Genomic DNA, 61,389 nt, shown 5'->3' with positions numbered 1-61,389 from the left:
CAAAGTAGTACAAGAGGAAAGCTGAAAGATTTGCAAATCTTTAGTTAGTAAGATTAAAAAGCACGTCAGAGGAGTTTTTAAAATATTTTTAATCAGCCTGTAATTTAGCATTGCTATCTTTAATCCATGCTCCCATGGAAACCATCCAATCAACAACTGGTTGCTAACTTTTTTTATATCCAGAGTTTGACACAAGCAAAGGTCCTCAAGGACCTAGTGGTTAATTAGGGGTTATTAAAACTAAACAGCAAAGAAAGCACTGGAGAATTACTAAATCAGAGCTAAAATGTGGCCTAGAGATAACAGAAGCCCACAGGAAAAAAAACCAAAGGAGATGAAAGAAAAGTAGTGAGTCAGATAAGGGCGTATGCTGCAACTTTACTAGGACTGCATCCAGAAGTTAATGAGAACAAGTAAAGGTAGAAATGAAATTGTGACAGCATCCAGTAACAGAGTGTGTTCTTTTCCAAAGAATTTTATATATCTCCTTAAAAGCTAAGAAAGTTTTGTTTCTACATGTTTTGCTGGGTATTTTATGATTTCCTTTAGCTAAATGTAACAATTTACAAAACCATAGACTATGACAGAAGTCCTTTAAACCTATACACACATGGAAAACATTACACCTTTCCTAACATCCCCAAAATGGCTTACTTGAAATTCCAGAAGAGCAAGTAAAGCAGATTCAAATGTTGTGTCTCCTCTAACAAAGAGGAAAAGTATCCATAAGTTAAGATTCAAATCAATTCAGAAATAACTGACAAAAACAGGAATTTGAAAACAAGGTCAAAAAATGTCCAGAAGGAATGGATTCAGGACAGAATCCTGAACAACACTGCTCTGTAAAGAAAACAGAAAATGTTACAAGGAAATCTGAGTAAATAAATAGCTAAAATACCCCTAATCTCACATAAAACCATTTTTTTCTCCTAAGAGGTAAATAACCATTTTAACAAGTGCCAGGGGACTGATGGAAAGGTCCTGGTGGCATCACAGGGCATGCACACTAAAACACAGGACTTGTTTTTTTTTCTGTGGCTCTGAATAAAAAGGAATGCCATAAGATGGACTCATTGAAGGGAATTTGTCAGCCAAGTACTACTGACACACAGAAAGTTAAACATGGAGGATGTCCGTGACTAGAATCAGTAAATGTTGCCAGAGCCAGACTTTCCACTGTGCTTTTGTGATGACAGATGAGCACATCTTGGAAGCTGGCTGAATAAACGGCATGCAGGCATCACTCATCTACAATGTGCACAGAAGTCTCTCAGAATGCAATGTTAATTCCTAAACAGGAAATTGGGTGAAACAGCTAAATCTTTCACTTGCACAGGGTCTTTCACATAAAATAAGTAAAATCAGCAAAGGGATTTACTAGGAATTATTGTTTCAACAACATGAAAGATTGAAGGGGTTTTTTTCCTCCCATATCTAGCTAATATTATCCAAAGTAAGGCTATGAAAAGCAGGAATTTCACTGAAGGTAATGACTGTATAGGAAGCAGAAATAAAGCAACCACATTAGATCGTCCAAAAGCACAGAGTACAAGACATACTCAAAAAGTAATGAGCCAGTGCATAGAAGTGCTGAACTTCCAAGTACAAGTATGTCCTTTGAAACTCTCAGTATGCTATTCAATTTTACTCTGAGTAAGAAGCAGTTACTAAACAACACACTGTCTCTGCTAGCAATAAACAAACTGGAATCTTAAAAGAGAATCAGTCATGGTGAACTAGAAGTACCAATTACTTTTGTTAATAGGTGTCCACCTACCACAAAAAACATCCACTTGGAAAAGTGTGTCATGTTGTAGCAAAGGACAATACAAACATACTGTTCTCTAAAGCAAAACCTCCACTCAGTCAAACAAAAAAGAACATGTTACAGGCCAGCAGAAACCTTCTCAGTGATATACTTAAAAAAAAAATTAATTTCTTTTCCTCAAAACATTTCATAGCTATAACTTGGAAGAACCTCGAGATCTCCTGTTCAAACACAAACACAAATGTTCACTTTCATATAAAGTAATTATTAGTTTACAGCTGAAAAAAATAGTTTTATAATGAGCCACACAGTCTCAGTTGGTAGTTACAGACTTCATTTACCTTAAAGAAACAGCACTCAAACTTTAAGCGAACTGACTGAATTTCAGCAGACACACACACAACAGTGAAATTCTAATTATCAAATCTTTTATTTATTCAAAAAAATCATTAGGCAAGTAGCTATGATTGATTTTATCTTTTTTTAATGCAGGTGTACTGATGCCAGAATTCCAGAGAAACTTTAATGGGGAGGAGACAGGGCAAGTCATTTTGTGCAGAACAAGTTCCCCAGAAATGTACCCTTCTGTATCACAGTCTACTGCTTTACAAGATATCAGCTATAAGATGTAAAAGTTTGCTTGCAAAAGCCTTAGAAGAAGGATAAAGGTCTATTCGTATCTGACCACCTTTGAAACATCTCAACAAGCCAATCGTTAAAACTAATATATTACACACTGTCATTTTAATCCTACTTGAACTGACTAGAGTTACCACTAAAATTAGTAAGCATTTGAACACTTAACATAAAAAATACTGGTATTTTATGTTCTGCTATAATCCATTTTGATAAATTCATCTTGTATTTTTTACATCAGCTTCTTGTAACAGTCTTCTTAAAGATTTCTTAAGAACCACTAAGCAAAGAAGATGAATGCTTCTTAGACTTTTTTCAAAGGGAAAAAAGGCCAAAAATTAATTCAACCAACCTTCTAAACACCAAGACTTGAGTCACACCACTCCACACTGCCCTGTGACCTACTCACAGCTGAAAAATTAATGGAAAAAGTAAACCATCAATTACTCATAATTAAAGGAAAAAAACCCCTTGTTTCAGCACGAAATACATTTAATGTATTTTCAAGTAAGATTGTTTACATGGAATGAATTTTACACTATACACGTTTTTTGATGTTGAAGCATGTACACACACTGCCACAACCAACACACTTAAATACCTGTACATTATTTACATTTTAAAATATTTTACACAGCTCCAAACCATCAGCATCATTTAGCTATATACATTTTAAAGTGGAGTGCAAAATGCTTATGGTTCTTTAACACAGAAATTTCAACATAAATCCTGCTATCAGTTCTTCATTAATTCATTGGATGTAGGTGTTAACTTTGTTCCATGCCAGCCATCAGTGACAAAGCTAAAGATTCCACTGTGAAACAAACCACAAAAACGTAGTTAATATTTACATTTGCAGCAGTCTGCAAACATTTATTGCAATATTCAAGTCTGTCCTTTAAAAGGAAGATACCATTTTATTTTTTAAATTGTAATACTTTGGGACTTCAGACAGACATTTTTTATGTCTCTGACAGCTTAGATAATATTTCACCATATTCATAATCAGCTACCCATTAATTATTTCATGTCGTAAGAACTGGTAAGAAATTAGCTCCTTTGTTTGAAATACTGTTGTACACAAAAGAAAAGGTCGTGGAGGCTTATATACAGCAAGCCATTCTCATGGATGGTTCTGCAGATAAGCTCTTGTAGATGTGAGCAGCCGTGATGTCAGATATTGCCTATTTTTTAGGCACAGACTCATTTAGGTTGGAAAAGCCCTTTAAAATAATCAAATCCAACCATTAACCTAAGACTGCCAAGTCCACCACTAAGTCATGTTCCCTAGGCACATGGCGTAGATGGCGTAGAAACCTGTAAGAACACATATCTGCATCCCAACTAACCCTGATGCCCCACAACCTCACTGAGGAGTTGCCCCCCTAACTCAAAGTGGCACTGATTAACAATTTAAGCTCATACCAGGTTGTAAGGAGAAGCATAGACACGTCATCCTCTGCTCTTTCTACTACCACGGAAGTAACTGCCAACAGATGGGCAGAGCTAAGAGCTCAGTGCAGTTGCAGCTGCAGCACCATAATATTAACATCTTATCTGCTCAAGATGTATCACAGCTGTCATTCCCAATACCAACAAAAAGAATGCTCTTCTATGCCCCCAGAACTCAGTTTCATTAGTTTAGAAAACTGCTTGTCACTTGCTTGGCTACACAGCTTCCCCTCATCAAGTAAACAGATAAACTGAAGACAGCTGTCATGGAAAAGCTTGGCACAAATACTCTAAAAAAATAATGACTTTAACTTACTAAGAAGTAAGTCTTCATATCCCTCTGTGAACAACTCACAAAATGAGATTATTTAAAATGTGCCAACAAACATTAGAACAGATTAAAACATAAACACATTCCTAGCAAACTCTTTTAAGTGCAGGTATGTGAAAAGCCTCATGTACTTACAATGGGGAAAAGAACCTCGACAGACAGCTTTGTTGAGAACAGTTACAAGAAACATGTGACAGTTTTTAAAATCAGATTCCATCTTCTCTATGGATTCCATCCTACAAAACAGTTTAACAGAGGTATGCTTAACAGACCAGCTCCTATGTTATCTTCAAAATATGACAGAAATTTCACAGTAAATGACAAAAGTACTCTTTACATAGAATTCTGTCTTGAACTTACAATAGTTCAGTTATGCCTGCATACGCTACTTCTAAAAAACAAAGGCAATTTTGACAGGAGCATGTGAGCATCAAAGGGGCATTAATAACTTCCTCATCATTTTAGAAATCTCTGCAGTCACTTGGAGGAGCTGCGTGGCTCCAACTGACACCTATCATTCCTACATATGTTTTTTGCAAGAGAGCCTTTCCTGGTCCTTACTGCTTTAGAGGTCCTTGGGGACCTACACTGCCAGTAAAACAGAGACACCCATACTGCTTTACATCTTTCACATTTTTTGCATCTCTTGAATTCCACTTTGGACTCTGTCAGCTAGCACTCACCAGTCAAGGGAGAAGACATAGTTCACAACAGTGACTCCTTTCCTTTTTCCCCTCTCCCAAGAAGATACAGCTGACACCAGCTGTGACTTTTTCCTGCCACATGCAAGAGCATGCAACCACATGCAATGTTTCAGTCTTTATCAACAGCATTCACAAATTATTTCTGACACTCAGAATGAGAAAAACACTCCAAAAATATCAGCTTCCTAATGTCACAGGAGAGTGGGATCCAAGTTTTGAGTAGCATCTGGGCCAAAGAAAATTAGTCCTGAAAAATATTAAGTAAGCCAGTCCACACCAGCTGCCTTCAGGACCATACATCAACTTCTGAGTGTTTGACAAAGTCTTGGAGACTTGCCCACTATCATTCATCCTTCAAGCTGCAGGTTGCACAAACAAAAGTATAAATGGGGAAAGGAATGGCTGCAAAAAGTGATCTGGGGGTGCTGGTCAACAGGAACTCAACAGGAGTGAGCAGGGAGCAAACCCCATCCTGGGGTGCATCAAACAGAGCACAGCCAGATGGATGAAGGAGGTGACTGTCCCACTGTATTCAGCACTGGTGTAGCCTCACCTGGAGTGTTCTGTGCAGTTCTGGGCACAAAATCATACTCAGAGCTGCAAAATTATAACCATGTAGAATTTTAGGTATGTGTACTTACTTCCAAGCCCCCAAACCAGCTTGCCAACGGTCTGCAAACATCAGTACTAAATTTAACACTTTCATTATAGCTTCCTTCACAAAGCTCACCTAAAATAATTAAAACACAAGGAGTAAGTCAGAAATTCATTGTTTTTACAGGTCAGATTAAATTGCATGTGAGACCTTTATACTGCAGTGTAATAATGGGAATTATTATGCTTAACAATCTCCTAAGCACAATGTGATTCTTCCAAACTGAAGATGTTTGTATTTGTTCTCCAATTCATTTCCCAGCTGACTACTTGGATGCAGACTTTGCACAGACAGTATGTGGGATAAAAGGTTACAAAGGTATCCATGTACCTCCATTTCCTGCCATACCACTGTGTATAATCTTCCTTACGTTAACAAGCCTCAGTTTGTTCAAAACCTTCCATCTTTTAGAAACAAATGAGTCATGTAATACCTGACATAAAGAATTTAATTTTATCCTCTCTCCTTGACAGAACTGAGCTGAGAACAGCAAGGGAAACTGGATCTCAGTGTGAAAAGCTACCACTTCCTCAAGACTACCTATATATTGCCTGGTATGTATGCTGCAAAACAGCATAATTAGTACAAAACTACTTTCTTGTCCTAATAACTCAAAATATCAAATATACTAATTTTTTACTCACCTTTTCTCTCAGTAGGCAGCGATCATGAATTGTAGATAGATATCTGTAATGAATCTTTATCAATTGATCTAAATCTTTGGCTTCTTCTACCTGATGCTGAAACTCCAAGCCTGTACTGTGAAGAATCTTAAAAAGAAGACCAAAGTTATTAAATTAAATGCCACACACAAGTGATTATGACCCTCTCCCAATATATATTTTTAAGAGCCTGAAATTGTATGATTCATTCACTCTTCCCTCTCAAATTTAAGGACTAGCCTCCGAATTACCATCAATAGCAAAAATTTCAAGCTCTTCTTATAACTACACAGGAACATTCCTCACATAAACAGATACACTGCCACTACACAAGGGCACAGAGACTATCCCCAGAGAGGCTGAACTGGAGCATATACTAATTTTATTAAAAGCAAAAAAAGGCTATAATAGAGCAGATATGTATCTACAGGCATTGCCTTTGTATTTGAGAAGTCACATATACACTGTGTACTAGAGATTTTTGAGCAGAATCCATTGAAGTATCTGTTGCAATACTTTTAAAAGCATAATAAGTAACAGTTTACAAAAACCTCTTTTTACATTACTGTGCTTAAGTCATCTAGCACTGGGAGAAACAAAAGGCAAAAGAATCAGTGTTATCCAAAGATCAATCACATGCATGTAGAACTTCTAAAGTGTTTTTGGAATTACTGATTTAAAACGGCCAAGTTGAAACTGAAACACGTGCAGAAAAGACATTATATTTCCATTTTGCTTGTTTTGGGGCTTTTTTTAGGTTTTAAAGGAAAATTAATACTGCATCTCCAGTTACAAGCTCCTAATATAAATGAAATTGTGAAATAAGACAAACCCTAGTCATGATGTAGTTGTGCAGGCTGTTGACAAAATGCATAAGTTTCACTCTTAAGAGGAACATGCGATGTATTTGTTGTTTTATATTTTCTTTCTGTGGTCCAAATACAGGAAGTATTCCTTGTTCTAATGAAGTTCCTTCCTTAACTTGTGAGTTTTCTGCAGCAGAGACTAGTTCTTAAAAAAAAAAAAAAAAAAGCAAGACTGTTGCTCTTTTTGGGAAAAGGCTTAAGCAAAAAGACATACCCATAAAGTTTAAACAGTAAAAAAACCACATACTTTTAGAAAGATAATGACTTAGCTGATATTCAAAACACAGATGAACCCACCAACTTTCTAACTTACTTTTCTAAGACATGAAGTCTATATCCACTTTATGTGGCACGTGAACATTAACTTGGTGAAGGAAATACTAAAAAAATCTCTTTCTATAATCCCCCAATAGTTTACTGTTTCAATCTCAAATAGTGTTTTTTTCATCTTGTTTTCTTAGCTTGTCTGCAAGGTATTACTCATAAAAAGACTACATAAACCTTAGGGTGTGGTAGAAAGACTTTCTTTCAATAGCAAAGTCTGTAGAATAAACAAGTTTCCAATATAACTAACTAGACTTAAATCAGAGACACAAAGGGAATGCATGAACGGAGATGTCCTGAGGCTGAGAAGTGAAAAACATGCCCAGCTTAATACATGTAAATTGACACTAACAGAGATTATTATTTTATAGAATGAATCAAAATTCTAACTAGTTTATATTACTTACTGCAGAAAGCAGAAGACTATTTATATTCTTAGACCACAAAATGAGTTTACAGGGTATCTTTCATTGAAGAGGTATCTTACCATCAAATCGTAGAACATCTAGACTATACTTGGCCCACTTTATTTGCAGTAAGAGCAGAAAAACTTGATTGTAAATTTTTTGGCATTCTAAGCTTATAACTATATCCACAGGCCAAGGAACCTAAGAGGAGGAGAGGATAATCAAGATAGAAAATATAAGTCACTTTAATACAACATTTCAAATCTGTTCTAGAATAAGAACTGCAGCCATATTAACTCACTACCTTGTAGCTCAATGTCAAACCATCTAAGGTGTGGACAGGGAGTTTCTTCTTTGCTGTATCAACACTTTCAAATGATATTGACAACCTATGCAAGGAAACAAGTGACGTAATTGGTGAGAATCTGTATTAAATGAGTAGTTAGTTTCACAAATTTCTATTTCTCACTGCTAACTACTAACTGTCTGATTTTTATCTGGAGGACTTTGGTAGAAAAGATGGTAACAGCTCAAAACTTCATTAAAACACATTATTTTAATGAGTACACAATAATTAGTATTGTGCTACGCAAGTTAAGTACATAAATACAGCTAAGTGTGAAAGAAACATAACTAAAGCATTGTACCTTGCACTGTCCTCTGGATAGCGTTGTCCAACTGCTTCCTGTAGGTGAACATTTAAGAAAGCAACATTCTGCCAAGCTTCCTTTTCTCTAATTTTGTCAAAAATAGATGTATAGAAGTCATACATGGTATCTCCAGCTTCAAGTAAGAAAAAATTTCTCATTGCCTGCAAATATTCTACAAGCCTGAACAGGAGAAACGTACAACATTTCCTCAGTCTCATTGTACAAGTGAACAAACTGTTTACATCACACAAGCAAAACACAACTGTTACAAAAACAAAAATCTTAAAAACTCTTCACAACAAAAACTCAGTACTGGATACAAACATAACAAAGTCTACTGTGAATCCTTTGTTTAACCAAGGCATTTTTCCCTGTAAGCTTTAACAGCCCACTAACTTCACTGGAAGTGCTCATAGTATTCAGCTATTCTACAGGCTAGGTAATTCTCAGAAACAGCATAGTTCAGAAATCCTGTCCTTCTCCCTAAAATGAATTTAAAATTACAACACTATTAAGAAACACTGTTTGAAATAATTTCCCCACCAAACATCCACTGGTGACAAATGGCAGCTTAGCTGTTTTAAGCTAGACTATCATTTTAGAGCACCCTTTTCTCCTTAGTGACTTTACTGCTGGTTACCAAACTGGACCAGAAACAAAATAAAATTGCTTCTTTAATGATGACATGATGACATACCACTGGTAATAAAAAAACAAAGTTAAGGAAAAAGAAATCTACTTTCTTACCTATAATCCTTCTTTAAAGTTTGCATCAGATTACCACAGCATTCCAAGTATTGCTTGTCTATGTGAGGATAAAGACAAGACCTCAGTGTCAGTTCGAAAGTCTGGCAGGTCACAGATTCTGAGGATCTATCCACACAGACATCCCCACCAGTAAACTTCTCATGAAAGTCACTCTGTTCCAAATACAATCTTCAAAATAAAACAAGATACTTAGGGAAGAAGGCTCATTATTCATATAATGTATAAAACAATGTCATACTTCCAAAGATTTTAATCAAATTTGGGTCCTCTGCTCTGAAATATATGGTGCAGGGATAACAAAAGCTGATTGATAAGTAGAGCACTTATCTAGCCTATACAGTGATCCATCATACTGTTTGTGTATCACCAGATACAAGAGTATCACAAAGGACAGCATTCTATAATCACATAACTGCTTAAGGCATACTTCTGAAAAACATCAAGTTCAAATATAATACAGCTTACTAAACAAACACACTTTGATAGGAACTTCTGGAACTATATTGTGCACATACAGCACTCAGATGAGCTTCCCATGAAGGAAGAATAAAATCAAAGACACAAAGTAAAAATTCAACCAAAAACCACAAAACAGCAAACAACAAAAATCCCAAAACCACCCCCCACATGGAGAACTGGTTTGAGGCATCTTAATTATGGGGTCTCTACATATTATCTATAATATTATATAATGGGAAGAGAGTATCTGTGGTCTACATTTGCAAAGTTTATTGGTTTTTACACAGAAAGCATCAAATTATTGTAATATTTTGTAAAAAGATAGTTGCCAGTTGAAACCACTCTAAGAAGAAGTCCAGCTCATAGCAACTATTGCCTGGATAGACTGAATGAGCCAGATATTGAATTAATGTAGCAATTTTGAAAAATAGAATAGTCCCAATGAACAAGGGAAACAATAAAGTCCTATCTATGATTTCTTTAAAACAAGCTCCTCCTAGGATTGCCATTAAAATATTTAAATACACAATTAGTATTTAGTAAAAACGTAAATAGCTATTTTCTTATTTGTAATCACATAATAAGATTTTCAGAGCTTGTCTTTCCTGCTGATTTCCAAAACATTTATACACTCTACAGGATTCCCCTCACTACGAAGAATGAAGGATTTTTGTGCAATTAACATGAATTTTGGAAGACTTTTACAGTTAAATGATGTAAGCACAGCAAGACTGAGGCTGCATTCTTCTAGAATATACTTGGTGCAAATCAAGGACTTTGTGTACAAAAACCAAGCAAACTCATTTAGAAGTTCAAATTTTCCAATGGCATTCACTATTAAGCTACTTACTTGCTAAAAGCCTGTTATGATAAAACTACTCCAGTTCTCTATGCTACCAATTGCAATAGCACATTCTTCACTGATTTTAATTGTTTTTCTTTAACCATGCACAAGGGGAGTGTCTGTTTAGCTTCTGTCACTGATTGTTGGTGCTCCTCTTTATTCCAAACTTGCTGGTTTTCAGTAGCAGCAGCAGCAATGAAAATGTGATCTACCAAATGTCACCAAGCTGAGCATTGCTCTCAACAACACCGCAGGAAGATCATTCGTTTACCTGGCAAAATTAATAGCCAGCAGTGGGTCATGGACATCATCCAGTTCCAAGTGTCTTTCTGCTATAGACTGCATCTTTATCAGGCTCTGCTTTGTGGCCTGCTGTTCTGTAATCATGTCTGGAACAGACTCTTCCCCATGCCGCAGGCGAGACTGCACTGATTCCAAGAACAGTGTATATAAACTCTTCCGTTCAGCATCTGAATTGGGCAACACATTGGAGGAAACATGGTCTGAACTAAAAGAACTCCACAGTCCAACATTCACTAGCTAACTTTTAAAATGCATTTCAACCACTATTCAGAAAACCAAATACGCTCAAATACATATTTAAAATGACAGGACTAGCCCAATGCCTAAGGTCAGGCATATGTTCAAATGCATTGCAGAATGGGTGTCTGAAATATGAAATATTTCTGAGATTGTTAAAGAAATTCCTACTTCAGGTGCAAAGGCAGTTAATTTTTAGCACCTGACAATCCTTCAGTATTTACTGAAGTGAACCTCCATAATAATTTAACTATCTCTACTTTAAACATGAAGCAGCAGCAAAATGAAAAAATTTATTTTGTTTCCTTCAAAAAAAGAAACAAACAAAAAAACCCCCCAAACCAAAACAAAAAGAACCAACCAAACCAAACATCAGTTACAATGTTGTATCATCTTTTACAATCACTCAAGATGAATATCCTAGATATCCAAACATCTTTCATCTACTTAAGAGTAAGCTTTAAAAAGAAAAAATTCCACATGCTATCTTAGATTACTCAACCACTGAGTAATGGAAAACAATTACTTATAAAAAACCACCAGTTTTACTATTAGAACATACACGCTGGTTTTGTCTCGTAACAAAAAAAATGGTTTTGTAAGCACATGAAAAGAAGTTTAAGAAAAATTTAAAGCAATAAAAAGAACATGGAACACTCAACATTATTCACTTCACTCTTTTCACTTGTTTGCATTGGAAGAGTGTTTTCCATCAGACCTGGAGTTACCAACCATGACACTGGTATTCAACAGTGTTATATTATTCTAAAGCCAGGGGAAGCCCATTACCAGAAATACACCCATACTGTTAGATAGCCTAAGGCGTGATGGTGTACAAACTGACATCTCACCTCTTGATGCAGCCTGCTGTGGAGAACCATCTTTGCACTGAAGATTCTTCAACAGCTGCATGGATTTTCCAGCCATGATAATTTGCTTTAGCACAGGTTTCAGAAAAGAAACCATTGTGTGCTGTCTGCTTGAAGGGGCCTGATCACTGCCAGAACTGGCACTGGCATTATCACTCATCTTCTCTTCATTCTCTGTTTTTTCTGACACACTATATAACGTGTAGGTAGCATACCAAAAATCTCTGTGATTAACGGGAACATTTTTGTTTCTGTGAAGAAATAAAAAGTTGTTGAGTATTTTCCTTTTCAAAAGGAAACTTCATTACTAGAGGATACGTATTGTATCCTCTTTGTTCTATGCTTTGCCTTTCTCTTAGAACAGTCATGAAGCACTTTCAAAACTGTATAAAATTAGCTCATCCGTATTTGCAAACTATCTAGACACTCTGAAAAGGATAAACAATCAGCTCACAGGAGATAAAACAATTGTACAACCAAATAAACCCCAACAGCAAGTCAAATAGAGAAATTATAATTAAATTTGTCCAGGACGTTAACTATTCACAGTGGCATGCATCCTTAGTGTCAAAATGATGAGTGACTGACTTGCAGAGTTATTTAAAACCCCAAACTGAAGTAACTACTACTAGGAAAGATGAAAAATTCTAGAGTAGGTAAAACTCAATTTGTAGTTCACTTTGGATTTTTTTGTTGTTTATATCAGATACACAGTTTGGTCTTTGAAGTCAGATGGAAAAATCTAAATTAGATAATTAAAATTAGGTAATTAAAATGAAGAGTAAATATAAACAAAAGTTGAGATCAGCCCTGTTGGTAGCACTGAAAATGCAACTATAGAACCACAAAAAGGCGACATAATAAGGATGCTAAGGATCTCTGCTACTAAAGATTTATTACAATAGTACTACTAGGGCTGTTGTCTTACTTCATGCTCACCTCGACAGGTGTTAACAGACAGAGGTTCAAGTAAGTTTGGCAGATAGGGGAAAATGGATTTGTAATTACAAGCCAGAACTTTAATTTCTATATTCACTTTCCTCTCCAAGCTGTCAAAAAAAGGGACCAACAAAATGTAGCATAGCAACAGAACAAAACTTAACAGCTCAAATAATGTTTAGGGTATACGCATATAATTCAAGACAACATATTAACTTTACTACAAGTCAGAAGCAATGAGTATTTTAATTCTAAATAGCATTTGACTCATAACAACTAAAGATTAGTAGAAGAATTTAAAAGTAAATTTTGTAATTTTTGCAAATGTCTTGGGTTTGAAAAATGGTTAATTCTTTTAAAAAAAGTCAGTACACTCAGAGTCAGTCTGCTCATTATTTACTATAGATGGAAAAAAAACAAAATAAGTGATTTCTACTCTAGAACAATGTGGTAGAGATCCATATCTATGTAATTTCCCTAATGGGAAGTTTTAGACAAGTTAGGGAAGTATGATTAAGAAATCCCTTCTTAAGCAAATTAACAAATGTGAAAACCTACTTTTACTATTACCCTTTACCCTAGATTCTACAACAGGTTTACTTGCACAGCATTAGGTGGGTCTAGTACGAAGCATCCCTACCTCTGAATAATAAACTCCTTTGCAGGATCAAACAAATTACCATGGACTATCCACTCATCCACTGTCTGTAAGTATGGCCTCACAGTTTCAACCCAGAGGGAGAACAAAAGGGATACCTGAATTTAAGGGAAAAAAGAAAAAAACTGGCTGAATGTTTTTATACCAAGCATTGAAAGCATAGGTAAAGTCTAATCTCTTAATTGTGCAACCACAGTTTGTAACACATAGATAACTACACTGAAAGATTTTAAAGATAAAATGTTAATTTTAAAATTACAGCTTTTTTTTTTAAATGGAAGCCTGTATTGTTCATGCTTCTCCTTGTTACTCTTGTCATCACAGATCCAAACAGCACTTTTTCACTCTAACATCTCTGAAACAGTAAGGGATAGTAATAAAACGCTCTGTGGTTTTGTAACATATAAATCAGGAAAACAAAAGGACATAAAGACATAAACTATATTTTCAATAATATAATCAAGTTACTGTAAAAATCCAAACCCTCACATTTCAGCATTAACTGAATTATTCAGTCATAGAAATAGGAGGGAAAGCTATTCCAAAATTCCCTCTTTCAAAACAGCTTTCTGGCCTCTGATTTTCCACAGCCCTTCCTCTTGGTCCTCAATAAACACTGCTCCTGACCCTCTTATAAACCATTTTTGTCCAGGTTAAGTGAATTCATGTAGAAAAACAGTAATCCATTAGTTACTAAATCTTCTAGTGTGCTGTTCTGTTAAGGAAGGCATTATTTTCCCTACCGTTTGCTCAGATGCCTCTCCAACACTGTCATATTCAAGAATAGCTTTGTAGAGGGTATTAAGCAGATGAGATGCTCGTACAACATTTCTAGTGTCAGGTGGCACTTCCGCTACTCCTGTGCTGAAAACCTTGTGAAGTACTTTCAGCTGTGCCAGTCGGGGAGACAACTTATCTATTACTATTGAAAGTGTGACTGTTTTATCTGGAAATTAAAAAAAAACCCAAGATGCATAAAATAACATCCAATGGAAGAGCAAATTTTGTCAGTGTTAATTACTTGTGTGTCCCCCTCTTGCAGAACTTCCCTTGCACTGTACCTTTATTGATGATGCATTTTTCAATTTCAGTAAGTTCTTCTTTAAAGCTAATGAAATATTTATACAAAGCCCACATAAAAGCTTGGTAGGTTCTGAACGGAGCTTCAGTAGTCTTCTTTGGAGTGGAAACTGTTCCATGCATTATGCTTTCTGGACTGTGTCCCATCACTTCATCAATAAACTTCTGGAGTCTAAATACAACTTGACCATATGCTGCTATCTGCTCCAATACAGATCTCAGGCAATTCTAAAAAAAAAAAAAAAAAAAAAACAAAACAAAACCACCAAACTTTTAAAACCATATAATAAAAATTGTATTTCATAAAGCCTACACATTTAATTACAATATTATTTTCATGAATTAAAATACTATAAACTTCTGTAATTGCTATTGCTTCATCACATTCTCAGATACAGCAACAACCCATTCAGTTTTATTAAGCCAGATGCTCTTATTTAGACAAAGCACAATTGTAGAAATATGATTTTTCCACAAGCAGTTTAATTTCCTATTCCCACAAATTACATCTTTCTAATGAGATATATTCATCTGAGATGCAGAAACAACTTACATGGGTTAAATGAGTTACAATAATATCATTCCGCACAGTCACTTTTCCATCATTCAGCTGAAATATAAAAAGCTTTTTCACTCCTGAAAGTAGCCTTGAAAAGAAACAAAAAGAGTAATTTTCCCCCTTAATGGACTTATAATTATATATAATTAATAAAATAACTAGGTCTCCCTTGCCTAAAGGTTTATTTTCTTTGAGTAACAGGAGACCACAGATCAAGTACGATGCTATTGGTATTGTAAGTTGTTGCTAGAACAGGAACAATTGAATATCAGCATGAAGTAAATATTTCCTAAAGTTTCTTTCCAGTTGAGGTAATTCCAGCTATAGGATGACTCAGCCTATTTACTAAAACTGGACGCTGTTTTAAAAATCTATAGGGACAAGATAAGAACAAAATGGTTCCTTTTTAACAATTAGACTTGAATAATCAATGCAAAAAAGAGTAGTAAGCTACTTTCTTCTTCACGAGTCACAGAATGGAAGGGACCTTAAAGATCATCTAGTTCCAACCTTCGGGCTATGAAGTGACCCCCCTCTCACCAGAGCAGGTTGCTCAGAGCTCCATCCAGCCTAGCCTTGAACACTGCCAGGGATGGGGCATCCATAATTTCTCTGGGCAACCTGTTCCAGTGCCTCAAATGCAAATGTTTAACACAGAAATGCAGCATCTTTATTGTCAGAAACAGTGTAAATTAAAAGTTCAGTAATAATTCCTTCTTTGGACATCTTCAAAGATAGATCTCTCATTTCCTTGAGAGAAATACTAAAAGTTAAAATGAAAGCTTTGTGATGCTGCTCTTACCAAAGGGTTTCCCGTATAACCTGATTTTCCGTGACCAGTGTTCTCTCCTCTGGCACGTACAAAGGATCACTGGTGTACAAATGGTGGTCCCTTAGAAAGAAAGGAAAAGAAAACAATTTAATGGCTGAAATAACAGCTAAATCACCTGAAAGTAAGAATGAAGCAATAATCTTTAGGTTCAGTTTTGTTCTGCTCATATCTGAGTGGATTTAATGCTCATGGGGACATTTTAAGTATATAAACAAAAGCACAGTTTGTTTTCATATTGTTAAGCAAGATACTGTAGAAAACATTCAAATATCATCTAGTCTTACACAGCAAGACAAGAAATTAAGTAGCAAATTCATGAAGTCCTGAATTTCCACTATTTTCGGGGGGGCTGGGGGGTGTTAATTTTTCAGTTATTTTTCATTTAGTGCTGTGAAAACTTATCATTACTTTCTGGGAAAAATACTAAGCTAAAACATAAAATATCAATTTCTCTAACCCATGTAAAAAAATTCACTCTTTAACTCAGAAGTTTGCTTAAGAAGTGGAAACTGTCATAGCCACCTAAGAAGTTTCTCTCATGCTACTGTCCTATGCAATTCTTTGTAAACCTTCCTCAGTATCTTTTCATATTTTAGCAAAGTATAGAATGATTATTTACATTTTTAGTATTTTTACGCATTAATATCATCAGTGGCAAAAGTTAAGCAATCACACTCAAAATCAAAAAGTCCAAATTAAGTAATAGTTATATATCATACATATATATAAAACATACATCTCCTAACAACACTGCAGCAGAAGCAGTGTTGCTCTATTCATGTTACCCATTTTCTAATATTCATTGCAAATTGTGTCATAACTGGCCAGACAACCACCTTATACTAAAATAACTCCGTGATTAAGAAATTCATTAAATTAAGAAAACCAAGGGCAAATCTAATGAACTTCATTACTGATACATCAAAATTTGGGACAGGAAAAAATTACTTCTTTTTATTTTTAATTCTCATTTTCTTTCCAAGGCCATGGCAGATCATGGCAATATACTGTTTTATGTTCCTTCCCCACACAAAATCTATGTTTAAGACTAACTTTGTAAAGGAGGCACCAAAAACATTTTAAAAAGTTAAACATTAGGGGACTCCTCACTTCCAGGACCACTTACAACCGATCTATACTAGGTCCTCAAGAGACCTTCATAAGGGTGAAGCCACACAAAATTTAACAGTAAGATTTGCTTCTTCGAAAAATGAAACCTCTCGGACATGAGAAATTTAATAAAAATTAAATAAAAGGATAAGAATCTACTAATAGAAGAAGCAGCTCATTCATTTATCTTATTAACTTGTAGCCCTTTAATTCTGTTTTTAAGTGAATTGTAATAATTATACTATCTTTATGCTTCCAACAGTAAAGACGCTTAAAAAAGTCAATATTTAGCATTGTATGCCAGGAAGGAATATGTAAGTGATATTGTTTTCTTACCAGACTGCAGCCAGGTTGGAATGCAAGTGCAAACTATGTGAAAAGCGAGGAGCTCTTCCTGTCCAGTACTGAGGAACTACGTGCTGCTCCAGCCAGCTGCGGGCATCAGGCTCACCGACTGTGAAAACATGTGACAGTTAGCAAGGTGTTTCAATTTTTGCAGGAAATGTTTATAAAACACAGGAAGAAGTTATTATGAGTCTGTTCACTCAGCTGCAAAATCACAGATCTTTTCAAATGAATTACCCTTTACAACCATTTACACTTTACTGCACTGGGAATTTGATACCACTGTGCACAAATTAATTTACACAAAAATGCCGCATTTCCCAAATGTTGCAAAAGTCCTAAAAAATAAGCCCTGCTCACCACTGGTGAGGCCTCAACCTGGGTACTGTGAGCAGTTTTGGATGCCACAATGTAAGAAAGTTATAAAGCTTATTAGAGAGCATCCAAAGGAGGGCTACAAAGACAGTGGTGGCCCTAGAGGAGAAGCTGTACAAGGAACAGCTGTGGTCACTTGGTCTGTTCAGCCTGGAGGAGAAAACACTGAGGGGAGACCTCACCACAGTCCACAGCTTCCTCACTAAGGGGAAGCACAGGAGCAGGCACTGATCTGTTCTCTCTGGTGAACAGTGACAAGGCCCAATGAATGGCCTGAAACTGTGTCCGAGAAGGTTTAGCTTGGATATTAGGAAAAGGTTCTTCACCCAGAGGATGGTTGTGCACGGGAACAGGCTCCCCAGAGAAGTGGTCACAGCACCAGCCTGACAGAGTTCAAGGAACATTTGCACAACACTCTCAGGCACATGGTGTGACTCTTGGGGATGGTGCTGTGAAGGACCAGGAGCTGGAGTTTGATAATCCCTGTTGGTCTCTTCCAGCTCAGGATATACTACGATTCTGTAAGCTTGGAGATTTACATGGTTTCCAATTTTTTCTCAAAAAATGTGCTTCTGTCTCAGGCAATTCTCAAATACTATACACAAAAACAAGCTGACTTAAAAAATAAACTGCCAAATGCCATCAACTTCATCACTATATTCCTTTTTACTAGACATTTAATAAATTACCTACAAAGTTTTTTTCTTAAATGGGATTGTCAAGAGAACTTTACCTAATCCCAGTTAGAGAGCTACTACTCATATAATATATACTGTGCACTTTTCATGTACCAGGTAAACTGTACCCTACAGTATTTTATGAAAAAGAATACAGCTACATTAATACTCCCTGAAGCTATTCAAGAGAAAGCCACTAATGTTTTCACTATATAAACCTATTTTTTTCAGAAACATTTCATACCCAGAACTGAGCCAACTATTTCTGTTGGAAACTAAGTCTTGTTTCAGCATTCTCATATTTAATAATAAAAATTTACATTATATCCATACAACTACATGCTGCATTTACTGTGTAAGTTTTCATTTCTATATTGGAATATCCATGTAAATTTCCACAGGAATGAACAGAATTCTTCTCCATTAGCAGTAACAGAAATCAGATCAAACTTTCCATATTATTTCTTTACTGTAAAAAAAAAACCCACCCCATCAGTAACAAACAGTAATGTGCATCTGATACTACAATTACAGATCTGTAAAACAATACCTCACCAAAGAATAATTTAAAAAGCTGCATTACCTTGCTAAATTTTAGTATGTATGGCAGAAGAAATACAGCTTATTCTAACCTTTCCAGGAAGCATTAGGTACTATCTTCTTATTTGGATCTTGGTCTTCTAAAGGTGTCTTGTCTACTTGAATACCTGAGTCCTCCCTGCTCAAGGGCTGAGTGTCCTCTTCCTCTTCACTTTCTCCAGACCAATCCTATGAAGTGCAACAAACCCCAGGACATTTCAGTACAACATAGCAGACAGATCTATATTCAGCTCCTATTCAAGCCAAACATTAACTATTCACTTCTTTCTAACATTATTAAGTAAATTCAGGACACTAGGACTAACATCACTGTCTAACAGAGAATGATTTAAGTTATATACAACATTAATAACCAGGCAAATGAGAGATCTGGAAAAGATCACAGAATGGCAGCAAGTTCTGATTAGGTGGAAGCAGGGGTCAGCAGAAGCAGACAGTTTAATTGCAAGACTAAGTCAAAACATTGTGAAAAACAAAAGTATTTCTATTACTGTTATTCTGCTTGAGGCTGTGTGTTATTTCACCGTATTCAGCAGAGCATTGGAGAATCCTGCAAGAATCAACATGCAGAGCATACAAACTACAAAAACTCAATCAGGTCTCTAGCACACTTCAAAACAGTTTATACAGTTGGGGTTTTTACCTTAAAAAATCACTTACTGGTGTATCTACGCCTGGGCCAAAGAAAATTTCCTCTCCTTCCATCAAATACTTTCCCCAATCAAATACTTCTTCCTTTTCTAAGAGAAGTGTAAATATACAAATATTAAGCATCACATAACGCTGACTTTCTTTTCCTCTACAAACACTTAAAAAGTTAAAATTATCTTGATACTCTATAGCTAAAACAAAAGACATTCCCTTCCACTTAAGGTTACACCACTGTTCAGTTAACACGGTTATGCACTTTCAACATGACGTACATTGTGACGTATCAACCATGTATATCCCTTATTAATTCTCAACTTTATTGTTTATACACTCAAAATATGCAACACAGTGTGCCATCAGCACATTTGTCCATATTATGTTACACTACCCTACACTTTAATCCTGGAAAAACATGCAAGAATGAGACACACTACTTATTGTGACTCTGAAGTCCCATTTAGCTCAATGGAAACATTCTAAATGTATCATTTATGTATGCACAAGGATCCCAGAGTGTAAACAACATAAACCAAGAACTGTCTTACTCTCAAAAAAAGACACCACACATCATGATGTGATGTGTGATACTTTTAAAGTAACAATCACACTTACAACATATGATATCTTAAACGTGAAGCTTACTCAACTGTAATTAGTGTTGTTTGAGATAACCTCTTCATATTCACATTCCTGGAATGGGCTGAAAGTGCATTCAAAACACCGCCGAGGGAATGTGCAGAGATCATTCAAAAAGGAATCTTAAGATGCAAGATTTTCTTTAGGTTAGTCTGAAATATTCTTCTTTCAGTCTATGATACAACACTGTAAACAAATGGGGGATGGTATCCACTCAAACTTAAGCACAAGCCTCATTTTCAGGCACTGAGTGAAAAAGTCCTACTTTAGAAAGCAGGCAGCTGGGATCTCCCTCTGGAAACCTTCCAATATATCTCCCTTTCCTTGATTATGTAGGAAACATAGGAATTTACATCACCAAAACCGTTTCAAGAGATCTAATATTGAGGTGCAAGACAGAGACTCAGGACAGAAATCCACTGTCTGTCTTTGAGCATGTAAGCACTGCTGAACAGGTAGAGAACATTCATTTGTGATAGCGGTACAAGTCAAAGAGAGTTCCCAAGGTTGGCTGGAAAACTTAATTAGGTGATGCAACATAAACAGGGGTAGGAAAGACTTGCAAGCTATTTTAAATGTATAAATTATAAAAAGAACCAAGAAAGCAATGTGAAAGAGATAATAAAATGAAGAGGAAAAATGTCCTTCTTATCAGATTGCACTGCGGATTATATCTTTCATGAGCCATACAAACATCTTGGAAACTTACCCACTTCTTTGACTCTTGGTTTTTCCACATAGGTGGTGTTGGATGGAGAATCAGACAAACACAACAGAAGAGACAGTATGGAATAGTGTGCATCCGTCTTTAAAACACATTAGAAAAAAAGCAAGTCTGTAAGTGGTCTAGAAGATTTTGCTTAGTAACAAAGTCAGCCTATTATCTGCAGGAATACTCCCCATTAGTTCCCATTCCCCAGCCCTGAATTACAAAAATAACATCTGCAACATGATATTGAATGCTATCCATTTTCTTCTGCCTATTAATTAGCCAATCAATATACAAATCCTTCAAAAGCAGCCACAGCATATGCTGTCTCTTACTGAGCTGATAATCAGAGAACATGGAAAAGATGCAAGTACTGTGAAAGTAAGAAGTCACCTCAGGACAAGAGATAATGGACAGCCACATAAATGTGGACCAACTAGAAGGACACAGGTAGTGGGCCTGAAGGAAACCAAGTCTTGGGTTCCCTTTTCACATGGCCAGTTATTTCAAACAGAGGCTAAAATAGTTAGCTAAAATCACTACATTTTAATATCATGTTCACATTATCTTCTCACATCTGAAAATCTACAAAAATAGTTAAGGATGAATCTTTAACTCCAATATTGCAGTCATGAAACAGAGGCCTTCAATCAGGTAAGAATACTGTGCCAGCACGGGTATGGTCCAGAGATTTGTATTATTGTCTATTCCCTAAAATCTGTTTACCAATGTACAGCCATTTCTTACAATAAAAAGATTTTTCTTTGGCCTCATTGTAACTTTACAAAGATCTTCAGCCAACCATTTCACATCTAGACTCATGGAGATTCTGCTATCTAAATCCTTATACACTTTCATACATTCATAAACATACTTACAAAGCTGTTTCGGAATTAGCTCCTCTTGCATTTTAGAAAAAAATAACACAAATTTCTGATAAAGCATCATGATACTCACCAGCTATACAAGGATTATAACATGTTCCGACTGAACATTACTGATTTTACCAGAGTTTGTCAAAGAAAACCAGTAAGTCTGACAGAATCACATGTGTGAGCTGGTGTTTCACTTACCAGTCATAGAAACTGATAAATAGTTAATCTTCCCAGTTATGTGTCACTGCTAAGAACTAAATGCCATTTAACTTCCCAAATATGAGATTAATCTACTTCCAGCCACACCCCAGTTGCATTTTTAAAAAGAAAAGGAAATTAAAATCTTAGGACACTTGCAACATTCAAGTATTAAGCGCTTGCTTGAGTGTTTGTTTTGGTTGGTTTTAATATCATTCAAGTCTCAAAACAAGTGCTACTAAAGGTACATTTTCAAAAAACTAAGAGACTACAGTATAGTAACTGAAGATATTTGTAAGCTATTAAGGGCTCCTGGGTTTTCCCCACAGATTAAAAGGAACCTAGAATAGGTAAAGAAAGGTGAATGTCAGTTCAACGAGACGTGAAGTCAGACTGCAACTCAGAACATGCAGCTCTATTAAAGAACACCATTATATGGAACACCATCTCTTAAGACACAAGCTTAAATTTCCCAACAGCACGAACTTTTGAAGATCCAATTCATTATTACATTGCCACACTGGAAAAAACCTAAGTGAGACAACTGTCGCCATATTCATCCATTCCATATCCTAAACTGATTTGATACAAAGTGTATCAATGGTGAAACACACCCATAGTCTCAATAAGGAAGCTACAGAACAGGAGCGTTCCAGCTGGAAATCCTAAAACCAAAACATCCAGATAGATCACTTAAGGTAAAAAAAAATACGCAAAGAATAAGAAATGCTCAGTTCATTGTTGTTTTAGAACAGACAGGAATCTAGATTCACCTAGACTCTAGCTACAACATTTGTACAATGCTGACCCTACAACACACACTCTGCACTGAGATCATGTACTTTAAGTCATGAAACTCCATGTGCTGAAACCCTGAGAAGACAATAAATGCATTTTCATTTCTGGAAATACATGACCTGAACAGCAACTCCAAAGCCTACTACTAAGTCACCTGAAATTTCCAACACAACATTACAACTGAAGCCCCCACTGTCAGTGTAAATGCAAAAGGAATGGAAAAAACATACATACCTTTGTTTCTTCAGTACTTGGGAGTGGCAAGTTCAGAAATTTTTCTGTTAGTCTTTTCCAGCTTGCAGCTTTTCCAAGGTCAGAATGAATTACCAATTTTTCATGTATTCTAATAACATAAATAGTATCAAGAATGCTTTTTAAAAATATATATCTATAACCAATGCATTATTAATATCTAGACATAAAACTTACCCTTCTATTGTTCTCTCTACTTTATGGCTGTTCACATCAAGAAAGCGGTGAAATCTGCATAAGAAATCTGCATTAGAATATGCTTAAAAGGAACCTTAACTAAGGAAGAAAATAAAGCTGATTTACATGTATGAGGACAACATTACTAGTTTAATAATGCACATTTAATTCAGCAACAGCATTAAGCATCAACAAAATTCAATTTGTCTCTTAGGTCAAGAAGGATTAAATATAATTGGCCTGAAAGAAAGAAAAATTGAATGCAGGTTACATCTAACCAGCACTCTAAGCTGAATGGAAAATTACTACTGAACTAGCAAACTAAGCAATTAAAGTATGCTGTCTGCTAAGTCAGCAAGAGCAAGGAGATCAAGAACTGTGTTGTCAAAGGCACTGGTGTCAAATGCACAAAATTATCCAGGACCTGCTTCACAGGCACAGGCAAAACAAACACTCACATGGGAAGGCCTCTAAACCCAAAAGAAGCTCCTTTTTATAAAGGATAGGGGAGAGTGTCTAAGAAAAAAGAGAGCTTAATCAAAAATAAAGACAGATATACCAACAAAGGTATATCTATATGTATAGGGACAAAACAAGAACTCGTGACAGGTAAGATGGACTTTGGAGACTAAATTAGGCTATGAATAGGTTCTTCAGATACAGAGATTAGAAAACAGGGAATAATATGTGACAACACTGAGCACAAGGTCAATACACTCTATAAGCAGGCCCTCAAAACCAAATTAATGTTTTCAGCAACAGGTGACAGAAAGTGGTAAAATTTTCATGACCACAGACAGAAATGAAAACTGCTGAGTCTGAATCATGAGCAACAGTTAAGCTTAATAGACTGAAATTCAAAAGACAGTATGAAATCACCTCAGTGCCAAAGTAATGAACTATAAAGTGAAACTGTAAGGCAGGTAGCAAGGGTTTTTAGTAAGTAGCACCAGAGAATGAAGACAGGCCGATGGAAAAGAAAAGAAAAGAAAAGAAAAGAAAAGAAAAGAAAAGAAAAGAAAAGAAAAGAAAAGAAAAGAAAAGAAAAGAAAAGAAAAGAAAAGAAAAGAAAAGAAAAGAAAAGAAAAGAAAAGACAACTTTGCTAACTACAGACACATTGGTCTGACTTCAGCTGTGTATAAGGATTAGGAATAAGAGCACGATCAAATATAGCACTGACTGCATAGGTCTATGTCTAAATAGGCATTTCGGTTTAAGAAAATACAACTTATCTAATTTATTATACCTCATTAGCTTACATCGGAAATCATTTATTCAAAATAGTGGTAAGTACAAGAACTGGAAGATTTAGAAGATCACACTGAAAAGACAATAAAAAATCAATCCAAGAATCTGTACTGAAAAGAAAAATTCAGCTGCAGGGAAGTTATTAGTGAAAATTCTTTAGTCTATTACTTAAAGCTTTAATTAATGACTAACACAAATTCAAAAAAAAAATCAATTTTTTAGGCAAGTTGGGAACATCATGAATAGAAGAGGACTACAGTGCTGCATGGAAATAAATAGATGGATCCAAGAACTACAGCACAGAAATATCATCAAATCTAACAATACAAATCACAAGTTCCACAAACTTGAAACTAAAGAGTTTCTGCTACAACATAAGGTCTCACTGTTTGCAAATGTAATACTAGATAGTCTCGGGTTGATGTTCCATGCACATTCCTTGGGCAACAATCCTGGTATGAAAACACCCTTCCTCTTTCCCAAACCTCCCTGCCAAAAGTTTCTTGTTTACTCTGCATCATCCCCTCTGTTTTCCTGACATGTAAAAAAAACCAAACAAAATCCCAACAATTCCGCAATCCAAAAGAGCACACAGCTACACAAGCAATGGGTGACCAAAACTGAGGCTGAGATTTGCATATTAAAATAACTTTGAGTCTTTATTTGAGTAGTTAGGATTCACACAGATGCAATGCAGTTATGCTACTGCTCCCCCAAAAATGTATTTAATCAGCATGAAAAATGCAAAGCAGCATTGATTTTTTTTTTTTTTTTTAATATGGATTAGGTACTAGCTCTATCAACTTCTGCAGAAGATTTCAGAGGCAGCAGTTAGTGACAGTACGGGTAATTGGAAATACCTCACCTAAGAGTTTCACAGCTTTCACAGAATATCCTGAGTTGGAAAGGACCCACAAGGATCATCGAGTCCAACTCAAGCAGGCAGAATACACTGGAACAATAACTGTGATAATTGAAAAATGCGTGTAAAGCTTGAGTAAGGGCATTTTAGGTGGCAGTATAATAGAATTAAAGGCCTACAGATATGATATATTACAAATTAATAAAGACCATGTTTCTGACAAGCCCAAATGACACCAAACACGTTCTCATCCTGCAGACTGATAACCTTTCACATAAGCAGCACAGCATTCTTGGCCAGAAGGTTTATCTCAATTTGGCAGAGTCCTTCTCACTTGCTCTTTACACACGACCATAATGCATCTCCCTCCAACAAAGTTTCGGGCGGCTAAATGAACGCGCTGAAAAGCACCTTTTTACTGAGCAGGAGAAAACCCCAAAAGCACCAAGATTCAAACGTGACGGAGCAGCAGTCACTGACCCTGTGGCACAAACTCGTACACGGCCCCCGGCGCTTCCCCGGACACGGCGCACGGAGGGCGCGGCGGGATGCGGCCCCGTCCCACACCCCCGCGGCAGGCACCGGGACCCTCCATGCTCCCGCTGACCTGAAGTTGGACCAGGCGAAATTGAGCGCCGCCTGGAAGCGCTCTCCGCCCAGCTCGTCCTCGGGCACGCCGGTCACGGAGCGCACCAGGGCGCGGACGGCGCGGTCCTGCTCCTGCTCGAAGCGGCCGCGGGGGCCGGGCGAGGCCGGCGGCGCCGCCATGGCCCGGCAGAGGGGCGGGCGGACACAGGGGCGGCACCGCCGCACGCAGCCACCGCCGCCCCCCGCCCCCTCCTCTCGCGAGGCTTCCCCGCGCGGCGCGTGCGCGTGGCGGCCACGCTGAGAGCGGCGGAGGGGCGGGCGCTCGGCACCTCCTGGCGCGGGGGCGGTCAGGGGCGTGAGGGAGCCGGCGGGAAGGGGAGGGAGGGAGCGAGCCGGCGGGAAGGGGAGCGGCCCTCCCTCGCCTGGAGAGGCGCCGCCGATCCCGCTCCACTGCTTCAGCATCCACTTGCTGCAGGAATTACACTTGTCTTCCGAAATATGCCCATAATCACCTGGGATCAGTAACTGGCAGTTACTGATTGATTACAGAAGGACTTAGGTTGCAAGAGGCTTGCGAGATCAGCGAGTCCAAGCTATGACCCAACGCTACCTTGTCCATAGCCCATGGCACTATATGCCACGTCCAGCGTTTCCTCAAATGCCTCCAGGACGGTGACTCCGCCACCTCCCTGAGCTGCCCATTTCAATATCTAATCACCCTTTCTTGTGAAGAAATTCCTCCTCAGGTCCAACATAAACTTCCCGTGGTGCAGATTCAGGCTATACTGTTTGTAGGATGATTACTCACTCAAATAAGAGCCCGTGTGATCCTCCCTGACTGAATCCCTGCTTTTGCGCAGCTGGAGAAACCACTGCTGATGGATATTCTGTACACACATCCTGAGCAGGCACATCGGAGTGCAGTGGGAAACCAGTTTGTCCCAGTTCCATGTCAAACCTTCGCTGAGCAGCTTAAAATGCTTTCGTCTGTTCATGTGGTTTCATAGGACTGCAAGGACAACAGCCTGGCTGTGAGATTCCTTCCGGAAAGAAACTAGCCAAATCAGTGGGAAATGGTATTATTGGCCAATTCCTGTAGCAATCCCTGCATTGCTGCAGTTGTTCTATCCTTTGCTGTTGGGCTTTGTCCTGCTTGATCTAATAAATAATTATTGGGTTGTAATCCACCTCGCCAAAATTTTTTATTCCTCTTCTCCATTAAGAAATATTCTGGCACAGTGAAAGGAGCAGCCAGTAGTGGATCAGGAGGAGTGGTAGGAAGAAGAAGGCCTCAGAAATGCCCTAATAAAGTTAAAATATGTTTAATGTACTATCATAATGTGAAGAAATATATAAAAATGTAGTGGCTAGTAAAAAATAACACCAAAATTCTTATAAGTTATGGTGTATTAAGAAACTCTAGCATTTTTTATCTGGGTAGGCTACATCCTACCTTTGGGTTGAGATGCAGAACGGCAAGGAAATGGTAGCCTCAGTGCACCTGCCGGCAGGATGCTCAGCATGAACATGAGCTCAGAGGTTCTCTGCTCTAGGGCCTTTCTTATAAAGCCTTAACTTAATGAACATTCAAAGGAAAAGTCTCTCAAACTCTACTGGTTCCTCAATCTCCTCTTGACATTGCCCGTGTTTTCTACTTTAGATTAGCAGCAGTCTTTTTTTTACCCTTTAGTTGATGTAGCCAAACAATGTTTTGAGCCATAATTTGTTGTCCTACATGTTAAGATATGGTCTTCACAGCTGGTAGACAATCCAGTGGTCAGTCCAGTAGTAATTAATAATTAGGATACTATGACTGGCTTTTAAACAAAATTTTTATATACTTAGACTTCAAGTGTTTTTTATACAATGTAACTGTGGTGATCACTTAACTCCTATGTATTCAAGCATACCTGTGCTACCCCTGCAATCACTGCACAGAGGTGAAGTTCCAGGCTTTGCAGCACAACAAGACCATGTGTGTGTCACCTGTGCCCTTAGTGGTGAGAGGAGTGTAGCAGCCACCTATTTCAGCACCCTATCACAAAAGAAATAGTGATGTTTTCACAGTGAGAAGGATTCCAAATCATAACAGCTGCCTCAAGACAAGCTGAGTATCATGAAACACGGGCTTTAATGACAGCGTTGTCTGAAAGGTTTCCTGCTTCCCAACTTCCTCATACAAGTCCATTTCCCCTCACACCACACCCTCAGCTGTGCTGTCTGTGGAGCAGCATAGTGAAATGAATCAGGGAATAAGTTAGAAACAGTCTTGTTTCTGTTTTGCTGGGAGTTTTAACCCTGATCAATTCACTGATCCATTCGTTTGGAGATGTCAAAAAGTGAGGGAAGAACCACACTCCCAGGCAGTGGAAAGCCTCAGGCAATGAAAATACACCCTTTGTGATTGGTGAATCAGAAATCTGTTGCTGGTTTTCAAAACAGGATACAAGGACTGGGGCAAATGTATAACATCTGTGCTGCCTCAGTCATAAAAGGCTTTAATGCTACAAATCTTTTCCTTTTTTCTCTCATCACAAGCCTCATTTCTATTTTTGTTTTACCAGTTTACAGTAGCAAGGCTTGGTATTTGATTTCAGGTGGGAGAGGGAGCACTGGGCAGGAAGAAGGCATGAAGGCCTGCTCTGAAAGTAGATTTAAACTGGGTTTTTAAAAAAGATTTAATAGTAGGAAGCTTAATAGTTTACTTTATTATTCCTTTATTTTCATGTGGTAGCTCTCTCTTCCCACCCAACTGTCCTTCCACATCACACTGCTATGAATTAGAAGTATTTCAAGTAAAATCTTCCTTTCTCATAGGACTAGATCATATTTGGGAGATGTGTCCCTTTTTGTAATGTCATATTACAATATGTCACCTGTGTCTAGTCACATGTTGGAGGAGGAATTACAATGCAAATCTTTTGGTGGACTGTGTGTCCTTTAGAGAAACTGCTCTGAGCAGGCAACCTCTCCTCTGCTTTTCAATCTCAACTTATGAGCCAATTGGTTAAGCAGGATTCTAAGGTAGGTGAAGGAATGCATGAGTTGAAACACATCAGGCTGCAGGGGACCATTCGACAAGCCAGCCACAGGAGTTCATGCTTCATGCATGAGACAATCAGAGCTCCCATCACTGTTCCTGGTCACTTCTGTTACCAACAAAGCTTTGGGTGAATTCCACAGAACAGATGGACAGTATATTTAAAACACTGTGTCTGAAGAAGTACTTAAGATTTTATGGATGGGGGTGTAATTTTTCAGTGAATCTATAGAAACAGTTACTTAATAATTAGCTGGGAGGGTTACAGAACACTCTTGTGGCTTTACTTCATTTTAACACCATCTTTAGGATATACAAGACTGATATGCTGAGGTGCTTTTTTATGTTCATGCAAAAATCAGTCCAGGTGACTGAATACTAGAGCAGGCTATTGGCTCATGGTTTACACCAGAACTCATACAAAATTGCCTCTGAAAAGCAACAGGAAGATGGTGTACCTGATCTTTATCCTTAACCGGAAGGAAGGAATCTGATAACTTTTTACTACAGTACCTTTGAAGAGCACTATAGCTTCTTACTCTCAGTTCTTCATCTGATGGAGTTTCTCAACTGAATGTAGGGCAGATTTTAAAAAATGCTGAGACTGATGCTACGTCTGCATTTTATAATGGTTTGCACTTCCTGTTAGTTGGATGTATGTGTAAATAGACATTTCAGGGCCTTAGTTTAGAGTATCATTAATCCAAAACATTTTTGTGCAAGACTGATAAAGATTTGGTATAAGGTTCAGCTTAGGTTTATGTGATCCATCCCATCAGGGCAGTAGTGTAGCTGTAATACCTTGTGTTTGGTGTCACGAAAGACCCAGTCACAGGACACAGAAATCATGTTGTATCCCAACTATCACTATCTCCCCCTGAACAGCAGATTGTTAGAATATTGAAATATCTGCCAGAGTTCAAGAACTGTTTGGACAATGCTCTCAGATACATGATGTGCTTCCTGGACTGTCCTGTGCAGGGCCAAGAGTTGGATTTTGATGGTCCTTGTGGGTGCCTTCCAACTCAGGATATTCTATGATCTCTTGTGTTACTGCATAGTTACACTTCAACTGTCAGGCTGTAGCTTAGTGAAACTGGATCTTCTCCTCTTTGCCGAAATGATGATGCTTTGCTCCGACTTTTAAATTTGATCTAGTACATTTTCCTTCAGTAATATAACTGCAAAAGATGAGTGGAGTTGCCCTGGTCCCAGGTTTTCTTACCTGTTTGTAAATTAGGCTGAGGAACCATTCTTTTAAACCCTTGTGGGAAGTGAGCTTGACCTCCACAAATGGTAGCAAGTGTTTCAGTTTGTGGAGCTTGTCACAGCTATTTATATTCTGATTCTGATTTCTTCATTTTCCCCACCCATTTAACTCCTCTAGACAGTTTTACCAGACACTGCTTTATTCTTTTCCAAAACCAGAAAAAGAGTAGATGCTTTCTTCTTTCATTGTAGCCTTTCCAACTGAAAATATATTGCTCTTCTAGAACTGTCTTGATTTTTCCCTTCATTTTAAGTGCACTGGCTTAAGTTTTCACCCATGACAGATCATTCTGGAAGTGTGTTGTTATTCTTTTCCTATTTTCAGAAATGATACAACTTGTGTAGTGGTATGGTTGCTTGGTTTTGTCAGCTGCACTGTGCAGTAGACAAAACAGTGTACGGATGACATTCAAGAAAAAATGAAGTACAAAAAATTAATTTAGCTTGTCCTTGAGCTGCAAATTTCTAATGAACATAGAGCAAGTGACATAATTGGTATATAATAGGCTAACTTGTTGGAAACCTGGTAATTTAGTATGATTACAAGTGCCCAGTGACAGGACCCAAGGGAATGGCCTGAAACTGTGTCAGGGGAGGTTTAGGCTGAATATTAGAAGAAACGTTCTTCACCCAGAGGGTGGTTGGGAACTGGAACAGCTCCCCAGGGATGTGGTCACAGCACCAGCCTGACAATAGTTCAAGGAACATTTGGACAACATTCTCAGGCACATGGTGTGATTCTTGGGGATGGTGCTGTGCAGGGCCAGGAGCTGGACTTGATGGTCCTTGTGGGTCCCTTCCAGCTCAGCATATTCAGTGATTTTGGAAAACAAGTTGAAATATTTGGAAGAATCCTTCATTTTTCATTTGAGATAATTGCATGAAAACCGCAAGTTCCTTTACCTGTGCTGGCAGCAGAGACTAAGGCAGCTTTCTACCCCTGGTAAATATCTGTGCCTAAAAGGAAGAAAAATTACAGATGCTCAGAAGTTTCTCAGGAATTACCATGGACATCTAAGAACTGTTTTGGTCCGGTGACATTTGGAAGGATGAGATAGTCCAGGTGATGAAAGAGTTAGGCAGACCTCCGAACAGTCTAAACAGACTTAACCATACAACCCTGAGAAGAGATATTTGTGGGGTGCTTGGCAAGAAGGAGCTTGATGACAAAAATTGTCAATTTTTCTGATTCTCTGTATGTTCAAGAAAGCAGAATTCTGAGCTTCCTTTTTGGTACAAAGAACAGCACTGAAGACTAAGATCCTTCTTGAGTTTTCCTTTTAAAATCAAATAATCTGCATCAAATCCCACGCTTACATATCGCACAAACCTTTTGCCTGGGTGGGGATGAAATTGATGCCTGCATGCAGTTTAGTCACACAACTTGTGCAGGTAGCACATCACTACAGAAAAAGCAGTATTTGCATTAGATCATAACTGCAGTTTTACAGACTAATTAGCATTTGCTTTATGCCATACAATACAGCTGGCTTTTGCATTTTGCTGAATTTAGCAAATACATCCCTCTGGAGATGCTAAACTAGGATAAAGTCTACAAATTATGAAGGTTTTACTAGTCCTTTTCTCTAGATGATCAGGGAACTAGGAATCTTCATCTATGTCGTGGTTTAACTCTACCCAGCAGCTAAGCCCCACTTAGCTGCTTGCTCACTTTCCCCTGGTGGGATGGGGGAGAGAATTGGAAGTGTAAAAGTGAGAAAATGCGTGGGTTGGGATGAACACAGCGTATTAGGGAAAGCAAAAGCCATGCACACAAGCAAAGTAATACAAAGCATTAATTCACTGCTTCCCATCATCAAGCAGGTGTTCAGCCATCTCCAGGAAACTGGGCTCCATCATACATCACAGTGACTTGGGATGACAAGCACCATCACTCCAAACAACCTCCTCTTCTTCTTCCTCCAGCTCATGCTAAGCATGACTCCATATGATATGGGATATCCCTGTGGTCAGTTAGGATCAGCTGTCCTGGTGTCCCCTCCCAGCTCCTTTTGCACCCTCATACTCCTCACTCGTGGGGTAGGGTGAGAGGCAGAAAAGGCCTGTGTAAGCACTGCTCAGAGATAATGAAAACATCCCTGAGTAATCAGCACTGTTTCCTGTACACATCCAAAACACAGCCCCAAACTGGCTGCTCTGAAGCAAATTCAGGCTCTGTCCCAGCTAAACTCAGCACAATCCAGCTGATCTATGAGATACATAAAGTATATAAAGGATATCGTTCGGGGGAGCAGCAGGGGAGGAGTGTTTATCCAGTTACTTAAACATTTTCGCATGAGGGTTATGAGACTAGAGTTATGAGACCAGAATTTGCCCACCATGACCTCTTACAGCATTCCCAAAAAAGACACAATCAAGAGAGAGGATTTGAGAAATGATAATCATGTTTTTTAGCACATCAAGAGTCAAGAGATAAACCCCAGGTAGCTCTGTGGCTAGAGAGCATTATATTTTCATCTCTACCCAATCACCTCTATGCTCAGAGGATGTTCCATTGCATAAAACAAGTCTCACTGAGGAAAAAACTATTGGGAGCCAAGCTGGCCTCAGCAAGAGGTCAGCTTAATCTGGAGAATGCAATGGCCTTGTGCAAACCACAGAAGAAAACAAGGCCCTGAAAAGTCCTGTAGATAATACCAGTAATGAAAATTGAATTGAATAGTGTGAAATTAATGAGAGAAACTGACAAATATTCTGGTAAAATAGAGAACTTTTAATATCCTTAAAATTACTATTAGCAGGTGGCCCAGTTTGAGCAAATTATACATCAAAAATCACTGTCGTCAACTTTCAGAATTTTAGTGACAGAAATCTGGCAGTGCTGTCTCAGTGCTGTTGGAAACAGAAGCAGAATTGATGCAGGGAGAACCACGCAGTTTAAGAACTACTAGAGTTTATTTCTACACCAGGAAAATAAAAAGCAAACATACAGTATTGAAAACCTATTTTAAAAATAGTAAAGGTGAAGGTTCTTGTTATAGCTTGCTACAGCATGTGTTCCTTGCAGTCTTTAGAGATGACATATAGTGCCTAGGTAACAATTTTAATGCAAAATAACAATGATGTTAAACTCTTGGGCATGTTTGGACTGGCTGTGAGTCTAATAAAAATGGTGAATGATTAAGTCGGATGTTGCTGTGTGAATACACTGTTGGTTCATGGAGTTCTACTTACAGATACATAAGATGCCTTGAAACTCTCCAGAGTGTGCTGCAAAAAGACACTTGAGGAAAATCTAACAATTACTGGCAAATGTACGTGCACCATTGGCTGCCAAACGTAGTCATAACACTGGCATGTCAGTGGAAACTCACTGAAATGGAGAGGAGCAATAGACACTTCTTCAGTAGCTCACCAGTAAAAGAAAAAAATACTCAATGTTTCAGCATAAAAGACAGAAACACTCAGTGTTTCAGCATCTGAAGAGCTGCTTCAGTTTCATAACAGCAGCTGTGAAAATGAAAATATGTAAAAACATGAGAGAACTACTGATAAAGCTGGGAGAAAAACAGCAAGAGCAAAACTGCTTAGCAGGAAGCAGCAGAAGAAAGAAGACTGAAGCAAGCTTCATGAAAGCAAAACAAGTGAAGAGACAAGCAGTTTCTAAAAAATGTCCTGAGCTCTGTACAGAGCCGCTAAGCAGGCCACCAGGAGTGGCTGGAAGGTCCATAGTGTGCTTACCCCTTTCTACTGTCTGACACAGAAGAGTTCTGCAGGTGCAGGGATGTACAGGTTGGTTTCATGCATGTCTTACCAGCTTGGGTACCAGACAGGAATGTAGCTACACTGCTCTGGGAATCAGAGTCCAGAGACAATGCAGACACTTTTCCATGACTCTGACCTCAAGTGAATGACAGGAACCCATCAGGTTCAAATAGGTTTCTACACATACCTCACCCAGATGTGTCTAGACCACACTCCAGCTGCACTGAGGAGCACAGTGCTGTAAGGAGCCCAGAAATACAACACTGAAGTGCTTCTTTGTAGAGATGACATGCACAATTCCGTGATGCCCTTCCACTTACGGACTGTCTCCATACTGTCTAAAGTAGTGAGCTCTGTGTGGCAGTTTGAGTGCTAGTAGGCCTTGCTAGCTTGGGCACAGGCTGTACTCACAGAGCGTGGCACCTGCCAGTGCTAACTTTTCCAGAATTAGAAGTGTGATGCACCTCACCCTAACTGCAGTATTGTTTCCACACTGCTAGCCATGAAGAGGGTGACTGTAGTAAGAAGTAATGGACTTCTTTGGATTATCTTAATTATTATGAATGCCCTGATCTGTCAAAAATATTACTCAATGCAAAAAAAAAATTTGTTCTTCAAGAAAAGAAATCAAAATATATGCTAGATGCATTCCAGAACACCTGAATGCATAGTATTACAGGAACAGCAAGAAAAAAGTAGTCACTTATCTAGATAGGCAATGAGAAATTACTGTCTAAGCAACAAATCACCTTCATAAATTAAGAATGTCTCTCTCAGAAATAGATGCTTTCAGTGCAGACTTCATACTTTTTTGGTGAGGGGACACGGAACGGAAAACCACTAGGGTGTCTATTATAAAGAAAGACTGATTTATTCCAAAGTAAATGATCCGAGGAAATCCTCAGAGAATACTCTTCTTACAATATCAAGAATTCTAACTAGGACAAGCCCACATCAGCATCAAGCACAGCAAGACAATTGAAAGACAGATTTAGGACATCATCAATATGACTTCCACAACAAGTGATAATATGGATGCCATCTGGAAAACACAGAAAGGAGTTAGATATGGATGAGCTTCTGTCAAAGTTATTCTCTATTTTTTTTCCTGCTATTTTTTGTGCAAGTTCCTAGCTGTGATTATTTTTTATATAATAAAAATCCTCATAATCTTAGCATGCTTATGGGTGGAGAAGTTCTGAGAATTAAGGGCTTTGGGGGAGCAAATGTTTAGTTCTGCAAGGTTTCAGAGAAAGGTTTTAATCTGTCTGGAGCTGCCATCATTTGTCGTGATATATCCTAACAATTTTGAAACATATTTTTCACTGCCACAAACAGTAGAAAAGCTGTAAAAAGGTTGTGGGTTCCAGAGTATATTGTAGGTTGTTCTTATAATTATGTATACTTTAGTAATTTGTATTCCTATAGGTCCCACAAGTACTTAACTTGTCTGAAGACAAGTCATTCCTGCCCTGCCTGGTTGTATATACATGAATTTTCTTCTGAGGCTGGCACACCTGGGTAATTTAATTAGACTTAGTTCTTCTTTATAACACTAAAATGGAACTCTAATCCTTTTAAGGAAGAGCACCTCATTTTATCACTTTCAAATTCACAAGCCCCTTCAAACTTGTCATCTTCCTGTTAGCAAAAAAGGGACCGTGCAAGCTGTAGTGGTAACAATCCCCAACATATAGTAATTACTCACTGTCTAAAGCTAGTCACAAGCTGTGTTTCTTGTTCTCATTGAAACCATCGTAAAATAAGTAGCTGTTAAGGCCTGCAATATAGAAAATTTATGTGCTTAGATTCTCATAAATTCAGGTCCTGGTTAGCCTCTTTGTCAGAAGAGGTACAAGGTAATTGCACAAGATAATTGACCCATCTATTGGTAAGTTGATACTAACAGAGGGCAGGCCAGGTGGCCAGCCTGGACTCTCCAAAGCACAGTGGCAGATCACAAGCTAATGCTATCCGAGACAGCGTTTCACAAATTGGGCAGCCATAAATTACGACTGTGTTTAGAACTGAAGTGTCATGACCGTGGGATACAGGATGTCTCCAGAAGTGTGTTTATATTCAGCTGAATCACCAGCGTGCCAAAAAAATTCATTGGAAAAGCTTTGCTGTAAACAGCAGGTTGTAGCTCAGGGGATAGTGCCAGAGCACACAGCTTGTCAAAGTAATCAGCTCCTGCCTCCAGCCAGCTGCAGACATGTCCTGGCAGCTCCTGGTTGAACAAAACAAAAAGAGGACCTTGGGAATCTCCTTAAACACAGATAGCCAATAAAGTTTGGGGTTGCTTTGTTTATTTTTGTTTGTTTTCTGTATCTACTTTCTAGTTTCTTAATTTATTTTGCTTTTCATCTGGTCATCTGGCAGCTGTCACCTGGCTTGGTAAATACTTTCAGCAGAAGCTGGCAATAGTTCAGGTGGCCTGACTTCAAAGGAGAGCAATATAACAAATATCCACTAAATTGCACCTAGGCATTAAGCCACACATGCTTAAATTAGACTCTCCTGCTACCTTCTGGAAGGAAGTTGTGCAAGGAGAAGCTATAAAAGAAGAGATGCCTTCTAAGCAAGTCAAACTAGGAGAGAAGCCAGCTTAATACTGGCTAGATAAAACATGAAATGTCAATGCAAAAAAAAAAAAAAAAAGGAGGAAGAGATGAAAATTGAAAAACTGTAACAAAGAGCAAGAAAATCAGTCAGCAGTGCAATGAAGTTGTTGACCAAAAAGCAGATGGCAATAAATTGGGGCAGCTTCTAAGAATCCTAGAACTAAGATAAGGAAGCTCAACACCATGAAATATGATGATCTGATACCTGAAGGCAGGCAGATATTCAGGTACTTGAAAGAAGTTCTTATCAAAAAAGTTCAAGTTGGTCATTTAAACAAATGCTGAAATTTAATTATGGCATACAAAACACAAGGAAATTGATACTACAACTACAGAAGAGAGTGGAAAAAGCATGGAGAGTGCTTTGCTTTGCTGAAGGTGGGTCTCCGGCATAAACCAGCAGAAGCCCAGCTCACGCTGCACAGGCCGAGACATGCACCTCATATTCAATCTGCTCTGCGTGCGGCAGGAGTCAGAGAGAGCCTGCCTGGGGGCAGGAAGAGGATCTTGCCTCCTCCAGTCTAAGGGTATGAACCCAGTAGGACACTTTTAGTTAAAAATACTGGAAACTTCCTCACATAAACAGGAAATATGCTCTCTCTTTGGCAAAGACAGAGCAGATTCTTAGAGAAGGCTGCAATTACTTGGGTTAAGTGCACAAGCTACATCTGGGATGGGGATATTGCTCAGTGTATTTGGCAAATTAAGTTATTTCAAGGTAATACAAATAGAAACAGATTGCTCTTTTTTAAAGGGTGGTGAAGAAGGAAGAAGCACTGGACTCTGTCTTTCATGAGTCAGAAAAAAATGACTTGGCTGAAAGAGGCAAGTAAATTACTGAAGGTACACCTGAGCGTAAGTAGGGATGGACATACCAAAAGTGTGATAGTATCCCATTTCCACTCTGCCCACCAAGAGATTTCTTGGACTATATTTGTCCTCTCTGACATGTATGGACATGCCTTTTTGATTTCTTTAAGGACTCCTCGTAAGAAAGCACTAGATCTGAAGATGCATGGCCAAAGTCTGCCATCATCACTTAGCTGGAATTTCAAAACATTTATAAAATGTGAACTAGTTCAGACAGGGCAATGCAGATTCAACCCAGTCTTCATGGGTGAAATGTTCTAGTTCAGCAGTAAGCTGAACACAAAGGGTTCATAGAGCTGTGTCAGGAGAGTTTAAAAGGTAAATACAAAGATGAGAGAGGACAAATCTGCTGCAATTTGACATTCCCAGTGCAGATGTCTGCTTTGGTATAGGGCTCTCTCTGCAGTCAAAACTTGGTACTTGTGCAAACAAACTGCACCTTGAGATTGCCACTTTCTCTCCAGTGACTGAGGAGGGTAGACAGGGTAATCAGCTCAGCTGCAAATGCTTCCTACATAGATGCACAAAAACAAGTTAGAAGATTAAGTGGTGTTGGACCAGAAGATTTACAGAGTTTCCTTCCAGCCTCAACCATTCTGTGAAGCTCAGGCCAAGTGCCAACATGTAAAATTGGAGCAGCCAAAGGCAACTGCCCCTCAGATCACTCAAATTAGCTGTAAGTCCAGTCTTGCCCAGCATTTGAAGTGAAAACAGGATGGGCATGAGGGGTCAGACATATTATCCCTTAATTTACTCATCTGGGTGAAAAGATGCAAACTTTGACAAGAGAGTATGTGCAGAGGCTCATAAAGTGATTATCATAAAAGCAAAAGAAGACTCACTGAAGTGTCTGTCTTGTTACTGACAGCCTTAATTTTCTTAAGATATTGATCTGTGTGCCATTAGCCATTTTTAAGAAGAGATCAACTGAAACTGTGACTCTTGGGAACAGAATAAACAACTTTTTATATTCTGAAACTTAATCAATTACTAAATAATATATTTTTTATCCTTTGTAACCAGAGAAACGGATGCTGAACTGATGTCCAAGCTCCTGAGGAATATAAAGTGCCTTGGACTGGAGGAAATAAATGTGCAACTGCCATAGGAAAAGGGAACAACAAAAATGGCATGTTTCTGAGGAGACCATGATGGCCAAAGAAGGAACTAACTTGGAAAAGATCACCTTATTTTCCTGAAAGCCTCATTCTGCCACTAGTTTCTGGAAATAGATCAACTCAGAGGAGTAAGTATAATCATCTCCAAGCCATTTATGAGTCTGAGATTAAAGTGAGTTGGTGGGGTGTGAAGAAATATGGAGATGTGAGGAAAAGAAAATGCTCCTCTGCGACTGCTGTCAAATACAGCATCCAACTGCCCATAGGCTGATTGCATTACAGAGGAAATGTAATACATTTTGTAATCATCCTAGGATTTGGATTTCAGTATTCTTTAGGTGTGTGTTTTAATGAAATTGTCTAGGTCCTCCAGGAGCATCTTGACTTGTGATGGCCATAATTCCCACCCCAAAAAATCCCTTAAAATTCCTCCATTCTTTTAATGAATTTGGGAAAGAAAAACCAAACCAAACAAAAACAAACAAATAAAAAAAAATCAAACAAAAAAAATCCAACCAGAAATAACCTTTCTCACTTGTCCAAAACACTGCTAAGTAATAGCAAGTAACTTGGACAATTGGACTTCCATGGCAGCTGTATTGGACTAATGGCTGTTCAGAAGAAAAGGTTTATATTACTTTATGTGCCCTTTCTCTTTTCAGCACTTTCAGCCTTGAGGATTTTATGAGTAAATCCAAGAAAAATACTTGGGTGTACAGTGACAATATCAAAAATGTACATTTACTAGACAAATGAATTTTGTTAAGAAAGCCAGGATCATGACAAAGAGAAAATTAAGGAGAGAAGGAGAAGAAGAAAAAACAAAATGTCAGAATTCTTGGTGACTATTGAAACTACTCCTTGTCTGACTCCAAAACAGATAGAGAAGAAGGAATGCATTAGGTTGTCATTGGCAATTTTATATTCAACCTCTTTATTCCTTTCCTGATATGGTCAGTTCACGAGGGATCTGATTCCTCACTTTGCTATCCAGTTTGAAATCAGGTAATCATGAAAGGTAACACCTGTATCTTTTACTGTGCTAAATGAAGCAAACTGTCTTATGTGGCAAGGAAGCAGATGATCTAACAGGTGTATTTAATATTTGAGTATAGTCCTGCTTAGTTTTTAAGTTCCTCACAGAAGTATTTCCTCATGTTCCTACCCAAAGGAACGTGCCACACTCACAACTGCCAACAATCGCTGTCCTGAAGGAGCAGACAGGCTTTGCTGCTGGTCAGCACCTCCAAGTCCCATGTATGAGATGAGTTAAGGAACAGCGGCAGATGTCACAGCATGATCGATACAAACTAGGAGTAAATCTCATAAACATGGACTCCTGCACACTACATCAGCAAGGACATGGTGTGGACACCAATCACTTTGAAATCACTTTGTCCCAGATCTTGCAATGCCTCCTGTCTGACTCTACCTTGAACAAGTGCAGCATCTCCAGGCCTGGCCAGTGAATTTTCTGGTATTTGATGCACTCAACTCTAAAGTCACTCACACAAACACGCAGGGGAAAAAAATCAAGTAATGCTTTTCTGGTAAAAGCATTGCAGGAGGAGCCCACAGCCCTCCAGAAACTAGAAAAGCAGAATTTTTTAAATTTATAGATACTTCTTTTCAGCACACTTTAATAGTCTCCATTATTTAGCTGGTTTTCAATCTCATCCCAAAGCATATTTAAATGTTTGGTTGTTTCTTTCCCTCTCAGATTTTTTGTGATGTTGTCAGCAGTTACAAATGCTAGGCAAAAAAAGCATTACAAATGCTAGACCATATTTATGTATTCTCATATCCTAGCCCTCTGCAGCTTCTGAAATTGGGGCCTGTGCCCTTCTCATCAGGGATTTCTGTGGACTCTCTCCTGGGATGGCAGAACCACCACTTCCATCTTCAGTGGCCTAGTTCAGATTTACTACTCCATCCCCTCACCTCCAAACATTACTCCCTCTTTTAATTTTCATTCTCTGCTTTCTCTGCTGACTGCAGTTGCTTTAAGCAAATGAAAAATGAAAAAAACAAGGGTTGTAGGTGCTGCTTTAAATGGAGTGCCCCCAGATCTGCCCTTCAAGTGAATCCTGCAAAGGTTAACCTGCATGACTGTTGTAAGTGCAGCTGCTGTCACAGGAGCCTGGAAAGACCAGCCCCATGACCCATTTTAAACACACAATTTTCTCCATTCATGGCAGAAATCTCATTATGGACATTCATTTTTTTTAAGAAGTGCTGAGTAGTGGGTAACAACATATCTTCAAATTAAATCCAGTTCAATAAATAGCACAAAATTAAATCATTCAAGGTCTGGTCTGCCTTGAGCTGTACTTAAGCCCTGTGCATGATTAACAGATTAGAATGCAAAAAAAAAAAAAAAAAAAAGCAGCTTAATCTGTCCACTGCAGAGATACTTTTATTCCCTTGTGCTACAAATTGTTTTATCTCTGGATACTACACCAGTCTGCTCTGCCTGTAGGCCTGAGCAGATGGTGTGGCTAGAGGAGCACTGAATTTCCAATTTACCCTGAAACCTGGATATTTGTGTTTTGTCCTTTGAATGATAATACTGTTTTCAATTTTTGCAAAGAACTATGTATTTCATTCATTACAGTGGTATTCCCACTCAAGATCAACACAAACAAATGCTGAGAGGATCAGATTGGTCCCAAGCCATGCAGTAATTCAGTATAAAAGAAAAGGCAGTGGCATCCAGATAGCCCAAATCCTACCTTCATGCCTTATCTGTAACAACACACTATCTGCTATGTGGCTGTCACTTAAACATCCTTTAAATTAGCACTTTATATTTGGACATTTCAATCCTAAATATTCCTCACAATGAACTTCAATTAATTAACAAAGACAGCATTCCAAGTTTTTATTCTCTTAAATGGAGCCTACTTTTACTTTTTTTAATAAGGCTGCATAGCTGTATAAGTACACCACTGCACTTAAAATATAAGTAACTAAAGTAGAATAATATAAAGTTTAGTCCAACAGAATATAATCTAAATTCTTCTGGCACAGCAGGACCATGTTTCACTTTCAGCAGAAACTGAGAGGTGAGAGGGTTCAGCCTTGTGCAGGATGAAGCCATTTGCAATATTACATACGCTGTGCATAGCACTGACAACAAAGAGAATCAGGCACACATTGAGACCACGCACAGGTCTCAATTAGAAATATCACTGCAAGGCCTTTGGCACTTAAGTAACCAGAAAATTGTTGTCATCATTTGCATTTCATAGCTGAAACTCAAATATAGGGACATATCAGAATAGCAATGAGACACACTGGCACATTCATGTATTTTTAAATATGAAAAAGACCACCCTGCTGTAGCAGGTGACATTTTACAGTCTGCTCTGATACCCTCCTTCAATCATTCCAGCTACTTCCAGAAGATGTTTTCTGCCAAAGTGCCTGAACAAATTAGAAACCTGCTGGCACAGGGGATTTTACAAATTGAGCAGTGGGATTTTAATTTAGTGATTCTCTTAAATATAACACCCTTAAACCCCTCTGTGGGCTTACAAGCTACATGGCCAAGTCAAACTTGCCTCAGGTGCAAAATCCCAATGACAATCAGCCTGCACCAGCTGTAAAAGCAGTGGGCTAGTGAGTACCATTGTAGGGTGGTGGTATGTTGCCTGCAGCTGCTGAGGTACAGGCTCATGTGAGAAGACAAAACCTGTCCTAGGAATAGGTTTATCTGTGATATGGTTCCCTTCTGGTAAGGTTTTATGCAGTTTTCCTCTATTGAGATTTCAGAAGTGAGACAGGTGATACATGACCCAGTTTTGAACAGGAAGGTAACCCCAACTTGCTATGCTGCTGCAAGCATGTGTAGTCTTTTGATTTTAAGTACAACTAAAGAAAAGCAGAGTTGACTGAATAAATCATTAGTTCTTTGTTACACATTTTAAATGAATTGATGTTTGGACAGCAAGTTTTGTTGTGTTAGAGGTTTTTTCCTAACAGTAATTTCTGTAGTGACTTCTACTAAAACAAAGGCAATGTGGTTTTAAGACCATTCAGTGTGATAAGGCTGTGCTGAGAAATTAAAAAGCTGCTCGTATGTGTCATACTAATTTTCTGAAGAAATATATAATAATAGCAGTCTATAATGTTGAAAATTGTGAGAGCTTTTTCAGTTGCTTGCATAAAAATAACTGCATTTTTAGTGCCCAGCTTCAAACTTAAGTGGCCATGATTCTCATACCTGACTGATCTGTCAATCTTGGAGTTTGGATTGTGCAAAATCCCTAAAAAATACTCAGTTGAGCCTGAGACATCTGATATTTGAGGACAGACTGACTTTCCAGACTCCTCAAAACGGAAAATCACATGAAAACATCTCATTGTCAACAGCTAAGCCTCCCAGATTCTCTCCAGTTCACCTTGAAGCGGTGAGAAAACAACATTTTATGTGATGAGCTCATTGCCTGCAGTGCCAGACTCTGCCCTTCCAGAATCCCAGGTGCTGGGGAAAGTCAGTGAACCCCAGCTTTTCCCACCTTTTATTTTCAGTCATTTATTATCATTGCCAAAGGGACATCCATAGCCATGTTCTTACTCCTTTTTTTTTTTTACAGCAAGGGCTCTGAAAGTTTTGCATATGCCAGGTGTAGGATGCCTGTGTCTATACACAGCCCAGACAACATCAGCAACCAAAGAGACACAGCCAAAAAGATTTGCCCCAAAATCTCAGCATCTTTCAGACATGTCAAATTTGCTGTGAACATGCTGATCAGCTGGGCTCCTGCAATTGGTCTGAGTATGTCCAACCAACCATTTTAAGTTTGTCCAGCATGGCTGGAAAGGCAACAGGGTTGGCCACCAGAAGTTCAAAGACTGCAGAAACTGAGAGTATATCAGCAGCACTCCAGCCAGAGCTGCAGAAAGGTCCCCAGCTGCATTGAATGATTTTTAGAGTTGAATGCTGTATGGCTGGGGGAGGAAAAAAAAAAAACCAAACTGTCAGTAAGGCAGGAGAGTGTAGGTGAGAAATTTTTCCCCAGATTTAACATGATCCTAAACATTTTCTTAAATAGAATCTGTGAATGATTCTTTGCATCTAAAATAACCTGGAGATTTGAGACTTTTGTGTGCTTTTGTTTAATTAATGTTTGTTACAAGACCTACTGAAACTACTTTTCTCATGTTTATATTATAAAGGCTCTGTGATAGTAATGTGAGACCAACAGGAATAATCCCATCTGCATAACAGAAACTAAAGGGAGATCTATAACTGATTTAATTTTATCATGTTTCAACCACTAAATACATCTTTTTACATCAGAAATAGGCAATAAGTTGCATTTCTGTCAATAGGTAACAGATGAGTATGCCACTCTATCAAAATGAAACTATAGCCTGTTATTACGCTTACGACTCTTGCAGCCACATCCAGACTTTGGATCCAGCAGCACACCCTTCCAAGGATGTTGCTTCAGGACTGATGCAGGCTGACAAAGAAAGGGAAAAGAGCAGACAGAGTTAATACAAGCACGAAAACTGCAAGGTGCAGACAGGAAATACCCTTTCTGGTTTTAAGTAATTTGGTTTAGTTTGTTATAAAACTTATATTGTTCAAAGAAACACGGAGAAAATGAATCCTTTTGGATTCCTGAACTTCAAAATTACACATCTTAAAATGATAATAGAAAGACAGCAGTTCAATTTGATTGGCAAATCAATTGGGATTGAAACATTAGCCATATGTTCTTTCATTTGTTTTGGGTTTTTTTTTTCCAAACATAAATAGAGAAACGTATTTTTAATTTTACAATCCTTTTCTGCTTTCCATTTTCTATAAATACTGTTCAAAGCTTTTTGGATTACAGCGAAAACCTATGTATTTTTGTAGCTGAGAAGATACTTAATTACCTACTGACTGCTGAGGGTACTGATGACTGACACATATCCATCATTTGAAAAATTGAGATTTGTCACTATAATCACTAAACGTATCAAGTTATTTTAAACTTCTTTATAGTCTTCCCATTCAGTGGCAGCAGAAATTGAGACAGCATTCAGCGAAGCCACAACTTTGGTATTGATACTCATCAGAAGATATTTGGAGGCATCACTAATTAAATCAGAAAAGATATTAAATGCTTTTTACTAGAGTATGTTGTTGGACAGAAGGAATTGTGGTTGAAGCAGTAGAACTCCATCCTGCAACATGCCAGGCTGGAACTCGGATCACAGGAAGCTCTTATTTGGGCCATGTAGGGAAGGAAAACAGGTCTCTCAACACAAACAGCAATAATTACTTTAATTGTTTTTGCAGGACCCCTTTAAAGAGAAACTCAATTTTTTAGGACTCCCACAGTATAAAGGTAAGTTAATGAAGTAAATAGACACAGAGCATCTTAGATCCCAGACAAAACATTTAAGCAAACTGATCTATTTGACTTCCTTGCAGAATAACTGTCAGTATTCCCCAGAGGAAGAAGGATGGCACTGAGAAATCCCTAGGCTTCATCTGAACCCTTGAAGTCAGTAAAGCCAAACTACTGTGAAAAGTGGTGATTTAGATTTTTCTACAAAACCCTTTTGATGGTACTATAAGGTGCAGTACATCAAAGCCCAAGATACTCTTGAATAAAGGTAGTTCATACTGAAAAGGGGAAAAAAACCCCCCAGTTTTATAAGAGCAAGAAACAAGAAGCATCAAGAATGAAGGAACTAACATTAAAGAGTTTTTCAAAGTACCAGGCATGGCTCAATTGACTGATAACCTTGATAACTATCAGTAAGTACAATGTCAGGGTCCAGGAGAGCTGGATGAGTGCCATGTACTCCTGACCAAGTCTGTGCTTTTAGGAGGTATCCCTCAGGACATGACTTAAATCAGAGCCTCAAGGAAGGTCCTCAGTGTTCCACAGATGAAAGTCTGCTATGGCTGAGTTACTCAAGAGGCAAGGTCATAACACTGCTAAGAAATGCCTTTATTTCAAGTCCTTCTATAGACCATGAACTTGGGTGAACCTCTTTGGAAGCTTATCACCATCACCAAGTAGACAAACTTCCAAAAAACTAAAATGTAAAGCAACCGTTTAGCTCCCTAGTTCGGCTAAGTTTGGAAGCAGGCATGACTCTTCATGGTGAAGTTATTTGACTCAGTCCTCACCCCCTTTGCAAAACAGATGTGTATGGATCAAGAAGAGAAGACAGATCCTTGCCATGTTTGTGTTACATTTTCAAGGGGATATACAGACAATAACCTGCTAGTATGTGTCTACTTTTTTAGCAACTCTGGATGAGTACAAGTGGGAAAGCCTGGCCCCTTTCAGCAGCAACTCAGCTCAGATGTAGGTGGGTGTCAGCAAAATGACTCTTGGCAGAAATGAAAACCAAAGGTGCAGAAAATTGTCAGTTACAAAATGTTGAGCCCCTGAAGGCACCCACTGTCCCTGTCAAATCCCATGGGGCTCCCCTACCCTCCCATGGTCAAGGATCCCATTTCAGCCCAGCCTGTACCCATCAGTCAGGTAAGGTCCCCATTAGAGTTAGCTTGCTTGAGGAAACTTACCTTCCTCAGAACTCAGATGGAGGCAGCTGTGGCAACAATTTCAAATACTTAAAATATTAGAAAATTTAGTAAAACTTTCTTCCTGCTTTGCCAGTAGCCTTGCAGTGTTTTCAGGGGGTATTTCCCAATGGTAGGTTGGAGGAGAAATCACAAATAAAAATCTCCACCCGGTAAAACCACAAAGTATGACTATTTCTCAAAACAAGATGCAAAGTAGGGGCATTTCACCACAGTACCAAAACAAACATGAACAGTCCTCTGTAGATCCTGCCTAGGCAGCTGCTTCAGCTTCAAATGGATCAATACTTTTCCTTGGAGGCTGGGTGACAGGACCATCCAACAAGAGGATAAACAAAAAAAAGCCCATAGGTAAGAGGACTAAAGACAGTGAAGGAAGGATAAAGGAAAAATCAACCACCACTGACAAGTACGACAGCAAAAGAAACTAGGATAAAGTTTCCTGTAGGCAGAGCAGAGGTATAGGGAGTTCAAATACATGCTCCAGCCATGGCCATTCCTCATGGCCAGCAAGCTGGAGCAGCATAATTTGATGACCAGCAATGCCTGCATGCTCTTCTCCATACAGCAAAGTCCAGCAGCTAATAAATGATGTGTGAAATCTGCTTGGACAGAGGATCAGGTTTTCCCAGAACATTTCCATAGTCAGCCCAGTTCTTCTGAGAGAACCTGAGGAGTATTGTAGAAACTGTGCTGAAATCAGCTTGAAGTTTTCAGGATGTATTTGAATATTTTCTGTCCAAGATGCATAGTTGAAATAAATTTTTGCAGCAGCTCTGCAATTGCATGTAACTTTTTTTATTTTTGTTCAGCTAGAAAAACAGTTATCTCTCCTTAGTAAATCAGCCTCTATATCCTGTAATGACCTTTTGCTGTGTGCTTTTTTTCTGTTCACCTGCTTGTTTCATGAGCTAGGCTTGTGTGTTTTCTCTTCATTTTTCTAATGGCAATAATGAGAGTGAAGCTACTGAAGTGCAGATGATTTCTGTGCTAAAGCTTTAGTAAATTTTGTGAGGCAATTTTCACAGTCATATAAAACCTGAAACAGCATTGAATTGTCTATGTAGCTAAAGTAACAAAGAGCCTGACAATTAACATTTGCATACCAAAAACTGCCCAGAGAAAACTTAAGCAGCATACAAGTTCTTTGTTGACAGAGGTTTACAGTCAAACCAAAATGTTTTTCATTCAGTGTTTAAAGCATACAGGCATAGGGATGCCTCACTAAATAAATGGTGTGCTGCAGGTGCATAATTGTGCTGTGACTGTGCTTTGGAGAAGTTTTGTAAAGCTTGTAGTGAAGGCCCAAAGCAAGAGATTAACATCAATTTTCAGATCTGCTGCACTCATTAGACAGCTGAAAAAAGAAATTGTGGACTGCTGACTACCATTCCAGTCAGAAACCCCTAATTAACTGCATAACAAGCCCAGAGAGGACTTCTTCATTAATAACCAGTAATGACAGGCAGAGAGTTAAACTGGTTGCCAGAAGTTCCAGGAACACAGGAATTTCCCATAATTAATACCTTTTTGCCTGCTAACATTTTCCTCGTGAAAGTTAAATAAACCGGCACAAGCATATACAAGAGTAATTTTCAAGTGAATTATACATTCTGGCATTTGTCTTTCTTCCATACAGGCACAGTAATGTCTCCTGGGAATAATTTGAAGAAATTATTCAGAAATTCTGAATTTGGAAAATTATCTTTAGAAAACTTGATGGGACATATTTATAAAGTAGGTGCAATGATTGAGCACTCAGCATTTTCGTTTGCATATGCCAGTACATATTTGCACATATGACTGAAGTGAATAAAAAGACAGATAGATACTCAGTCTAAAAATTATATTCTGTACATGAAAGTGTTGCCTTAGGAAGCTGCAGGAGAATTGCAAGTATTTTGTTACAATAGCTATCAGTGTGGTTACTTCGGGGAAAAAAAAAACCCTGTTAAAAATAGGTCTTAAATTTTCTAGTTCATTTCTTCGCTTGAGTGAACTGTGAAAGAATTAGTTCCCTAATTATGCCAACACAATGGCTTAACTTGTTGAGTTGCAAAAGCTCACTGTTAATCAGCATCTCTAATAAGTAATAGTAAGCCTGTGACAATGAGAGAAAACAGAAAAAGATTCACAGTCCCTGCCATTAAAAACTAATATTTCCCACACATTTTAGTATAGAGGCAGTTCTTGTACTCAAAACTGTGAGACCCCAAACGCATTACCATAGGAACAATTTTACTTTGGTAGCTACTGTTAATTGCCAGGCAGTGTGATGGAGGTGCTGGCTATTGGTGTAGTTAAGTGTTTCTGGGCTGTGAAAGAACTGTCTTTCTGCTAATGGGACAACAGAGCCCACTCTGCAGGGGAGAGGTTTAAAGTCTCCAGATTAGAGTCATCCTTGGCAGCATTTAGGAAGACTCGAGTTATATTAGCACCAAGTTGGATCACGGAATAGATGCTTCTTTCTTTCATTGCTGCTGATTTATCTGAATTTACACTGTTGTAAATAACAGACTTCCTTCTGAGCTTCCTCTTGAACCTCAACAAATTCATAAGCTTGCTTTGCTCTGCCTTCCACCTCCTGCACTTTCTTATTACATTTTCTAGTAGCATTTTCTATCATCTTCAATGATGGCATTAGCTTCCTTTCTTAGAGGAAGTTAGAGGAGCTCACAAGATCACTTGTTTTAAGACATGTTTTAAATTTTAAAAAACCCCAAACCTTCCTGCCTTTTTTTTTTTTTTTTTTTTTTTTTTTTTTTTTTTTTTTTTGCCATTTCAATACTCAGGTCTCACATTCTTGGGAAGACACAAACAATCCCTACTCTGACAATTACAGTGTAGTATATTAGTTATCTCTTAATTTTTAAATAAATCAAAAGCAGAAATAAAACATCTCTGCTTCTCTTGGGTGCAGAAGAGCTCCCCTAGCTAGGTACCCATCAGGCTGCAGCTGGTTCAGCAATACTGAACTGGGCTATCAAGCATCCCTTAGCCCAAACACAGGCTGCAGTGCTGAATTTGGCTTAATCTGAACACCTTCTCAGCTCACTCTCTGTGTCCAGCTCTTATGTCAGGAAGCAGAGAGCAGCAGCATGCCTAACTTTCCATCTTTAGCAGTTCTTAGGAATAACTGGAGAAATTTGGGAGAGAAGGGAGCAATGCATCCCCTCCCTTCCAACTCCACATATGCTGTTGTTGCCCAAACTCGACTTCCAGCTCCCCTCAGTCTGAGGGGTACAGAGGAATCTCAGCCTTTCTGCTGCCCCTGCTCTTTTGCAGAGACATTGGGTGGTATGAGCTGCATGGTGAGTATGTGATTGTATTAACCAAAACCTGACACTGTACAGAATCACAGAATATGCTGAGCTGGAAGGGACCCTCAAGGATCATTGAGTCCAGCTCCTGGCCCTGCACAGCACCATCCCCAAGAGTCCCACCATGTGCCGGAGAGTGTTGTCCAAATGGTTCTTGAACTCTGTCAGGCTGGTGCTGTGACAACTTCCCTGGGGAGCTGTTCCAGTGCCCAACCACTCTCTGGGTGAAAAACCTTTTTCTAATATCTAAACTAAACCTCCCCTGGCACAACTTCAGGCTGTTCCCTCAGGCTGTGTCACTGTTTACCACAGAGAAGAGATCAGTGCCTGCTCCTCCTCTTCACCTCATGAGGAAGTTGTAGACTGCCATGAGGCGTCCCCTCAGTCTCCTCTCCTCCAAGCTGAACAGACCAAGTGCTCTTACCCACTCCTCATGTGGCATCCCCTCAAGGCCCTTCACCATCTTTGTTGCCCTCCTTTGGATGCTCTCTAATATTTTAATATCTTTCTTACATTGCAGCACTCAAAACTACACACAATATTCAAGGTGAGGCCACCCCAGTGCAGAGCAGAGCGGGATAGTCCCCTCCCTTGCCTGGTTGGTGATGCTGTGCCTGATGCTCCCCAGGACATAGTTGGCCCTCCTGGCTGCCAGGGCACACTGATGGCTCATGTTCAACTTGATCAGGACCTCCAGGTCCCTTTGCATGGTGCTGCTTTCCAGCATCTCATTCCTCAGTCTGTCCATACATTCTGCCCCATCCCAGGTGCAGAATCTGGCACTTTCCCTTGTTGAACTTCATACTGTAGGTGATTGCTCAGCCCTCTGATTTGTTGAAGTCTCTCTGCAGGGCCTCCCTGTCTTTGAGGGAGGCAACAGCCGCTCCCAGTTTTGTATTGTCTGTGAACCTGCTCAGCATCCCTTCCAGTCCTGCATCCAAGCCCTTTATGAAGATGTTGAAGAGCACAGGACCTAAGGTAGAGCCCTGCAGAACCCCACTAGTGACAGGTCACCAGTCTCATGTCACCCCATTCACTGTAACCCTTTCTGCCTGACCCGTGAGCCAGTTGCTCACCCATCCCATGGTGTGTTTATCCGGCTGTGTGCTGGACATTCTGTCCAGAAGGATACTGTGAGAGACAGTAGCAAAAGTTCTACTGAAATCCAAAAAGATTACATCAGCTGGCTTCCCTTGATCAACTGGGTGGGTTACCTTGTCATAAAAGGAAATCAGCTTTGATAAGCAGGACTTTCCTCTCATGAAGCCGTGCTGGCTGTGACCAATAACTGTACACCTGGCTTCTCTCAAATCAGCCCACAGAGAAACTCAGAGGTTTGGACTTGTGCCAGTGTAATGATCAGGAGTACATAGACAAGGTAGTTAAGAACCCCACAGTTTTCCTGCATCATTTTTTTTGTTTTCCTTGCAGGTGCTCAAGAGTGACATGAGGTGTACATGCAGAAAGCTGAATTGCTACCTTCTGAATATGGCTTTGCATCTGAAGCCGCTTCAACCCTACTGCTTGCCAGCCCTGGATTAGAAGTCTACTCTGCTTTTGTCTTACTTTACACTTTCTTCAGATCCTCTAAATTTCCACTGAGTCTCTCAGAATTTCTGTGACATTTTTGACCTTTTACAGGTCCTCAATCTCTGTTCCACTTTGGGGGAAAACTACACTGCAAAAAGTCCCTTCTGCATCAGCCATCTCGCCTGGACCAGCTTCTCCCTCCCTTTATTCTCAGTGTTTCCTTTCTGAAATGTGAGCTACTAAGTCTGGTCCCATATGCGGAACATGTTGTGTTGCACATGTTGGAACATCTGATGACAAAGTAACTTCAAAAATAAGGACATTTGTCCCAGCTTCTTGGCTTCTGGAAGGTTTTTAAGCTGCTACTAACCACAGACTTCCTCTTGGCTGAAGCCTGTGAGTGACAACATGTGCAAGCAGAGAGCTCATTAACAGTCAGGATGTTTGAGGGCGGTGCTTCTTGTGCAAAGCATATTTAATTTTATCAGCAAATCAAGCTATTTTTAGTCACAAAGTACTCTGTGAAAATGACAAGAGCATGCAAGAGCTGAAAGATTGTGAGATATAGAGGCAACTCTTTCTATTTTGAAGCCTCTGCTGAGAAGATAAAAATTATTGAGGCTGAAATGCTGCATTCCAGCATTTACTGTCTCTCTTGACAGTAGAAGCACCGTGGGAGACAGAAGAAAAAAAAATAAGTTAGAGAGATAATACACAGGAAGCCAATGTTATGTTATATTAAAAACAGCCAGTACTTACAGTGGCAAGCTTGGAAACTAGAAAGGAAACACTGCAATACTAAACTATGCAGAACATGTTATACCTATATTCTTTCCCCCTCTCTTTACAAAATAATATTAGGCATAGAATTATCACCAAAAAAATGGCAGGAGCTGGATGCCAAATGGCCAGACTACTTCACAGATCAATGAAGAAGAAGCTGGCTGTCTCCCTTGGGCACAGAACTGTCCTGATCTCAGAAGGAGATGCAGATCATTTGTATAAGTAAGTGGTGTATCTTTATGGTTTATAGAAAACACCTAAATCAGGGAAAATCATCCCCCTTATCTGTGCTGAAGAGAGAACACAGTACAGAACTGAAAATCGAGAAAAGAGAAAGCTGATCTCTTCCCACTCTATTCAGACCAGCAGTCCTCTCCCCAATGCTCAAATTAGGTACTTCTTGTGAAGTAGGTACTTCCTTCAGGAAGGTTGGACCTCAACGATTACAAGTCTAGCTCAGGCACCTGCTGGGTGCAAAATGAATACCGGCTTTGCTGAAATCTCCTTGTGCCAAAAAAGCCCTAACCCAAAACAACTAAAGTAAACAGCCTAATCCTCTTGCAGTAGGGGAACCGTTACGAAGGTACAGAACAAAACATTTACAGTCATTCTTTTTTGATTTGATAATCTTTTAACAATTATGGTTTTACCTTTACTAAAATATGTAGCCTGTGGTAAAGTTACTTGCATCTTTCATTTTTTCTAGAACAGTTGCCACAGAAGTTTGTAGATCCATTGTCGGAAAAAAAAATCAGCGTAAGATGTACATAGTTTTATTTCTATGGGTTCACATTTGTCTGACAGTCTGTCTTACTCTGTGAGATGTTTCATTCTTTGCAAGACAGCTTTACTTCAGTTAGGCAAGTTTAAGACCTTGATTTTAGTACTCAGACCTAAGTATATGTCATAGAAACCAGTACAAAATTAGTTTAAAGTAACATGTCTTGCGGCATGGCTCCCTGTCCATCAGTGGTGCTGATGCTACTGCCAACTCCTTACAGAGGGAAAATCCTGGCATCTCAGAGTTATCCATTCTCATCAGCACTTCTCAGGATCCCACCTTGGTAAATCTACCCAAATTACTATTTTGCATGATGCCACATAAGTCAGCTACACTGGAGAGTTTCAAAATACTAAGTATGCATGGTTTTTGGATGGGGAAGGGGGTTTTTTGGCAAGACTGTAACCTGATTTTGTGTGTTTTTATTCTGCCATCCTCCTTTTAAGGATCTGGATGAAATCCTGGTATTACTGGGTCAGAGGTGAAACTTACATCAGTGAGTGTGAGATACTGATGTATCTTGGCGTTTAAAAATACAAGCAGTGAAATGTATGTTGAGGCAGAATTTCCTTTCCAATGCTATAATTTCGACATTCTTCTGCTCAGGAGCTCACAAATCTTGTTTGGCACCATTTACTCACTCAGCACGCTATAAAGGGCAGGAAGCCCAGTCTTTAACACTTATTAACACGGGGCAAGTAAAGCATTAGCAAGCAGACTACTGGCTCACCACCTGGACAGAAGAGAAGCATGCTTTTTCTCTCTCACATTGATTTCTGCTCCTTGTACTTTGCCTGACAAATTCAAAATTAGATTATTATTTAATAACTAGACATCATATGTGCAGCATCTTCAAAGTGTGTATCTATATATCTGTACTACAGATGGAGCACTTTTAGAACCCATGTAATAGTGGGTTGTTTCTGCTCTCTGTTGCATGTGGTGTCATTGACAAAGGCTGTGTCATGTGTCTAACATGTATATAACAGGTGCATATATACCACACAGACTCCTCTGGGAGTCAAAGTGTCACACGCCAAGGGCAAGAATTGTGTTATCCTCTCTGAATTTCACCCTGCACACCATACTCAAATATTAGTAGTGTTTTACAGAGGATGCCACCTATTGCCTAGAGGTCAGGACAGTCAGCAGCTCCCACTACACCATCAGCTCTCTTTCCTGACAGCTGGATGCCTTAACCAGGAACATGGGATCATGGTCCATCTCCTTATGTGAGCATCTTCCAATGTCAGGCAGGGGCTGGGCTGGAGATTTTGAGACGGTACATTTTACTTTAAACACCCGAAGTCAACATCTTGTTGACTTTCCACCCCCAAGGAGATTTCAACTAATCTTAGACATCTAAAAAACTAGAAGTCTAAGTTTGAACTGGTAACTTTATGCTCCTACTGTAGTTAATAAAGAGAGCTATCAGGAAGACATCCATGATACAGATGTCCCTCAGTGGGTGCCCATTTCTTCCTACCAGCTGCAAAGGGTGACCCGCTCAGACAGATATGGAACTCAGAGGTGTAAGAACTGGAACAATGAGTCACGATCGAGATGTCCGCATCGCAGCAGCACACACACGTAGACAAAAATGTGGCTGAGAAACCCCGCAGCTCTCTACAGCGCCGAACTGCAGCATTTCTGAAACTCACTGCAGATTTTAATAGCTGCCAGTTACCCTAAAAATACATTTGCACCTCTTCTCTTTACTGTAGCGTCTTGCGTGTTCTTTCTCCGGAGCTCTGGTGAAGAGCAGGACCAACCACTCCTCCTCGGGACACCCTCAGCTGCTCGGTACCTGTCCCGACTAACACACCTCCTCTTCGCTGCGCCCCTTCCCGGGCGGGGGTGAGTGCCGCCGTACCGAACCCGCCCCTCCGGCCCTGCTCGGGGGGAGGGAGGAAGGGAGGGAGGGAGGCCGGGCGAGGGGCGGCCCGGAGCCCGGCGCAGCGGCACCGGGAGCAGCAGCAGTCCGCGCCCCGCCGCCGGCGGCTGCTCAAGCGGCGGCGGAGGCAGGTGCGGGCGCTTCCGCGTCGCGCTGCGAGGAGGAGCAGGAGGAGAAGGAGGAGGCGGCGGCGAGAGCGGGCGGGCGGCTCGGCCAGCGGCTCGGAGCCGGGCCGGCGTGCCCGTGGGCGTGCTCCCCGGCGGGGAGGACCGCCCGCCGCCCACATCCCCGCCGCCGTCGCCGCTAACTTTGCTTGTCCGCAAAGAGCCACCCTCCGGCAGACAGAGGGTCGGCGGAGCCGGGGTCCGAGCCGGCCCCCGCGATGAAGGGCCGGCGACGGTGGCGAGGCGAACATCGCCGCTTCGCAGCGGTGCTGGTGCTGTACACGCTGCTGCTGCTCCTGCTGGTGCCCTACGCGCTGGACTATGGGGCCAGGCGCGGGCGAGCAGACGAGGAGCCGCTGCTGCGGCGCTGCCCAAGCCTGGAGGAGGCGCTGAGTGAGTGGGGCTGGGAGCAGCGGCCGCCGCTGGACGAGGAAGAGGAGGAGGATGAGGCGGGCACGGCCGGGGCGGCGGGTAACGGCAGCGCGGGGACGACGGGGAAGCGGCACATCTACCTGCACGCTACCTGGCGAACGGGCTCCTCTTTCCTCGGGGAGCTCTTCAATCAGCACCCCGACGTCTTCTACCTGTATGAGCCCATGTGGCACCTTTGGCAGGCGCTCTACCCGGGGGACGCGCTGAGCCTACAGGGAGCCCTCCGCGACATGCTGCGCGCCCTCTTCCGATGCGACTTCTCCGTCCTCCGCCTCTACGCCGCCCCGTCCGGCCCCCGCGACCCGCTGGCCCCCGCCCCGCCCGCCGCCGCCAACCTCACCACGGCCAGCATCTTCGGCTGGCGGACCAACAAGGTGATCTGCTCGCCGCCGCTCTGCCCCGCCGCCCCGCGGCCCCGCGGGGAGATCGGGCTCGTCGACGGCGCCGCCTGCGAGGAGACGTGTCCGCCGCGGGCGCTGCGGGAGCTGGAGGCCGAGTGCCGCAAGTACCCGGTGGTGGTCATCAAGGACGTGCGGCTGCTGGAGCTGGGCGCGCTGCTGCCGCTGCTGCGGGAGCCCGGCCTCAACCTGCGGGTGGTGCAGCTCTTCCGCGACCCCCGCGCCGTCCACAACTCCCGGCTGAAGGCGCGGCAGGCGCTGCTGCGGGAGAGCGTCCAGGTGCTGCGCAGCCGCCACCGCGCCGAGCCGCGGGGCCCGGCCCGCCACCAGCAGCAGCATCTCCTGCTGCCGCCCGGGCTGCTGGGCGGCGGGCGGGCGCCGCAGCCGCAGCACCGCGCCGAGTTCTTCCTCGGCGGCGCGCTGGAGGTGATCTGCCAGGCTTGGCTCCGCGATCTCCTCCTGGCCCGGCGTGCCCCGGGCTGGCTCCGCCGCCGCTACACGCAGCTGCGCTACGAGGACCTGGTGCGAGAGCCCCGCGCCGAGCTGCGCCGCCTGCTGCGGTTCGCCGGGCTGACGGTGCCGCCCGCCCTGGAGAACTTCGTGCTCAACATGACCCGCGGCGCCGCCTACTCCTCCGACCGGCCCTTCCTCATCTCCGCCCGCGACGCGCGGGAGGCCGTCCACGCCTGGCGGGAGCGCCTGAGCCGCCAGCAGGTGCGGCAGGTTGAGGCGGCGTGCGGAGAGGCCATGAGCATTCTCGCCTACCCCCTCAGCGCCGGCGACGCCCGGTAGAGCCCGAGCCCCGCGTCCCGGACGGGCCCGAGGGCAGACGGACGGACGGACGGGCAGGCGGGCGAGCGCCGTCGGGCAGAGCTGAGCGCGGGGGTCACCGCTGGCATGGTAGGCGCCCACTTGGTGGGCCGGGCGCTCCCTCGGGGGCAGCCCCGGCTGAGGGACACCCGCCTCGCCTCGGGTACAGGCAGCGCGGCAGGGTCCAGGCCCCCCGGCCCGCTGCGGCTTCAGTGTGGCTGTGTTCCTTCTGGGCTGCGTGGAGAGGGCAGGCGGGATGTTTTATTTACGAGAAGGGTTTGGTGAGAGGTGTCCTCCGAGTACGGCATCACTCTTGGAGCCCTTTCAGCGTGAAACCATGATTTGTGTACAAAGCACAGGTATGCTACAAACAAACTGCATGAAAATTTTAAAATCCCCCAGGTGAAGCCTCTCAGCAAGGAACTAGAGGGCCTGGAAGGTGCTCCTGGGAGAGCATTGCCCTTCTGGAGGTCTGAGGCATGCTGGCCTCTGTCCTACTGCTACTGAAACATAAGAGGCTTCTGTGAAGTCTCTGCAGAGGTCAGTGACCAGCCAGGACGGTGCCTGCTGCAGGGCAGGACTCAGCTCTCCTGCTCCAAACCTGCTCTGCAGGGTCTCTGCCCGTGTTGGTTGCTGGTGCTGTAGGTAGGGGGCTGAGGGAAGGGGAACCGTGCCCATCGTTCAGAGCAGCAGGGTAAGCAGTCGTGCAGAGAGGGTAAGCATTCGCCTGCTTATGTGTTTTGAAGATGTTTGTGGCAGAAATCTGCTTTTCTAAAGAAATCTGTAATTGTTTTGAAAGTAGGATTTTTTTTAATGTACATGTATTGATACACTTTGGTGATACTCATGTAAGATACAGGTGACTAATATATTTCTTTGGAACACATGTAGGGATGAATGAAACTGGAAGGCAAATGCTTGATATTTCTGTTTTGTTTTCTCTGTCAAATGAGAGAATCACTTTTCTTCCCTCGCTTCCGGGCTTGACACATTGTGCCGTGCACAGGGTCCTCCTGATCACATCCCTTCCAAACAATAACATCCTCTCAGCTGGCAACTCCTGGAAAAAAGCAAATGTTTCCTAAGAGGCTAAGACAAATTAATAATGAAGTTCCCAAATAAAACCTTTTCTTAAAAAACAAACAAACAAATGAAACAAACAAAAAAAACCCCTGAAGTTTTATTTTGGATTTTAAAATTACATGTTCCTGCAGATATCCTGCAACTTATGTGAGAAGAGGGTGTGTATGTATCTGCGAGTACCTTTGTTTCTTAATTTCTTGATGTAGGGATAGAAGGTTCAGTTGTAATTTAGGGATGCAGTTTCATAACTTCATGGAGACTGCTTTTGAATCCGTTACAGTCTGGTGGTCTTTAAATGGCCCCACAAGAGTGTACAGGATTATAGGGATGTTTACATGCAGTCCTCAAATACAAACCCAGAATATGAGTTTCAAATTGAGGATAATCCAGGATCAGGAAGAAAGCGGTATTTATATAAAGTGCTGAAAATAAAGGCAGTTCAAAGATGTTATCATGGAGGAGGTGTTTGAATTGCACTGTACATTTTTGTGCTCTGAGTGTTATGCTGTACAGCATGTCAGTAAGTTAGGATGAACCTTCATTTATTTTAGCTCTTTTTTTTCCCTTTATCTTCCCATGTGAGAGTATGTTGGCACAAGAAGCAGGTTTCTTTCATTATCTGACAGGAAAATATAGTCATAAAAATGTTTTGGAACAAATCTGTTCATTTCCCAGTAGCACGCTTCATACAGTTTTGCATCCTTGGGCTTCTGCTTGAAGTAAGAATTACAGGGTCTCATTTTGTGCTGGAACAACCTTGTGTATTATCTAAGGATACTTCTGCATTCTCTCACAGTGCCTGTGACACCAGAATTTGTCTCTGGGTGTTCCAGTGGCATTTAATAATGGTATTTGTAGAGATAGACAATACCTGTACTAATGCCTTGATAACCTATGTCAGGTAACCTATATTGGAAGGCTTTTCTGGGACTACACCCAGCCTGGCTTGTACCGACAGGTTTGGAAAGAAAATAAGATTTTTGTGCATACCAAAAGATGATACGGTACTTATTTTCTTAAATCAGATGGGAGATTAAAATCCAGTATATCCTGTTTATTTGTTCTTAGCAAGTTGCAGTCACAGAATTGTCTGATGCAACTGTTAAGCATTCTCCTCACCTTGACAGGGAATCTCATCATGCTGTTTCAGGTGGTAAATATCTTTCATATGTTTTTCAAAATCCACACGTAGTTTCACTTAAATGGTTCATCATGATGAGGAAAGAAGTGTTGATATCTAGCTTAACTTGATTCTTATAGCTGGGAGGAAATCCACTTATCGGAAATTATTTAGTCTTTTCTGAAGCTGTTTCCATATTTGAGCTGCAAAGTGCTGAAAGGCCTAGAGGGGAGGCCGTGTGAGGAGCATCTGAGGGCACTTGGTTTGTTCAGTCTGGAGGAGACTGAGGGGAGACCTCATTGCAGTCTACAGCTTCCTGATGAGCTGAAGTGGAGGGACAGGCAGTGATCTCTTCTCTGTGGTGACCAGTGACAGGACCCAAGGGATTGGCCTGAAGTCCAGGGAGGTTCAGGTTGGATATTAGGAAAAGGTTCTTCACTCAGAGGGTGGTTGTGCACGGGAACAGCTCCTCAGGGAAGTGGTCACAGCACCAGCCTGATAGAGCTCAAGAAGTTTTTGGACAATGCTCTGGGCACATTGTGTGATTCTTGGAGCTGTCCTGTGCAGGGCCAGGAGTTGGACTTTGATGATCCTTGTGGGTCTCTTCCAACTCAGGATATTCTACGATAGATGCATTTTCTGTATCAATAATTATTTCTGTCAACAAAAGTTGTTCACTAGCCTGATTGCTCCCCATAAGTGATTATTTTAATTGTTTAATTTTTGTATAATGTGAAAAGGGCTCCACTGGGCAAAGTGTACAAAATATAGCAAGTGCAATTTGTGGTTTGTATTCAGTGCACCTGAGTTCATTAGAAAACTCTTCTTAAAAAAGCATAGGGAATATCTAAAGCTGAGAAAGGAGCAAGTAGCCCAGAGTGACATCTTAGAACAGGATGTGCAAGAGCATATAAGGCTGGATGGCCATTGCTTAATTACTGATGGTGTGACATGTGCACTTCAGTCACTAGAAGGTTTTCCAAAATTCTCCTGCCCAAGGGGGACAACTAAGGCTCACCAACAAATGCATCCCATTTTTCTCTTCAGGGTGTTTTGGTGGCATTGGACAGCATCATTCAGGGTGCTTACAGCATGTATTTGGTCTTGAAACTCAGGCCTTAAAGAAAAAGCAAATGTACTGTCAAATGTTGCTGTTGGTATTTACCTGAAAAGACAGAAACAGGCCTGATTAGGATAACCAGCATGGAGTTTCAGTGGTAGAGATCTTTGGAAGCAACCAGAACTTGCTGTAAGCCGGCCACCCATAGTTAGACTGCATTTTGAGAGCAGCTGGACATTTATGGCTTGGGCATTTTGAAGTGAAGTCACTTTTCTACTGGCTGATGTAGAAAATTGAACTGTAACTGCTGTTTTAGAGCAGGGCATGGCATGATAAGCAAGGGAAACAGTAAACACATTCTTAGAGCCAACCTGAACTTGGAAGGCTTAGAATCAGAGTGCAGGGCTGATCCGTAGAGTTTTAGTATTTCAGACTGAGATTGGTGAAAATTACCTACTTGTGCTACATTACATACAATAAATTAACAAGTTTAATTTATTAAAAAGTCGTAGTGGGAAATGGGTACAAAACTGACAGATGCTCACAGGACATTTCTGTTGTCACACGTCCGACTTAAGGGAGGTAGAAGCTTGAGTACTGTAGTTATTCATAAAAGGCTGGGATATTTCCATGCCGTAATTGTTAATTGGTCTTTTACAGCATAATATCTGTATTTAAATGGTTTCTTTCAGGGAGGCAAACTGTAGTGGCATACTTGTGGGAAATGATCAAAATCCAGGGCCAAGAAATACTTAGCCCCTGCCTTATTTTTACTCCGTAGGATATTACTGATGGAGTCCTTGTAGATATCCACGGTACGTACTTGCATACTGCAGGTACAATAGAAATAGCTTAGTATCAGTAACAGAAGTGTTAGAATGGTTGTAGAGTTACTTATTTCACAACTTCAGTATTGCATGAGTCATTTTAGCCCCCTCCCCCCCATCAGTCTGGGCATCAAGAAAAGTCCTGAGTTTCTGCATTAAGTTCTCAGTATCACCACTTTCAGTAAAGCTCAATGATAAAAAAAACTGCAGAGTTTCTGGGTTTGTTATGGTAACAGAATTAAACAACTGAAACCCTGAGAGCCAACAAGCCCGACAGCATGTTCTGTTCCTTTCTTGAACACAGAAAGCTGTCACTGAGACTCTCTGATAGTGCATGTCATTTCTCAGAGTCACCATGCAATCCATGCAGCACTGGCACTACCTTAGATGTTGTTTTGTCTTTCCTATTTAACTTGACATGACTCCTACGACCATGGAGAATGACATGGGAGAAATATGATTTGTCAAACCTTGCACTAGCAGTTTTCAGCACCCCACTGGCAGTGTGTGTGTGTGAGTGATGGGCCAGGTCCAGTCTGTCCTTCTCTTGGCTGTGGTTTAAAGAGATGAATGCGAGATCCAGACACATTGAGGTGGTGGGTTTCAGTGATGAAGGGGCCTGTTGTTTGTTGGTGAGACACATATCTGGCAGTCTCAGCTCTGAACAACAGGCTGGAAGCTGATTAACATTTTAGAACTTGCAGTCTAGATATTGAGTACTGTGAAATTCTTGCTTCCAGCACTGAGATGTTAAATTCTGCTGCTAACTTAGGGCATCTGCAGTGCCATTTCTTGTTGCTGTTAAGTGGGAATCCAGTCTTTCCCTGGATTTAAAAAAAAAAAAAAGTTTTTCCAAACTTTTTGCCCGTTTCTA

At 40.4% G+C, this 61,389-nt stretch overlaps 2 protein-coding genes across 4 annotated transcripts; one reads left to right on the top strand and one right to left on the bottom strand.

Annotated features, from left to right (window-relative positions):
- Nucleotides 1-2,268: 2,268 nt before the first annotated feature.
- Nucleotides 2,269-26,319, bottom strand: TUBGCP5 (tubulin gamma complex component 5). Of its 3 annotated transcripts, XM_082277986.1 has the most exons (24): nucleotides 26,125-26,319; nucleotides 25,521-25,619; nucleotides 23,407-23,460; nucleotides 23,212-23,320; nucleotides 21,107-21,203; nucleotides 19,771-19,850; nucleotides 19,143-19,278; nucleotides 17,450-17,567; nucleotides 15,974-16,063; nucleotides 15,166-15,259; nucleotides 14,594-14,840; nucleotides 14,276-14,478; nucleotides 13,515-13,630; nucleotides 11,918-12,186; nucleotides 10,798-10,996; nucleotides 9,203-9,391; nucleotides 8,453-8,635; nucleotides 8,110-8,194; nucleotides 7,886-8,006; nucleotides 7,041-7,219; nucleotides 6,191-6,316; nucleotides 5,533-5,621; nucleotides 4,323-4,423; nucleotides 2,269-3,218 (listed from the first exon to the last, which is right to left on the bottom strand). In XM_082277986.1, the coding sequence occupies exons 1-24, from the start codon at nucleotides 26,283-26,285 to the stop codon at nucleotides 3,172-3,174; spliced, it is 3,192 nt and encodes a 1,063-aa protein (XP_082134112.1). In that variant the 5' UTR covers nucleotides 26,286-26,319; the 3' UTR covers nucleotides 2,269-3,171. The 3 variants fall into 3 exon arrangements, with proteins under 3 accessions (XP_082134112.1, XP_082134113.1, XP_082134114.1); XM_082277987.1 differs by lacking the exon at nucleotides 25,521-25,619; XM_082277988.1 differs by lacking the exon at nucleotides 26,125-26,319 and having other exon boundaries at nucleotides 25,521-25,771.
- Nucleotides 26,320-55,003: 28,684 nt separating this feature from the next.
- CHST7 (carbohydrate sulfotransferase 7) lies at nucleotides 55,004-56,472 on the top strand (the record flags this gene model as incomplete). Its single annotated transcript, XM_082277649.1, has 1 exon — nucleotides 55,004-56,472. One exon carries the CDS (start codon nucleotides 55,004-55,006, stop codon nucleotides 56,405-56,407), a length of 1,404 nt encoding a protein of 467 aa, XP_082133775.1. The 3' UTR covers nucleotides 56,408-56,472.
- Nucleotides 56,473-61,389: the final 4,917 nt, after the last annotated feature.

This window comes from Coloeus monedula (genome assembly GCF_965178545.1).
Source record: "Coloeus monedula genome assembly, chromosome: 3".
In the NCBI taxonomy this organism is placed as follows: Eukaryota; Metazoa; Chordata; class Aves; order Passeriformes; family Corvidae; genus Coloeus; species Coloeus monedula.
This window is presented reverse-complemented; position numbering and strand designations above follow the sequence as displayed.

Excerpts from the sequence above, each read along its gene's own strand:
- TUBGCP5 (XM_082277986.1), bottom strand. The coding sequence starts at position 26,285 with ATGGCGGCGCCGCCGGCCTCGCCCGGCCCCCGCGGCCGCTTCGAGCAG. Across the intron at positions 25,620-26,124 it reads TTCGCCTGGTCCAACTTCAG|TTATTGTTCCAGTGTATTCT; the intron begins GTCAGCGGGAGC and ends CAATTATCACAG. Across the intron at positions 19,851-21,106 it reads ACCAAGAGTCAAAGAAGTGG|AAAAGGAAGAAGTATTTGAT; the intron begins GTAAGTTTCCAA and ends CACTTCTCTTAG.